The sequence below is a fragment of the Pezoporus occidentalis genome, unplaced genomic scaffold, assembly GCF_034315485.1.
Source record: "Pezoporus occidentalis ecotype Australia unplaced genomic scaffold, CSIRO_AGI_Poc_V1 ctg99, whole genome shotgun sequence".
Taxonomy (NCBI): domain Eukaryota; kingdom Metazoa; phylum Chordata; class Aves; order Psittaciformes; family Psittacidae; genus Pezoporus; species Pezoporus occidentalis.
In genome coordinates this window covers 230197-302285 of record NW_026916358.1, presented here as the reverse complement: position 1 = coordinate 302285, position 72089 = coordinate 230197, and the positions used below count along the sequence as shown (strand labels likewise).

Below are 72089 nucleotides of genomic sequence, written 5' to 3'. Positions count from 1 at the left end.
TCGCTATCAGTTCTGTTCCCAGGCCGAAAGTCAAAACACAGCACTGCACCAGCTACCAAGAAGGAGAAACATGACTGCTACTGCTGAACCCAGGACAGAGGTCTTGCAGGTCTAGAAACTTGGACAGAAAATAACATGGCAGAATAACAGAAAATAACAGTGTGGCAAAGTACAAGATACAAAACTAGAGGGCGAGTATATGAATGGCTATAAGGAAGGACTGTGTAAAGAAGCAGCACTCAAAACAGTTTGGAGAATTTGCTGAATAGCAACTACATGTGAACCTGCAATTTGATAGGGATATGTAAAAAATAAAGCAAGCCCTAAGTCATTTTGGATAGCTCATGCTGAGACATCATGTTAACAAGCTGAAAAGCAGTGTTCTATTTGGACAGATCCCAAAGTAAATTTAAGGCAATGGGCACATTGCCATTGATTTTAGTGGGTTTGTGGTTGGTGAGCCACATCTTCAAAAGCATTCAATTCTGGGCACCTTATTACCCTGAAGACACTGACAAGCTGGGAGAAGTTCAAAGGAAAGTGGTAGTAACAGAGTGTAGGAGAACTGGCTTAGGAAGTAAGATTGAAGAGTTATTACATTATTAATAGCTTGGCTAAGCAATATCTCAACAGTCTTTGAGGCAGGGAGGCATAAAGGAAGGAGAGGATGGTGAGGGGAAGCAATACCTCCCAAAGTGGCAGTGCCTCTATAGCTATGATGGGGTCAGAGATGCGGAGAAGCCCAGCCTGGCACACCTGGACAGATCTGAAGGCTGAGCATACCATACCTTCAATAAGACGGGATTTCTCTCCATTGAGGAATGCCTCTGGCTCTCCCCACCACCCACAACACCCCCCCAGGCCAGGCCTGGGGTGCCTGGCTTGCCCAGGGGTGACAGGATGCTGCCATCACCAGAAGCTCTGGCTTACTTGGTTTATTTGTAGCAGCAGCTTTTCTAGTGGACCAGGTGTCCTTGGCATGTTTGCCTTTCTTGTTTTTTATTTACATATGACATCATTATTGTTTCCTATATAAGCTGGATTGGAGCAATAATGAATAGAATCTGAAGATTTCAGTTACGCTAACAATAAATTCTTGACGAGTAACCCTTTTGCCCATGGACAAGGAATCAGTGCTCTTATCATGAGTGAACAAAGTTAATGCTTTATTAATGTTGATATATTCGGTGCTGAGCAAACGTAAAGCAGCTCAAGCAAGTACAGGGTGTCAGGAGCTCTGTGTAAAGCAGGCCTAGCCTGCCGCGGCATGCCAGCATACAGCTCTGCTCAGGGCAACATCTCCAGGAGATAACACCTCAGCCTGGATCTAAACTTTAAAGGATGGTGCTACAGAGGTGGCCTTCAAGCTCATTACTCAAGCTTGCTAAATGCACATACGAGTCCAGCTCCCTCTGATCACAGTGGTGCAGCCGTCCTGTGCACATTGTCCATGACAGTTTTGGAGAGTCGGGGCTTCCCCAGGGCCATGCTTTGCCCTGCTGGCACCTAGATCACAGGGGAAATGAAATGGAGAATGCCTTGCCCTGCGAGACACCATGCTCAGAGTAAGCAGAACAGCGCGCCCTGAACAAGACATAACACTGGTGCTAGCATGGCTGCCCACCCTGGGAGGGGAAGCGGGGCCATGGTCTCACCCCGTGCTCCTGTGCCACCTTCTCCTTCAGCCGTCCTTCCCTTCATTGGCCAGCCCAAGGTCATCAATGCAGGCAATAAGCACCAGCCAAGGAAAGCAAACACCAGTCCCTCTTCAAGCAGCTCTGGGTACATTAAACACGACAAAAGGCTCAGGGTTGACGGGCTGGCACAGCAAAGGCACCAGGACTGGGTGCCACGAAGCCAGGGCATTGGGACAGTACTGGGTGCTGAGGGGCAGCCCTGTATGGTCGGATAAGGAAAGCAGGCACTGGTTCAGTCCTGACAGACTATATAGCAAGAGGGTGCTCAGACCAGTAATCCTCCAGTGGGGCTGTCAAGAGCTGTCCACTGGTCAGTAACAAGTGACAAATCACTGCAGTGGCCAGGAGCCCTTCAGCAGATCCCATAGAGCAGCCATCACTCCATCCTACCCTGATAAACCTCCTTAGACAGACAGTGCTCATTTTCATTCACAAAATTTACACAAGGATTCCATATTTGTCATAGCTGCACATGGGTCATGCCTGTGGCTCAGCCGTGCTATGCAGCTGGCATATCATGAAGCTCTGATTTCAGCTCTGTGCACCAACACTTCCCCTTCCCACCCCTCCAGTAGGTTTGCCACCCCTCCTTACCCCCCACATTTGCACACACAGAGGTGTCAGTACCTTCTGCTCACAGCTTTCCATCTCCAGTATTACATCCACCTTATGTGGCAGGAGATGAGAAGGAGGAGGTTCCCCTGGCCTCCTGCGCAGCTCAGTAGGTAAATAAAGGTGTCAAGGCCTATGGTCAGCTCTGTGGAGACAGATTTCTCCCTGTGTACAGAAAAAACCCAGAGGAAAATCTGTCATTAGAAATCTGTGCTCCTTTCATCCCAAACTTTACTCCAGCCTTTCAGGGGAAATAACAAGTTCTGAGTCAGTTTGTTTGCAGGGTGGTGGAAAATCCCCAAATTCTACACTCAGTACTCAGGCACATAGGAAGATGCAGTTCTTCCTTCTTTTCTCGTGGTCTCTGCTGCTGTGAAGTAGAAGAGGGAGAGAGGACAAGCCCATGAAGGCAAAATGGCTGTGCCTGTCTCTGGACCAGGCTGCATCCACAGCATGCAGCACACAGCCCTGAGTCTCCTCCAAGCCCCTCATGGTGTCTCTTCTGTCTCACTGAAGATATAACCAATATTTTTGCATGTTTTTCCAGGTCTAAGTCTTGGAGGAGGGGAGGGCTATGAAGCAGGCAAACCATCAGGCGGGTTTTTTACATGAAGCAGTGGGGACCTGTTGCGTGCTCAGGAATGGGGCTCAACCACATGGATGACCAGGCTTGTTGACACTTTTCTTTAGCACTGCTTGCAATCCCTGGGTCCTGCTGCTCGATTCTACCTGTGTTATATGAATTACATACACTGTTGTTTGCTGTTTGTGCTGGGGGTTTGTTCGGTTTGTGGTTTGTTTTTTTTTTAACAAGCTATTTAATAAACATAAACTTGGAAAATTAATATTTTTCAAAGTCAAGTTGCCAAAATCATGCAAGTGAAATTCAGTTTTTAAAAAAAAATTTTCTGCGGTTATTCAGCCAGTGTTAAATAGAAAGTACCTGCTCACAAGCACCAAGCGACTGCCGCAAGCAGTTGACTGGTGGCACAGACAGCACCACTTCCACAAGCAAGTCTTGTTTTGAAGTTCGATTGCTGGCTCAGAAGTCCTGGTGATTTCATCAATAAAATGCAAGTTTATCAGCTTGTATCTACTGATGTATCACTTCCTCTTCAAATACCGATGTCTTTAATTTTCACTGTGAAATATCTGATGCTTTCATTAACAATTTCCAATACTGGGGGAGAAATGTAAGACAGAAACCATCTTAATACAAGCGACCACTGTTATATGACATTGTTTTTCTTGTTTCTGTTTTTTATGTAAATGCATTTTTTGTAATTTATTTAGTTTAGCATATTTATGTATTTAATTTGTGCTATGTACATAGCTTATTATACAATAAAGACATACTAATTCTATTTGCACTTTGATATTAATGCGGTTAATGCATTTATCTAATTTGTATTTTTGTAGCTTCTAGTCAGGACCAATTTCCACCTGTAATGTTTCTCTGCTTTATTCTTACCTTTTATTGTAGATATTGCTGTTAAAGTGATGCTTTTTCATTTTCAGTTTTCTCTGAACTTTATTAACCCTGGTTCAGAAACAAGGAGAAACAATTTAAATCATCCACTTGAATCATGTGGCCTTCTTACACTTGCCTAATAGGGCCAGCACTGTTGAATCTAGGCTAGCAAATTATGTACAGATTCCAGGCAGCATTAAAACCAGCCAGGCACTCCCCCTCCGTTTGAAATCTGGCTTTTCCTTCAACCGATTCCCTGCCTCTTCTGGAATATACAAATCCTGAGAAACTTCTTTGACCCAGTTGAAATGAAAGCATTCAACATTTCTCCTCTTCCATTGCCCACATGGTACCCCTAGGATGCCTTGTGCCATTCTTACCCTTCCACACCTGGCTCTGCTCTCCTGGTTTTGCAGTCTCCTTCACAGTATGCAGCCACAGCAGGGCGAGTGTTGCTGAACTCAGCAGAGCTTTAGGTTCCCCAGTGAATGATAGATGGGAACAGACAAGTATAATAGAGAGAGGAGCACATGAAAATCATTGACCTCAGGTTCATTAGAGTACAAACCACTAAGTTTCGAGAGGCTCCACTTTGCCTCCTGTACAGACACTAGTACCCTGGTGATATCTACATTGTCTTCACTGTGTGAAAACAGAAGTAACATTTTCCTTTTGAACATAATTTGGGATTTAATGTAATTATTAATAATTAATTTGTTTACATTTATTTGCCCGCTGAAGTCTGTGTACTGTTAAAGTATCACCTTTCTGCTAGGAGAAAGTTCTCTTTCTTCATAAAGCCTCTGACTCCACATCTCACCAAGTCCAGTTGCTCTCCTCCACGGGATTCATCCGACGGGCTCCTGCTCAAATGCTAAATCCTGTTTAAGATCTGTCACATCCCTCCTTGCTTTTCCCCCTAACTTCTTCAAGCCTCTGTTCCTGATACATGGGAGCCTCCACGAGCCTTTTAACCTCTGGGCACCTGTTTCATTTTCATCATTGCCCGATCTCCTTGTCTTATTTTAACTTAAAAAAATATACTTATTTGTCCTGAATATCAGCCAGTTCATGGTACAGTGACTGAAAGTACCTTTCTGTTCATCCTCTTCTTCTTTCTCTTGGAAATAGAAATTGGTCAAATGGCTGTAAATCTAATTTTTCTTGTACTTGGTCTGGCTCCTATTTCATCATCTGAAAAGAAGTTAAATCACCCCAAATGGTGGCTATTACACTAAACTATCATGCTGCCTGGTCTGAGGCAGAAAAGCACAATAAATCTCTGTTCAGAAACTCAGCATTATTTAATTCACAGAACAGCCATATTTTTCGAGCTGACAGGCTCAGTTACAGCTCTTTCAATGTCCAAATAATCCAAAGTCTCTCAGCTAACCTTATATATGTGCCCATTTTAGAGACTTCGACCCCACCAGTCATCCTGTGAAGTGAGTGAAAGGCACATCAATATACCTAGTTAAAAAGGATAAAACCCTGGCCCTGCTGAATTCACAAGGCAATTTTGGGTTTGATATTAATGGGATTCAATAACAGAGTAAGAGCATTAGCAAACAACTTTGACAAACAGCAAGGATACCAGTGAGCCCAGAAGGGCTTTCTAAAACCCAAGCTCTCCTTGCAGCAGGGGCATTTAGAGAACCCATTGGCTCTGCCATTTGCCATAAGTCCTTTGCTTTTGTATCTGTGTGAAGGTGCTGGGGACAGTTTCAGTCCTGCTGCTGTGGGCACAGTGGAGGTCAGGGTTGGGTGTCTGCCTCAGAGCACACAGGAGCCTTTAGCTTAAAGCACATAGAAAAGGTAGCTAGAGAACACCTGTAGGTTCTCTGCTCTGCCTCATTATATAGCTGCATGGCAAAACTTTTATTATACATACTTTGAAGCTGAGTTAGCATTTTCAGAGATCTAAAAACATTTTCTGCAGAAAACAGGATAACATTGATCTGCATTTCCCCAGCTGTGCAACACGGCAAACACTCTGGGAAACGGTGCTCTTCCCTCACCCACTCCTGCTGCAATCCTCTATATCCCAAGAGATGGCTACGGGTTGTAGTGGCACAATTATATCCACTATTTGCAGGTTAATGGAAAAAAAAAAAAAAAAGAAAGAAAACTCAGAGAGAAATAAGTTCTCCTTCACTTTATCTGCTCTGATAACAGCTATCACAGTAAGTCTATCGCAAGCCCTACAGGCACTTGGCAAAATGTGTAACTCTGCTGACCTGCTAAGGCAGTCAAAAGAAAAGAGAAGGGCATTTGATAGGAACTAACTTTTCCTTGCCAGCCTCAACCCCAGCATTATCAACACCCTTTATAAAGAATTGTATCTGCTGTAGGTTGATAATAGCGATCAGGGGCTTTCATTGGTATAGGAAGTAATCTCGGTGACCTTCATTGGAGAAGGTATAAAAACCAAAGCTTTTTTCTTGGACAACTGTTTGGGCATTGGTTGAATTTCTTAGTTTCAAAGGAGGAAGCCTTTGGGAAAATTTTGTGAGAAAATGGCAACTTTAAATGAAAAAAAGACCTGCAGCGAACGGATGGAAAATTTCCGTCGTTTTGTCTGGAATCCAGAAACAAAGCTCTTCATGGGAAGGACCTTAATTAACTGGGGTAGGTTTTCACACACAAGAGTCTTCTCTTCCTTTTGGTACACTTCAAAACTTTGGGTGGAGGGTCACCCTAATTAATAATGTGGTGTTAGATATATCGGAAATGTTGAAGACACCAGTTCTTATATGTGTTTCTGAGCCACATTCAGAGTCAACTAGATCAAAACATTGATCCAAGCAGTTCCTGCAAATATTAAGAAGATTTAAAACTGGGTTTGGACCAAATACTTCAGAAGGATAAAACTTTACACATTAAGAGTTAATTTATTAATAGCTGAGGGTGATGGTTACAACGTGCTTCTGACATTGTTGACTAAAAGGGGTTCTGATACATAGAGAATTTTGCTTAACTTGTGGGCTTTGTCCAAATCTCTTGAAACACTTTCTGCTTTTCCAAAATTCCTTTTAAAATTATTGTCTGCTCAGTAGCTCTTCTGATCTCTTATCACTGCATGCTGGTGAGTATTTCAGCTGAATCTCCCTGCCTGCAGCCAGACTTGTGTCTATGACAAAGGCATTTTCTGATCTACATTCTGGGAAAGGTAACCCTAACCATTGTAAGGAGGATGCCTGCTCTTGCAAATTTCCAGGTGATTTTTTCCTGCTGTGAAGCCGATGAGTGTAACTTATTGGCTACTCTTAACACCAGATTTTTACAGAAAATTAAACCAAAATTAGCCTTTCCAGTTTGGAGAGAAGAAGATCTTATGAGGTGCTGATTACAGGGAATCAGTTTCTGACACCCACCCCCACAAATAACCACTGGCTTCTTGTAGGGCAGCCAGCTGTATGTAAGACACATTATAGAATCATAGAATGGTTTGGGTTGGAAAGGACCTTAAGATCATCTAGTTCCAACCCCCCTGCCACCTCACACTAGGCTAGTTGATCAAGGCTCTGTCTAACCTGGCCTTGAACACTGACAGAGATGGAGCATTCACCACTTCTTTGGGCAATCATCTGTTCCAGTGCCTCAGCACCCTCACAGTAAAAACTTCATCCTTATATCTAACCTGAACTTCCCCTGTTTAAGTTTGAACCCGTTACCCCTTGTCCTATCACTACAGTCCCTGATGAAGAGTCGCTCCCCAGCACCCCTATAGCCCCCCTTCAGATACTGGAAGGCTGCTATGAGGTCTCCACTCAGCCTTCTCTTCTCCAGGCTGAACAGCCCCAACTTCCTCAGCCTGTCTTCATAGAGGAGGTGCTCCAGTCCCCTGATCATCCTCGTGGCCCTTCTCTGGACTTGTTCCAACAGTTCCATGTCCTTTTATGTTGAGGACACCAGAACTGCACACAATACTCCAGGTGAGGTCTCACAAGAGCAGAGTAGAGGGGCAGGATCACCTCCTTCGACCTGCTGGTCACGCTCCTTTTGATGTAGCCCAGGATACAGCTGCATCAAAAGCTGCACACAGGCAGAAACATAACATTATTCTGCATCTTGCACCAGAATAAGAGGGAAAACTGACACATTTTGCTGAAGGCAATTTCAGCTGTAAAAGGCAGTGAAGTGATATAGGTCTGCAATCAACACACCTGAAATGCTGACATATGTCATCCAAATAACACACAAGGAGCAACTTGGTTTTGTTGAAGAAATACCTCAGCTGTTTCATTTAGTCCATGTGTAGTAAGCATATAAATGGTCTTACTATATGAAGTTACTTCAAGAAACCACGCAATCTTTAAGCTAGTCACAGATAAGCACCAAGTACTGCAAAAATCCTTGTGAAACTGAACAAATTTACCGCCAAAATTTTCTAGGAGATTATTCTTTTGAGTGTAGAGAAGAAGATCCACAACACCTGTTCCTTTGCAGTGAAAGCATCCCCGGGGGCAAGGACAGATAGGAGATGGTTTCTGCTGCCGGGACGGTCCCAGCCACGGAGGGAACGTTGCATCACTTTGCTTGAAAAATGAGATTTTGCCCCCATTTCTTTCCACAGTGTGGATCAGCCTGTACTACCTGGCTTTCTATGTGGTGATGTCAGGGCTCTTCGCACTCTCCATCTATTCTTTAATGAGGACAGTGAATCCATACGAGCCGGATTACCAAGACCAGCTGAAATCCCCAGGTACTGCCATGGTCCAGGCAGCTGCTGCTCGGGAAGAAAGCTAAAGCTCCCCAGGGTCCTGCAGTGGCTGCATGGGGCAGGGCTGAGAGGCACTGGCAGAGCCCGGGTGCAAGGGAAGACATATGTGGAATGCATCAAGTCGATTCTGCCCAAACATCCCCTGCAAAATGTAACCTCCGCCTGAAAAACTTTTAGGCTTAAAAAAAAATATTGGTGCATTTATTTCATTTGTTCTTTTATATATTTTATATTTATATATAATATAAAATATATTGATTAAATATAATACATTAATATGATGCAATATGATACAAATGAATATATATATTTATTTCATCATGCCATTGAGACAACCAGTGCCCGCCTGTCACAGTCACCTGCAAAGGGGGAAGCCCTTCCCAGGCTGCAGGGCACCTCCTCGCCTCACAGGCAGGGCTCAGCCCCTGGGAAACTCCTGGTTTCTGTTCCGGCCCCAAGCGCGCCAGAGGGTTTTGGTTTGCCTGCCAAGATGGAAAGTGCTGGGGTGAGCTGCCTGGGGTGGGTATTTCTGTGCTTGCCAGCAGCATGGAAAGGCCCTGGGACAGTAGAAATCCTTTCCCAGCGGGATTGCTGTGACAGCAGCCAAGCACGTAAAAAGAAGACAAAGACACTTGGGATTAGGAATAAAGATCTGTGGGACACGAAGTGAGACTGGGAAGATCATCAGCGAGAAATCGTCAGTGCACACTGCTAAAACTTCACTCCCCCTAATGGTGTTTTACAGCTACTGCTGTTGTATTTTGAAGTTTCCTCTTCCAATATTCAGTAAGCTTGGTGTTTGCTGGCAAAATAATTCCTGTAAAATATTCCGTGTGACTTTGAGAAAGCTGTTTGTCATGCTGCAGTACGATCTGTTTCTTTTAACCTGCTGTGACTATTACAACTGTGATTCTGAACAAGTCCTGGGGAAATCCAGTGCAATTGCTGGAATGATTTTGCAAGCTGTTCTAATAACAGCACACATACAGGGAAAGAATAGGGTATAGTAGCACTCGAGGCTTTAGGGTTTTGGTTGAGCAACTCACTGCTGAGATGGTTTCCATACAGGGTTAAATCGTCCCCAGCAAAGCCTGGGAATCTCTTACACTTACAATAATGGGTCTTGAAGCAGTGTAATAGCTGTTGTCAGTTTAAACAAACAAATCTGTGTCTGGCACCTCTCCTTTGCTTTGCCTTCCCTTTTTTCTCCCATAAAGGTGTTACGTTACGACCCGATGTTTATGGGGATAGAGGACTGCAAATTTATTACAACGTATCTGACAACAAAACCTGGGAAGGTTTAGTGACAACTCTTCAGACTTTTCTAACAGGTAAAATGAGGTTTCCTGCATAAATATTGAAGAAATGTGCTGTCACATCTCCTGTATTAGATCTGAGGACCTTAACTCGGTGTTTCCATTTTACATTTGTCCTTCTGAAATCACAGATTTTGAGTGGAAGTTGCATCTTCTAAAAGGGCCGAGCAAATCACCTCATGAATTTATAAATCAAACTTATTTAAACATGTCTATTAAAAGCAGAGCCCTGCTTCAGAGCTTGTACTTTGTTTAATCCTAAATAGCCTTAATAAAATAGGCCAATAAAAATTCTGAAGGAAGAGTGAGGAAAAAAGGTCTTTAAAACTAGTCTGTCTAAATTAATCTAATACTGTCCATGACTACAACTATCAAAGTGCCCTAGTAAGTCTTGTGAAGCTTTTGCATAGTGTCATCAGGGAGTATAGTCAAAGTAGGTTAGATGCTCCATTTGCCTGTTTGCATCTTCATTTATGTTCCTCTTGAGCCTATATATCATATTGTACACATACTGAAAGAAATTGTATTTGAAATTGGGTTTATATGGAGCAAGCAACACAAATTGACAGTTTTAACTCAATTTGATCTCTTTTTTTTTGGCTTTGTCTGGATACTACATTCCCATGATATAACCTCCAGCCTGATATTGGGATGTATAACTTACACATGAAAGAACTTCAGAGGGGAATTTTTCTTTCTCCCTTCACACATCTAGCATACACGCCAGCTGCTCAGCACCTGAACATCAACTGCACCAGTGACACCTACTTCTTCCAAGACACCTTCGATGGCCCAAATAAAACAAAACTATCCTGCAAATTTACGTCAGATATGCTTCAAAACTGCTCTGGCATCATGGATCCGACTTTTGGATTTCCAGAAGGAAAACCCTGTTTTATTATAAAAATGAACAGGGTAAGTACAAGCTCAAGGTGCTGAAGAGGAAAAAATTCACCAAGAAACCCCTAATAGCTCAAGTCTGTGCTGAGGAGCTGTTGTTTCATCTGCTGCCATGGGTTCTGATCTCTGCTTTATTCTGGGAGGATAAATTCATATGCTTTTCCAAAGAAAATTCCAGAGTTATCAGACAAATAATGAGACTTGTTCACTACCCCTAGAGAAGTAATGTAGGGCAAAGTGATGTCTGAACTGACTCTCTAAATCTTTGGCTTTCATTTAGTTTTATTAGCGTTTCCATAGCACTCTCATCCAACGAACTATCACCTAAAAGAGTTTTGTTCTGCAATACCATGATCATGTGCATTCAGCTGAGGCACTAAGATGTGATAGGAACTGAAGTGATTCCAGAGTGGTGATACTTGCACAACTTATTTCTCCAGGCAGCAAAGAAAACACTTAGCAGAACCATCAAAACCAGAATTCAAACCCGGTGGATAATTTCTTCAGTGAAAACCACCAACATGTGGTTTGTTTTCTTTTTTGGAGAGGGAAAAGGGAATCTTCTAAGCTTCCTTATTTTTTTCTTTTTTTTTCAGGACAGACAGAAGCATAAGCATTATATTTTGTTTTCAGGTAAAATCCTGAGCCTTCTAGTTCAGCTTTGTAGAAAGAGCTCAAATTGTCCTCCAGTTCCTGACAGATAAAATCACTTGTTTTTTGGTTTTCACCCTCAACATCTTCAACAATCTATGCAAGATCTAACTGTGAGAGGAGAGCTGTGCTTCTAGTTTTGGCAGGCTTTTTCAAGAAAAGCCTGTGCTTCCTTCAGCAAGGCTGCACACCAGCCCTGGCAGACGATAGGATAGTGCCTGGGAAGCTTTACTTCTCTCCACCTTTGCTTCTATATGATGCTAGCCCACTATTTTTGCAGGATCAAATGGACCCAAGGGTTTCTGCCAAAGCCAAAGTTTTCTAACAAGGCATAAGATGAAAACCAAAGAGATTCAGCTTTTCCTCTGTTGTCAGGCAATTAGCTGGTTTAAGAGACCCCTGGCTGCCTAGGCATCAGGAGCAAGTGGCACATGTGGGTTAATGGGCTGGACCTGCCAGGAGGCTCAGAGCCACCTGCCCTGCCCAGGCTAGAGCCCATCTGCCATGAGCATCCCGGGCACTGCAGAGCCCTGCTTCCCAAATACCCAGCCATGACATGGCTTTTAACCCAGGTACATAAGATGAGATGATCTGGTTGACAGTGCTTTATGCAGAAATACATCAGCCATCCTTTGAAGCTCAGATAATAATGTTCTTGGTTTTCATCTCAAAACAATTCCCAAGATGACCAAATGTGTGTTTCCTGTTTCAGATTATCAACTTTCTCCCTGGCAATGGCACTGCACCAAGGGTGAACTGCACATATGTGGTAAGTGTATGAGGTCCGAGTCTCAACAAATTTCTATCACTGCAGCTCTGGGAGTGAGTCAAGCACAGCTGTGACCAGAAAGATCACCCTGCAGCTCTGGACATCAGATCATTCTGGCTAACTACTGGGAATATTCACAGTTCTGTGTGACGTCTTGCATCAGTAGGCATCATAGAATGGTTTGGGTTGGAAGGGACCTTGAAGATCATCTAGTTCCAACCCCCCTGCACAGGCAGTGACACCTCCCACTAGACCAGTTTTCTTAAAGCCCCATCCTGTCCAAAGAACAACCTAAGAACAAAACCCAACCAACCAAACAACCCAAACCAAAACCAAACATCTGCTTTATTTTAAATCACAACTGTTTTTGTGTACTGCAGAGAACATTTGTTGTTTTCTCTCAGCTCCAAGTAATGAAGTTTGTGCCTCAGCACAGTTCCTTCAGGTTCTCTGCTTGTTTCAGCAGATCCCCATTCATTGAATCCACAACTGCTATGAAAGAACACTTGACTCCTTTCCTTGGCAATAGTAACAGAAGGAGATTTTCTCTTTTATTTGGAAAATAACACTAAGGCCAGTGCTAAACAGACTGCTGAACTCGAGTTTTATTATAGACTACGCAGCTTTCGGCAGTAGGACAGCATGTTCCCAGTGCTGGCTTCTAACTGCCTAACCAGTGAAGCTTCTTCCTTACTTTACAAACAGGGCGATGAGTCTCACCTGCTGGAAGCGGATTACTACCCTGTGAATGGCACCTTCAACTTGCACTACTTCCCCTACTATGGAAAAAAAGCACAGGTGGGTGCTCATACATTTCAGTATCACTTTTCTTCTTTACCTTTGCATTAGGTGAAACATATGGAGCATTTCTTCAGTCTTAAAATTAGCCTTCTCTCCAGCTCTTGTAAGACTTTATTTTTAAATTGCTAAGGGTAAATTTAAAGTACTTTTTTTCCCCCTCCTCCTAGCCCAGCTACAGCAATCCTTTGGTAGCTGTGAAATTTCTCAACATTACGAGGAATGTAGAACACAGAATAGTGTGCAAAGTCATTGGAGCTGGAATTACCTTTGATAATGTTCATGATCCATATGAAGGAAAAGTGGAATTTAAATTGAAAATTGAAGACTGAGCAGCAACAGAGGCACTTCTGAAAAACACATGTGAAGAGTAAACTCACCTATTATCACATTCATCCCTATTTATTTTCTCACTATGATTGCCATATAAATTTAGGCAAACAGCAGTGCAAAGAGACATTTTCTACTGAAAGATGAGCCATATAGCTAAAAATCAAGATACCACTCTCAGTCAATGAAGGAGATGAGGTTTAACTCAATGTACATAGTTTAATATTCCATGGCTATTGTATGCTATTGCTTTCATGCAGGTATTTGTATAAAACAAATTTCCCCTAAACTGAGCAGCTGTGTATTCATATAAAATAAGGATAGGATCAAAACATTTTCTGTCACTTTTCAAACCATAATAAATAATTTATGTATAATACTGAATGGTGGGTATTGAGAAATAATTTGATAGAAAAATTAATTGATGCTTTGAGATACTAGCAAGTACTATAATTCAGTCTCTCTTGTATAGGATGCATAAAAGTACATTAAAGTTATCTGTATCCCAATGCACTGGTTTTTTTACTAGACAGCCAAGTTGGATTTTTGTAGTTGACCAATCAATGGGTGCAAAAGAACTTGAAATCTGTCCTCTAGCCTACAGATTTTTATTGTACCACTTACAATTTCTGTTTGTATATAACTTAATAAAAATGACTGATAAGACTGTAACATCCACTTACACCCAGGAGAACTGTGCTCGTTTCACTACCTGAAGTTGTCATTTGTCTGTTTTTCCAGTAGGATAGCCTTGTATCGCAATGGTAACATTGGGGTTACTTGGAATGATCTGAAAGATGCTGAAGTAAGACTGAATCTTTAAGTTAATCTGAAATCAGAGAAGTCTAACAACCACATATGGTGCAGAGACACAAGACCGCTGTGTCTGATAGTTTATTTATGTTAGTTGAAGGCCAGGAGGCTTCCACCACAGAATAAACATCACACACACAAGCAAAAAGGTATTAAACAGAAGAAATAATTTTACACCTTCACTGCCTGGACATTTTAGGAGGTGGGAAGATGGAACAGGTTGACCTCCTTTACTACAGTGACATTCAGACAGCCAACTTGCAGAAAGAAACCAGTTGGAGGAGAGTATTTCTGCCTCAACACCAAAAATGGTATTTGAGCCTTTCTTAGAAAAAATGGACATTCTGCATTTCAGAAACAATAAAAAAATTCATCCTCATGTAAGAATTTTCCCCAAAACCCCGACCTTTCATGTTTAAATTTTTACGGTGGAGCTTTGCCTGTGTTCTAAGAGATTGAATGAAAATGAACTTTATAGCCTTGTTGGAACACAGGTCTCCCCCTGCTCATCTTTCCAAAGTAACATGGAAAACAATAAAATCATAAAATCACTGAAAGTTTTGGGTTGGAAGGGACCTTAAAGCTCATCTAGTTCCAACCCCCTGCCTTAGGCAGGGAGACCTTCCACTAGACCAGGTTTCTCCAAGCCCCATACAACCTGGCCTTGAACGCTGCCAGGGATGGAGCAGCCACAACCTTTCTGGGTGACCCAAGAGAACCAGCAGTCAGTCCATATCTCTGGGGCAGTGGAGGGGGCAGGCAGCCCTTACCAGAGAAGAAAACTGGGCATCTGCCTGTGCCAGGCTGTCTGCCCTTTCTTCTCTCGGCTGTGCAGGAGAGGCTAGCCATGAGAAGAGGCATAGGGAAGACAGTGTCCCGCCATGAAACTAGTATCATTGGCACAATGATTTTTTTATAGCCCGTAAATTTTAGTTTCCAGGCTTATCCCTTAGAGGTGTTAGATAAAACTTTCGAAGATCAGTGCAGAGAGAACAGAAACAAAGCTTTGATGGCATCTTCCTCTTGACACCTCCATCTACTGTTACAAATATTCCTATTACTGGTAAAACCAGTAATTGAAGGGTAAAGCCCTAATGTCTATTATTAAAAATTACGAAAAGAAGTAAACAGAGTGCAGACAACACTGAATGCAAGCTCTTTGATGCTTAAAGGATTTTTTTTTTTGTGCAATGACTGAGACTTCAGCAAGTTTGAGATGTTTTTCCCTCTACCTTTCAGAATTGCCAAGTATTATATGTGAATTATTAAGTCTTTGCTTAATGGTCTCACATGTTGTCATTGCTATCGCTCTTGGGAATTGCTATCATCATTTCATATAACTGGTTTTAATCTCTTAACTGCAATAAAAGTAAGACAGAGGTTGATTCTGCAGCAAATAAAGCTGTCTAGTCATTCACCAATTCTATCCAGTAATCAGATGTAGAAAACTAGCTGCATCAACAATGCTTGCTGAAAACATTTTATGCTTGGCACACATACTCCTTTCACAAACTTCATTTCTTTCAGTTACAAAAGCTCAAAAAAGATTATCCTGTTTTAACATAAAATAAAAATGTCCATGGAAGAACAGGTGCCTTTTCCTCAATTTCATTTGAAAACTTCTCTCACAGAGGATAAAGACTGTTCACTTTTCTTCTCCTTTTTCTTCATAGAGTGGTAACAATGGATGCACAGCATTTCTCATTATATTAAGAGGAGAAGTTGGGTGGAAAATTCCCTTTTTAGGATTCCACTATATCTCTCTCCATTGGCCTAAAATGAGAAGCAACTGAATTCTATTAAGACCCTTCGGATAACACCTTTCAACTTTAACGCGTGCATTTACATGTAGTCCTACCGTTACCGTAACGGGAATTCTACCTTTCCAATTGCAGTATGTTCCAGGGACTTATTACCATCTTTATAAACTAGGTAATTTTGATTTTTCTGATTTTAAGTCCCAGTCCATAAATCTTGTGTCACTTGTCTTTCCAGTGCTGATCAGCCTGGTAACAAGCTAGCCTTTTGTGTGACTTGACATAAATACAGTAAGGTCTCCTCTTTTTTTACTATACCAAGATGGAGTTCCTTAAGTCTCTTAGTAAAACATCCTGGTCTTAGGTATCAAATAACTGGGAGAAGAGATTCTTTTCTGTGTCTCTTCCTATTTTTATAATAGTTTTAAACGACAATGCTAACACATATATAAGGTGCTCACTGTTGGTCTCACTGTATGTATTTGGATGCAACATCCCTAATACATTATTAGTTTCATCTCTACATGTAAAATCAGATGAGCTAGTTCCTTTGAACACCACATTGAAGACATATGCGGTTCCTGTCCACCTTGACACCCAGGTCATTTTTAGGATCCTGTGTTTTCAGCATGTAGTCTTACCTCCTGTAAGTGTAGCTTGAATTCTTTGTTCAAAAGATGTACAGTTTAACCATAACATTTTTTGGACATTCCCTGCTTGCCAAAAAATCCACATTAATCTGTCCTTTTCATAATATACTTCTTTTTTTAACCAGTATAATTTAAAAATATTTTTTACTTTTCTTCCGATTTATTAGAAAACATTAAACAGAAGTACAACCTTACCTGACACAACTATTCAGTCACTGATAATGCCCAAACCCTACCTTGATTCAGCAGTAAACAGTTCATAAAATATTTAAAATCAGAATGCATGAAGTAGAAAAGGCTCAAATACGTTAAAACACATCCTTAATTTCCTTAATTGTCTAAAAATTTGCAATCTCCTCCCAAATTCATTTGACAAGACCTATTCCGTACTTTGTCATTAGTACTTAACCTTCCAGGCCTTTAATTTTCTTTCAGCTGTTTCCTTCAACAGGTTTTGTAATGAGGTTCAGAGCTGATCTCAGGCTGTCTTGACCACATATGGACAGGACTTCCTCACATCACTTTGAAAAGTGGCACTCATCGTTATTTTCGTCTTTAAGTAGTCACTATTCCAAGGTTCATCACAAATCAGCATTGGAAAGGTAGAGATCCATCCTACCTAGCACCAGCTACCTGGATTGCCTGTTTCCAGAGCATTAAGCCTCAGGTATCTGCTTAATGTTCCACTCTAACACATTCTCACAAATTCACATGATGAAAGAACACAAAGCTTGCCGGAAGTCTGCAACTTTGTTTTCTTTTGTGGTCTTGGGACTGGTCTTGTTCAACATCTTTGCTGGGGACACGGACAGCGGGATTGAATGCACCCTCAGCAAGTTTGACGATGACACCAAGCTGTGTGGTTCGGTTGATACGCTGGAGGGAAGGAATGCCATCCAGAGGGACCTTGACACACTTGTGAGTTGGGCTGATGCCAACCTCATGAAGTTTAACCATGCCAAGTGCAAGGTCCTGCACCTGGGTCGGAGCAATCCCAGGCACAGCTACAGGTTGGGCAGAGAAGAGATTCAGAGCAGCCCTGCAGAGAAGGACTTGGGGGTGTTGGTTGATGAGAAAATGAACATGAGCTGGCTTCAGTGTGCGCTCGCAGCCCAGAAAGCCAACCGTACCCTGGGTTGCATCAAAAGGAGCGTGACCAGCAGGTCGAAGGAGGTGATCCTGCCCCTCTACTCTGCTCTTGTGAGACCTCAGCTGGAGTATTGTGTGCAGTTCTGGTGTCCTCAACATAAAAAGGCCATGGAACTGTTGGAACAAGTCCAGAGGAGGGCCACGAGGATGATCAGGGGACTGGAGCACCTCCTGTATGAAGACAGGCTGAGAAAGTTGGGGCTGTTCAGCCTGGAGAAGAGAAGGCTGCGTGGAGACCTCATAGCAGCCTTCCAGTATCTGAAGGGGGCCTACAGGGATGCTGGAGAGGGACTCCTCATCAGGGGCTGTAGTGATAGGACAAGGGGTAACGGGTTCAAACTTAAACAGGGAAAGTTCAGGTTAGATATAAAGATGAAGTTTTTACTATGAGGGTGCTGAGGCACTGGAAGAGATTGCCCAAAGAAGTGGTGAATGCTCCATCTCTGGCAGTTCTCAAGGCCAGGTTAGACAGAGCCTTGACCAACTAGCCTAGTGTGAGGTGGCAGGGGGGTTGGAACTAGATGATCTTAAGATCCTTTCCAACCCAAACCATTCTATGATTCTATAATGTGTCTTACATACAGCTGGCTGCCCTACAAGAAGCCAGTGGTTATTTGTGGGGGTGGGTGTCAGAAACTGATTCCCTGTAATCAGCACCTCACAAGATCTTCTTCTCTCCAAACTGGAAAGGCTAATTTTGGTTTAATTTTCTGTAAAAATCTGGTGTTAAGAGTAGCCAATAAGTTACACTCATCGGCTTCGCAGCAGGAAAAAATCACCTGGAAATTTGCAAGAGCAGGCATCCACCTTACAATGGTTAGGGTTACCTTTCCCAGAATGTAGATCAGAAAACGCCTCTGTCATAGACACAAGTCTGGCTGCAGGCAGGGAGGTTCAGCTGAAATACTCACCAGCATGCAGTGATAAGAGATCAGAAGAGCTACTGAGCAGACAATAATTTTAAAAGGAACAGGGGAAGTTTAGATTGGATATAAGGAAGAAGTTCTTTACTGTGAAGGTGGTGAGGCACTGGAATGGGCTGCCCAGGGAAGTTGTGACTGCTCCATCCCTGGCAGTTCAAGGCCAGGTTGGAAAGAGCCTTGGGTGACATGGTTTAGTGTGAGGTGTCCCTGCCCATGGCAGGGGGGTTTGAACTAGATGATCTTAAGGTCCTTTCCAGCCCTAACTATTCTGTGATTCTGTGATTAACGTGCTACATTGCAAAAACTTTCCATTCTGCTCTAAGCAGCCCTCCTGACAGGTCAGGGCTCACACCATTGCACTACTTACAGTGAAGTACCATGACGCATACACAGTGATGTGTTAAAAGATCAAATCTTTGAGCCAAAGTTTGGATTTCAATCCATTCAAAACATCCAAAAATTGAACAAACAGAAGTCATAGCAGAACAAAGAAAAGTACTTGTAAAGGTGTTACATGGGTGATTCTTGATTAACACCAGTCTTTATACTCTGCCATATCAGGATATTCTGCTTTTATCACAGCAAAGCTGTGAATCAATAATCATGGTTTTCTGTGACAAATGTTTCACTTGTTAGCGCTGACATACTTTGAATGTCTCTCTGGACACAGCAGCTCCCCAGGTGAGTGACAGGCAGATGCAGCTAGGTGACAACCACCATGATGCCAGATGAGAACTGCCAGTGTAATCAAATGTTGGAAGTAGGAAACCCCCATGCATTTCAGTTGTTGCCCTTCTTCATTCTGCTCTCAGCATCAGCTGCACTTCTGCTTTTCAGAACTCCCACCGTAAAGGAAGACAAGTTTTCACTTCTATCCCCTCATCCAGCTACCTCTTCTGTCATAGGAGTTTGGCAGCTTTTGATGGTTTCTGAATATGAGCTGAGCTTCCATTCTTTTTCTGTTGAGTCGTTGCAGGCAATCCAGATGACTCACTTGTTAGTTTGTTCATGACACTGATACATGGTATTTTCTAAAATGTTGTTTGTTTTCTTTTCATCACTCTTACCGGATCCGTACGGTAATTCAGGCTGGAAGGCATCTCAGCTCATCTCTAGTCCACCCCTGCTCAAAACATTGTCTGCTGTGAGGTCAGACTCTACATTGCTCAGGGCTTTTATCCCGTCTAGTCTTGAAAACCCTAAGTCAGCACAACTTCTCTGGGAAACCTGTTTCACAGCTTAATTCCAATGGAAATAATCTTGTTTCATTTCTGTGCGTTGTGTGTCCCTCATCCTCCCACCAGGCATCACTGTGGATTGACTCCAGCTTTGCAATAACCTGCTTGAAGTACTGAAAAGCTGCCATTAGGTCTCTTGAGGGCACCTTTTCTTCAGGCTTAACAAGTCCTTCTTCCTCAGCCTCTCCTCATATAGCAACTGCTCCGGACCCCTCAGCATCTTGGTAACACTCCATAATCCACAGAAGCTCAAGGAGGAATCAGAGCCCAAGAATAACCTTTGAAAAATCTTAAGTCCCAAATTTACAAAATAATGACATTCAAAGTTGCTGGCTTGTTGATAAATGAATGACAATTAAAGTAAAACAAGCAAGGCTTTAACAATAAAGCACCTGTGATGGTATCCACATCTTTCTGGAAGGAGACAGATCTGAGAAGAGCTTAGAGAACTTAACTCAGTGCAGCAGTCAAAGTAAATAGCATTCTGCTCATAAGCAGATGAGAGAAAACAAATCCCTATGGGAAGCAACTGAACTATCTGGAAAAAACTGTATATACTCTCTCCTTTCTACTGATGATCATTCCAGTATTATTATATCACTGCTCTCCCCCCGCTCCTTTTTTAAGTTAAAGCAGCCTCCTATTTTCAGATCTCATTAATGTACAGATTTCACAATGTATCACGTGTTCACTGATACAGAAACAGAGATTTATCTTATGACAGTTAGCTCCTTCTATGAAGAATTTAATAAAAGGTCATCTTCAAAGACCTGTGTCCTATCAGCTCCATTGATTTTTTCTTCTCTGCAATGGTTGCTTTTTGTTGAAGGAAGATTTTAAAGAAGTTTCCAAAGTCACACTTGCTTCTCTTTAGTTAAGACAATCAAATTTCAAAAGGAAAAGCAAACCAGTTTACTTTTGAAACAAAAAAAACCTAAGAAATCCTTCTTAACTTATTACACATGTCAAAATGGAGGGACAGTCTTTTGAAGTTATCACTTTAGAAAAACAGTGAAAGATGCACACTGGTCCCAGGATTTATCTGCAGAACCATTTCAGAGATACAAATACACACTTTGTGACTTTTCCTCTTCTTCAGATCACAAAAAGTACTGACAGATTAAAAGAGTAACAGTACATTCTTTCCTTATAATGTTTTTCCCCAAAGTGAGCCCTTATTACTATTCTCATTACCTTTCCATCATTTAATCTTCCTTAAACTGAATTCTAGCTTCTCTCCCTTTACAGTATTTTCTGCTTCCACAGATTTTCTCAACGATTTCCTGTCCATGATTTCCTCTGGCATTCTGTTCCTGCTTTTACCTTCCTTTTCCATCTGTACCTATGGTGTCACCCTTTTCAGAGATAAGAACCATGCAGTTATCTCCTCCCTTCCAGCTCTTTTCACTCCAGGCCTGGCATTAATACACCTGTACTACATATTTCTTTGCTCCCCCCCCCTTTTTTTTTCCTGTTTGAATAAAGTTTCTACTACCAGTCTCTTTTTTTCCTCATTACTTCTTCCTAACTTCACCTTCTTCCCTCTGTGAAAACTCTTACATTTCAATCTGTTCTTCCTTTTCTGGTCCCCTCCTACTACTTCTTAAGAGTCTCCTTGATCTGAAGTCTTTCCACATTTCCACCTCCTTCCTCACCATTGGTCTCTTTTCTCCCTCCTCACCCTCCTTTTTCACCTAAACACAATGACCAGGTAACTGCCCAAAATCTAGCATGTAATAAAAAATTCAATAAACTTTCTCTTGCTACTGGTAGTCACCCTTACTAGAATGCTCTCCTGAAACCAAGGTAATATAGAATCAAAGAATCATTTAGGTTAGAAAAGACCTTTAAGATCATCAAGTCCAACCATATAATTAGATTTGCTCTCCCAGACCACTCCAATGCTGTTTTGTTAAACACTCAAATTCCATTTCATAGATTCATCGGCAACCAAAAGCAAAGTAATGTCTTAGAAAGTCTGTGCTTTGCGCACTTCCACTCCCACCTTGACCTTGTTTCATCTGAGATCTATTCCACTAATGAGAACCAAAAGGAAACTGTCAGATGCTTGCAGCTTTTCTTACCTAGCATCCCTGTGCTCCTCTTTGCAGGTAAATCTTCAATCATACAATGGAGATTTAGAATGTAAGGGAAAAGAAAACAACCCCCATGGCCTGTCACAAGTTCCTTGATAACTGTTGTCGGACTCTGCAGAGAAAACTGCCATTCAACAGCAAAGATAATTTGAATCAGCTGATTCAACCATGATAAGAACCTTGCTTCTAGCACTAGCACTGCAAAGAATGCCATCGTTGGTGACAAGCCAATCATGCAATTACCTCCCAATAAATGGTTTTCCCAGGCCCATAAAATTAAGTAATGTGCTTGTTTCACTCATATTACAATATTACATATAACTGATACAATTAAAAAGCATTCACTGTGTGTCAGCTGCTCTGTAGGAAGCACCCACACCCCCAGAGAAAAAACACATGCAACATACTTCATATTTACCACAGGGTTTAAGTGTATCCAGGATCCCTTATCACAGACAGCACACTTACTAGACTGTAAGTTATCTCTGAGCAACTTCCTGGAGTTTTTGGAAGAAACAAATCTTGACTGACAGCCACCTGCAGAGTGAGTGGCCCAGTCTGTAAGCTGCACTTTCAGGTGAACCAAAAAAATGTTTAGGTGAAGAGGAAATATATGGAAAATAGACGAAGAACTGTTCTGAGGACATGGGAATCTACAATGGAAAGCCAGGACTGAGGAACATGGGATGAAAAGTTAGGACAGTAAATCTGGGATTTTGAACAGAGAAGCTGGACCGGACAACTAAGACTGGCCTGGCACGCTGAGTAGCAACGTGACTGAAGTAAGGAGACTTGAAAGAACAGAGCATACAGGGAAAGATATCATAAGTTACCAAGAGCTGTAAGGACAAATTCCTGTATCAAAGCCAAAAATTTGGGACCTCTGTAGTGCAGATGCAGTACGCTGAGACAGTTAGTTCTAGGTCTTGTGACAAGAGGAAGGGAAATGCTCTAAAATAATCCTAAAATTAGAAAAACCACAGAGCTTGTTAAAAATGCCCATGCGCGTTTTATTAATAAAAACTAACAGTGCCAAGGTTAAACAAGTCAAACAATTATAGTCTCTTTATATTCCATAAAATATTACAGAAAAGTTTATTTGTGTTTCAATAAAAAGACTACTGTCTTAGAAGAGGCAGCTGACAGTATTTGTGCAGTTAATTGTTTGTGAATAAATTCAAAAAGACTACCACCTGCCCTGAAATTCCTTTTATAAAAATGAACTATTAAAAATGATTGACAAATTTTGAGTTAAAAAACTTAAAACATTCTCTATATTTAATTTCAACTTTATAATAGATTACAGGAAGATGCTTATGAAACAAATACAAACATTTGTTTCAGTACATGTCTTTATATGATAGACTTATAAGTATGTAAACAACTATATAATAAAAAGTTTCCAAAGTCTGCCTGTAAGAAATCAGGCAAATTTCACCATAAGCAATAAATCATTCCAAACCTTCAAGACATTTTATATAGCTGCACCAACTGGCAGTAAACATTTGCCAAAAACTTTGTTACTCATATGTCCCAACATACAGTGAAAAGCATATAAACTTGATGGAATCATCATGTTAGATATAATTTAAGGGAAAAAAAGTTCACAACAACATTTCTGGAATTTAACATGTAAAAAAGTAGGACGTATCTTTCTTGTTTGGTTCTTTGGACACTGCGTGATTAACAAAAAACACTACTACATTAGCTCACTATTCCTCCAAAAGTGGCATCATCAAAATATACTCCAAATAAATTGCCATTCAGTGTATTCATTTTCCACAGAAGGATAGCATTTTATTTCTCAATGATGTGTCTACATTTTCTTTAGCAAACTTCGCAAGAACATTTGGGGCAAAATCCGTTTTCCTTCAAGTAAAAAAAAGAAAAGCAAACCCAAAACAAACAAGAAACAACCAACAAACCAAAACCCCCTAAAACAAGAGTAAATAAAGGCTCTGCATTAACACACTGGTATCAAAAACACACATCCACACCACATTTAAAAATATCCTACATAAAACAATCCTTGTTTGCTTATCAGAGGTGCAATTTCTAAACTTAGAACTGCTTACCAATATTCTCCTTGAGGGATGGGGCAAAGTTATTTGAGACACTTCTCCCTAGAACAATTTATTCCTGAAGCTTGCTGAATTTTAACAAAAAATAGTCTACAAGCAAAGGGCATCAGTCGTCATCATCATTTTCATTAAAATCATCGTCGTCGTCATCATCATCCCCAACATAAGAAACTGGTGTTTCAACTCTGGAGCCACTGTACTGAGATCCGTTGGAACTTGTAGCCAACATCCCGTCTCCACCATTGGAAAAGTCACTGAAGGGAAAAAAAAAAAAAACAACAAAAAAACCAACATAGCCAATTGGTATTAACTTAATGATTTTTCCTGGTTTACTGTGCTCTTAAATATAATTATGCATCTAGTCTGTTCCTTTAATGAATCTGCCACTGCTATTTTATAAACTGTATTGAACATGACTAAGTTATTTCGCAAAAGCAGAAACAGTTAAGTAATTTTGAAGTGGTTCTTATCATGTTTCTTCCTGTAGGTTTAATATAAAGATTAAATCCTTTCCAGGTAACTTCTGAAGTACATTTAGTGTTAAAGCTACAGAATTATCTAAGCCCTTTACTATTTTTAAGTAGCACTGGACACTCGCATCACAAGTGAATCCTATCTTTAAGCACTAATCTTGACTCAAAAGACATGTAAAATTGGGTATTAATAGCTCCTCCTTAAAACGCTGTTATTACATGGCAAACTATCATTGCTACATGCGCTGTATTTTTAACTTGAAATGGTTTTCTTCTCATACTTTCCTAGTTTAAAAAAAAACCACTGTATAACAACAACAAAAAATTGAACCAAAAAAAACCACCAACCTCAGAACAACCCAAAAAATTCCCCAAAACCAACACTCTCCCCAAGCAAAAAAAAATCCCTACTTCTTTGACATCTTGTATTTTTCCCTCTTGTAGACATCTATGTACACTGAAAATTCACCGACACTGAAAATTTATCTCCTGGATCAGCAAGTAGACATGGAAAGTATCTTACTTGAATGGGATCTTTTTCCACCAAAATACATACAAGCATTGTAAATATGGTCTAAAATATCTTGCTCCAAGATGAGTTAACTGTATCCAGAGGTATTTTAAGAGCCAAACATTCCTGCCTCCAGTATTACTTGCTATTTTGCCAATCTTTTTTATCAAACGTGGTCAAATTCTTGACAAAATGTTTTTCTAAAATTCACAGAAAAAGTATCTCCAACTTGGAAGACATTCATCATTTTAAAACTGCTTTCAAGAATATGTTTGCTAGCCATTTTTCAATCCAGCTGATGCACATAATCTATCATGCACACTGCTGTATGGAGCTAGTTGAACGGTCTGTAACCACACAAAATGAAACTGCCCCAGAAGATAACAAAGAAAATGTACGTCCAGTGAGACACTTCCAAGAGCTTCTGCTGCTCTGCACACTTACTCGGAAGATAACAAGGTATCTGCTTAGCTGTCGCCAGGTAATTTATATTCTCCAGAATTATCTGCAGAAGCAGCATCAAAAACAACAAAAAATATGCTTGTGTTCCTGTGAATTTGGAAAGTACAAACTCAAAACCTGTCACCCATCTTTTGGATAAGCATGGAACTGGATTTCATAACCTGAGCTCCTTAGCAAGACAAAGAAATTGGAATGAAGGCATCAGCAGCAAAATCTTCAGTCTTCTGCAGTCTGTCTTTGACAGTTTTTGGTACCAGAAAAGGTACATATCTTGTAGTTTCCTACTGCCATGAATACTTATACATGTACTATAACTAGACATAATTTGTCACTCCCCTTTTCCAGCCTCCTAAGAAACAGAGGTAGAAGGAGTTCTCCTGCTTCTCACCAAGATTACGAACCACAGTCAGCCTCCACTTTTTCTACTGGTCTCTTAGCTAGTAGCTGCCTATTCAAATTTCAAAGTCTTAAAAATACATGGGCTCTTTTTCACTAACTCCATGTACATTAACATAGAAGGAACCTGAGTAAGAACAGGAGATTTCATATATTGTGTAAGTTCTGTTTCTCTAAAGATATTTTAGCAATATTCTCACTTAGTTTCAGTTCCCTAGCACAAAACAGGACAAATTCCTCACACTTCTGGGCTGCAGGAATGGGCTGCAGCATGAACCACGCTCCTCACCATTGCGAGTCTTGCACATCCCTGAGCTTAACTGTTTCAAGTTTTTTGGTTGGTTTTTTTTTTTCCTCTGCATTCAAGTAAACCTGTTATCTACAAAAAGGCGTTTCGTTACAAAAATGCTTTCAGAAATGTGACTGTATTATCCTTTTAAAGTAACCCAGATACTGTATCCTTAGAAAGACCTCCTTCCAACTCTGACAGAAGGCAGATGGGAGAGAAAAAGCTGCCAGAAGATTATCTTTAGAGAACAAGTATAAAGCTGTTTTGCTTGTCTAAAGAAATCCCATCAATACAGGATTTTTGCCTTTAAACACAAATGGATTAAATGGCCTAAAAATTAGGACTTCCTTAAGAATTTTGATGGTATAGCAATTTTCCAAATAATTTACAAGGCAGCGCCTGCCAGTGATTCTAATGTAAAACACTCACTTGTTGTGGAAAGAGGTGAAGTAATCTATAACTTGCTCTCTCCTTTCTAGGCTCACCTCAGTGTCCACTAAAATCATGGAACAGGTCCTTCTGGAAGTTATGCGGACATATGTATGAAAGACAGGGAGGCGATTACAGGATTGTAGGAGGGCCAAAATGTGCCTTCTATGATGGAATAAATGCATCAACAAATAAGGGAATAAGTAATCTACCTGGGCTTCTGGAAGGCCTTTAATAACAGTCGCTCACAACATTCTCAGCTCTCAACTAGAGAAATAGAGTTTGACAGATGGACTGTTTGATGGATAAGAAATTGGCATGGTAAGAGTTATAGTCAACAGCTCCATCTCCAAATAGAAACTAGTAATGAGTGGTGTTGCTCAGGAGTTCATACCAGCACCAACAGTATCTTCATTAATGACTAACAGTGGTACTGAGCACACCCTCAGCACAAAAGCAGGGTGGCGCTGCTGATAAAACTTGACGGAAGAAGGAGTGGGCCTACATGAACCTCATGAAATTCAACACAACAAAGCGCAAGGTCCTACACCTGGGTCAGGATAATCCCCAGTATCAGTACTGACTGGGGGATAAATGGATTGAGAGCAGCCCTGTAGAGAAGGACTTGGGAGATATTGGTGGATGAAAAATTAGACATGACCTGTCAACATGCCCCTGCAGCCCAGAAAGCCATCTGTACCCTGGGCTGCACCAAAAGGAGCATGGCCAAGCAAGTTCAGGGAGGTGATTCTCCTCTTCTACTCCATTCTCACAAGTACTGCATCCAGCTCTGGGGACCCCAACACAAGACACATACTGCCTTGGTAGAGCAGGTCTAGAAAAGGGACATGAAAGTGATGAGAGGGTTGGAACACCTCTCCTATGGAGACAGACTGAGAGAGCTGGGCTTGTTTAGCCTAAAGAAGAGAAAAATCCAAGGAGACCTTATAGCAGCCTTCCAGTACCTAGAGAGCTTATAAGAAATACTGAGAATGATGTTTTACCAGCACATGCAGTTGACAGACAAGGAGAAAGAGTTTCAGACAGACAGATGGCATATTCAGTTGGATATATTAAAGAAAAAATACGACATTTAACTCATTTTACAACTTAGTAGAACTTGCTTATAAACAAGGACAACTTGTTGATAAATGCAACACCAAGAATCTATCCAGTAGTGACTACCTAAGTGTCTTACATAGCAAGAGAAAAATAATATTTAAGTTCAGAAATTACATACATCCACAAAAAGCTAAACCCAAGTTGCAGTTTATCACTCTACCCATTTCTGAAAATGTTTAAAACCCAAAACCCCTTTTTTTAAGTTAGACACTAACGATCAGTGGAGAACCTTGCCCAGATTGTATCTTTAGGGAAGTATCTATTTCCTTCTCACAAATTCCAAACTAAACAAAAATAATACATTCAAGATTAACACCAGCCTAATCAATTTCTTTTCCACTATACAGGAAAAGGTTTCTTTAATGACACTAGTAAGAACTACTACTACTCAAGTAAAAGTGATGCCCAAGAATAAACTTAAACACATACCAATACCACATTTAATCAAAACAAAACTTCTTTATCAAATATTTAACCCCTCCTTAAGTTTATTTGATGATCGCAGATTTTAAAAACTAATTGATCATTTCATCCCACCTGGCTGAAAATCTTGTGCCATTTGATGCAGAACCTGATGAAGATGTGACATATACACTGCTGATTGATCCCTGAGCCATTTCTGTAAAACAAACAATATGTATTTCAAGAATACTTCAAAACACTCACGTAATTCAGATAAATGCTTAATCCTTTTAAAGTCCAGAAAGGAGACTTGCAACCAAACCAACTGAACATACTGATGTACTATAACCAAAATAGCATAACTAAAAACCAAGGAGCTAGTGCAACAGCAAAAATTTCAAAGTACATTAAAAAAACCCCAACATTTAATTTTGAAGTGAGCAAGTCAGAAGCCACCAGTATTGCTTATATAATGAAAACAATAAAGTAACATAAAATGAAGCCATGACCATGTTTGCACTTACTACCCCTTGCCTCTGCAGGTGCATCAACTCTAAATGTTCTCTTAAATGAATTGCAAAATCCAAAGACCTACTTGTGTGGTACAATGGAAAACATGGTTCTGTGAAAACCACAGCCCACTCTCTATGAATCTCTGTTATTTGTTCCCTAAGGTATGCTAAAAAGTGTATTTATTTGAGAATTTGTTAGAAATCTTTAAAACAAACCAGTGGAACTTAAATTAACTGATCTCAGATATTTTCACATTTCTTTTTGAGTCTCATATTAACAAAACAACTCTTCTTGGAGTAACTGACCTGTCACATATGGTTCCAGAGCTTTAGGAACCAAACTCCTTGCAATTTTTAGGTCCTCTGCTGAACAGCTTCCAGATTCTAGCCCACAAGCCATTCCCATTCGTTTTAGTACTTCTATATCATCATGAATTTCAAAAGTATTGTCAAAATTAAATAGATACTCAAATCTGGAGAGAAAAAAATATCTCTATTAACTTCAATGACTTTAAGTAACTTTCTAGGTTTAGGAATTGCAGCATTTCAAAAGCTCAACACACAGTGTTAGCGATACATCACATTAAGCAATCAAATTTTTCAAGATATATATATTTGGTAGCAAGCAACTAAAACCATCATTATATACACTATATAAATCTTTAACAGGTTTAAGAGATACAGAGTTTTAATTAAACATTTTGCATGCCTGATATTTTTTTCTTTACAGAGTAGGAAGGGAAATGGGAGTTGGGTTTTTTTCTCCCCTCTTTTTACGGTTTTCTAGTAAGCTAATAGAGCAAGAATACACTGCTACATTCAGATTTTATTTAGCAAATGAAAAAGCTAGCTTTTTGAATCAAAAGTAGAGGACAGCAGTTCTGAAAACGAAATCAATTTTCAAGTCTGCTAACTGCATTTCCCTGTGTTGAAGTCAGAGGAAAACACTCCTTCGTGTATGTATGATATAAAACTTAAGCACAGCTGCCTTGTTTTGCTTCTAACATCTATCCATAGTATGACTTAAACAATTTATTAAATATGAAGATAGGCTGAGAAAGTTGGGGCTGTTCAACCTGGAGAAGACTGCATGAAGACCTCATAGCGGTCTTCCAGTATCTGAAGGGGGCCTACAAGGATGCTGGAGAGGGACTCTTCATCAGGGATTGTAGAGATAGGACAAGGGGTAATGGGTTCAAACTTAAACAAGGGAAGTTCAGGCTGCATATAAGGAAGAAGTTCTTTACTGTGAGGGTGGTGAGGCACTGGAAATGGGTGTCCCAAGAAAGCTGTGAATGCTCCATCCCAGGTGGTGTTCAAGGCCAGGCTGTACAGAACCACGGGCAACATGGTCTAGAGTAAGGCTTCCTGGCCCACGGCAGGGGGGTTGGAACTAGATGATCTTAAGGTCCTTTCCAACCCTAAGTATTCTATGATTCTATGAATGCAATTATTCTATTTATTAAAAAGCTTTATAAAACTGTCTGAAATTGCATGTTCTCAATCTACAAAACGCACAAGTAAATTTATTTGTATTTCATCTTTACCAAGTCTAGATGAATGCTTTAGCATGGACATAAAATTCATAACATCAAGAGCCTGAGAGAAAACTTTGTTAACTCACTTGTCATTTGAAATACTGCAGTCAATCACTGTCTTCTTGCTGGTGTTCACAATGATAAATGGCAAATGGATGACAGAGTTGGAAGGTGGTGGCCGATTTGCCTGTTGTTCTGCTTGACGGTTTCGCTGAACAAGGTTCTTGAAGGCAATTTGCTAGAAAAAGCAATAGTGATACAAAAAGTATGAATTAAACTTTTAAGACCCTGTTAACAACAAAATCCTTCAGATAAAGAATACCAGCAAGCTACAAAAAATAGCTGCAGCAAGTAAATGCAGAAAAGGACAGAATGATCACCTGCATCTTAACATGCAGGAAGAGAGACAAATGAGAGTACTGAAAAATGCAATGCAATAAAATTTCACTGAAAATAAAAATGCATATTCTAATAACTACATCAGGACAGTTTCTTGGACAGATCCTTGACAGAATGAAGAAATAACAGTGATTAGGAGAAAGAATTTTCATATAGCATCCTACTTCGCTGTTCACCATTCCCTGTTAGCCACTGCACTCCACAAGAACAGTCAAATGATTAATACTGTCTTTTTCCTGAAATTATATGCTAAAAGCCAGTTAACATTTGGAATTTGAATATCTGATGTTAGGTTTCCAAATTACTCAGTTTAGGTTAGTGACTTTACTCTCAGATCTTAATAAAACTGCTTTTCAGAATGGAATATTCACATTTTAAAGACTGGCAGTTGTAGGAACTAAAAACTCAAGTTAATCATTGAAACTCAAGCATAAATCTTTTATTAAGACACCAAACTAAGAAAAAGTATTTTTCTAGTCATGGAATCAAATTAAATAAACAAAATTTAAAAACAAAATCTAAAGCCACCACAGAGGCTGATAAAAAATCAGATAGCTGTTGAGGTTGCTGTCCCACAGCTGTCTGTACTTTCTTTCTGCATACTCTCCTTGAGATTCTCATTCCTATCACACAATATACTAGGGGGAAGGAGCTCAGCAACTGCTTTACAGTGGTGAACCCACTTACACAGCACAAGCAGTCGTGTCCCAGAAAGGTAAGACACAGAGAATTATGAGACACGGCCTCTACAGTCGTCTAATTTTACCTATGGACTCTAGCACAGAGAAACATTCTAGATACAGGAACTCGACTGGAAAATTCAGAGAGCAGAGTATGAATTACAGCTCCTGTCAGCATAAAACCTGTTTGAACATACTTTAAACTGCAACATAATTTATCGTAACTCATGGAAAGTTGCTGGCTTCCCAACAGCAATGGGCAACAGCACAGTTCCAGCTAAACTACAGTGCAAAATTAAAACTTCATATGCTTTATCCTGAAATTCACCTCGTAGAAATTTCCCATCCCTCACTGGGATAAAACAACAGGAATATATATAAGTTACCTTGCCCTATAGACAAGAGTACCTTGACTGTACCTGTAGAATGAGTTCTTGTAGCTGAGACTGTTTTTGCTTTATTCTCTCCAGTCTTCTCTGTTTCTCCACCTTAGGACAGAAAAAGGTTTTCTTGGTTTATTGGTTTTATGTAGCATTTTATAACATTTTCTCCCCTGAAAATCATCTCAATACCAAAGAACTGGAGGGAGGGCATATGATGTCAGTCATTAATGTTCTACAGATAATTTAGAGATCTAACTATCGAGACTCACATCAGTACTACTGTAACAAAGAGCAGAATTGCAACACTGGGGAATAAAGTAAAATATATCTGGAAGACGGTAAAAACATCTTTGCAAACAGAAGTTATGCCTCAGAAAAACATCCAGATTCAAGGAGGCAAAAGGGCTCTTCATGTAGTCTACTGGAGAAAACCTGTCAAAGATGATTACAAGAAATGACATTTCCATGAGCCCAAGGTTAAGTCTTCAAAGTATTAAATACATACTAAGTAATACCATAAAAGATAGGAGACAAAATGGTAGGAAATAAACAGCTTTCTCAGAGTGGGAAGCTCACCAGCAGATTCCAACAAGGACTTCATTTACAGACTGTTACTCAAATTACCGTGGATCAGAATAAGAGAATGAATAGCAACATGACACCATAGAACCACAGAATAGTTAGGGTTGGAAAGGACCTTAAGATCATCAAATTCCAACCCCCTGCCACAGTAAACCATCTCACCCAAGGCTCTGTCCAACCTGGCCTTGAACACCACCTGGGATGGAGCATTCACAGCTTTTCTTGGGACACTCATTTCCAGTGCCTCACCACCCTCACAGTAAAGAACTTCTTCCTTATATGCAACCTGAACTTCCCTTGTTTAAATTTGAACCCATTACCCCTTGTCCTATCTCTGCAATCCCTGATGAAGAGTCCTTCTCCAGCATCCCTACAGCCCCCTTCAGATACTGGAAGGCTGCTATGAGGTCTCCACACAGCCTTCTCTTCTCCAGGCTGTACAGCCCCAACTTTCTCAGCCTCTCTTCATAGGGGAGGTGCTCCAGTCCCCTGATCATCCTTGTGGCCCTCCTCTGGACTTGTTCCAACAGTTCCATGTCCTTTGTATGTTGAGGACACCAGAACTGCACACAATACTCCAGGTGAGGTCTCACGAGAGCAGAGTATAGGGGCAGGATCACCTCCTTTGACCTGCTGGTCACGCTCCTTTTGATGCAGCCCAGGATACGGTTGGCTTTCTGGGCTGCAAGCGCACACTGAAGCCAGCTCATGTTCATTTTCTCATCAACCAACACCCCCAAGTCCTTCTCCGCAGGGCTGCTCTGAATCTCTTCTCTGCCCAACCTGTGCCTGGGCATCTGTAGCTGTGCCTGGGATTGCTCCAACCCAGGTGTAGGACCTTGCACTTGGCATGGTTAAACTTCATGAGGTTGGCATCAGCCCATCTCTCAAGCGTGTCAAGGTCCCTCTGGATGGCATTCCTTCCCTCCAGCGTATCAACCGAACCACACAGCTTGGTGTCATCAGCAAACTTGCTGAGGGCACACTCAATCCCACTGTCCATGTCAGTGACAAAGATGTTGAACAAGACCGGTCCCAACACCGATCCCTGAGGGACACCACTCGTTACTGGTCTCCAGCTGCACATTGAGCCATTGACCACAACTCTTTGTGTGTGGCCATCCAGCCAGTTCTTTATCCACCGAGTGGTCCATCCATCAATTATCCACCAAGTGGTCCATCCATCAAATTGATGTCTCTCCAATTTAGAGACAAGGATGTCGTGTGGGACAGTGTCAAACGCTTTGCACAAGTCCAGGTAGATGACATCAACTGCTCTACCCCTGTCCATCAGTTCTGTAGCCCCATCATAGAAGGCCACCAAATTGGTCAGGCAGGATTTCCCCTCAGTGAAGCCATGCTGGCTGTCACCAAGCACCTTGTTGATTTTCATGTGCCTTAGCATGCCTTCCAGGAGAATCTGCTCCAAGATTTTGCCAGTCACAGAGGTGAGACTGACTGGTCTGTAATTCCCCGGGCCATCCATTTTCCCCTTCTTGAAAATGGGGGTTATATTTCCCTTTTCCCAGTCATCGGGAAGTTCACCTGACTGCCATGACTTTTCAAATATAATGGCCAGCGGCTTCGCAACTTCATTCACCAGCTCCTTCAGGACCCACAGATGGATCTCATCAGGACCCATGGACCTGTGCATGTTCAGGTTCTTAAGATGCTCTTGAACCTGATCCTCTCCTACAGTGGGCCTAAGGTCTTCATTCTCACAGTCCCTGCATCTGCCTTCCAAGACTTAGGTGGTGTGGTCGGAGTATTTCCAGTGAAGACTGAAGCAAAGCAGTCACTAAGAACCTCAGCCAAATCCAGGGTAGCCAGTTCTCCTGATAGCTTTCGGAGGGGGCCCACGTTGTCCCTAGTCTGTCTTTTACTCACAATGTACCTACAGATTCCCTTCCTGTTATCTTTAACATCCCTAGCCAAGTTTAATTCTAACTGGGCCTTAGCTTTCCTAACCTGGTCCCTAGCTTCCCAGACAACATCACTGTATTCTTCCCAAGCCACCTGTCCTTGCTTCCTCTCTAAGTTTCCTCAGCAACTGCTTATCCATCCATGGAGGTCTCTTGGTCCTCCTGCTGCACTTCCTTCAGATGTAACACTCCTGAGCTTTTAACAGGTGAACCCTGAATATCAACCAAAAGTCTTGGGCCCCCCTGCCCTCTTTGTAGGGCTATATCCCATGGAACCTTACTAAGCAGGTTCCTGAAGAGGCCAGAGTCTGCTCTCCTGAAGTCCAGGGCAGTGAGCTTGCTGCACACTCTTCTCACTGTCCTAAGGATCTCAAACTCAACCACCTCATGATCACTACAACCAAGGCTGCCCTGGAGTGTCACATTTCCAACGAGCCCTTCCCTGTTGGTGAGCACGAGGTCAAGCATGGCACCTCTCTTTGTCGGCTCCTCTACTACTTGCAGGAGGAAGTTGTCTTCAGGACAATCCAGGAACCTCCTGGATTGGATGTGCTGGGCCGTACCATCCCTCCAACAGATATCAGGATGGTTTAAGTCCCCCCATGAGGACAAGGGCCTGCAAGCGTGAGGCTGTTCTTATCTGTAAATGATGTCAGCATGAGCTGACAATGCTGGGTCATCTGGCATAGGAAGAGAGCTCATCATAAAACACTCCTGAAAGTGTCTTGTAGCACTGAGTGATTACATCACTGAAATTATTTTTGGTAATGCGTATGTGTTAGAAAACATAATCCCATTCATGCATATTTTAGAAATAAAATGACATTCAATAGAGATCTTAAATTACAGCATCTAGAAAAACATTCAGCTCAGTACACCCCAGGAGCCAAAAATTTGAATTACTAGGCGAGGGACTAAGAAGATTCTAATGCACCTGATACTCACTGCCACAAATGACTCAATAGTAAAAGCAAACTTTGTACAAAGTAAAAACTAAGAAGAAGAAAATAACTGAGGGCTGTTACATATCATAAGTACTTAAGTCCTGCAGCAGTACAGGAGCAGCAATGCATATATATGGTGAACTACATGCAAAATCTATCATCACAGATGTATTATTTGTCTGGCCTCTGGAGAAAACAATCTTCGCAACTCTTTAGCACCACTACTGCAATGCTGGAAATACACAATAATCTTTCAATTTGATTAACTTCCATTCACTTCACATATACTCTAAAAGCTGTGACAGAGCTGTATTTCTGACATAGAAGAATAAAATAAAAAAACCCCACCATAAACCAACTAAAAACATTAAAACAATCTGGAAGTTTAAATGTGCATTCTGTAAATACAAACAAGAGAGTCTAAAGGGATCATACTATTGTACCTTGTTATTTCAGGAGATAGCAAGAATACGTTCTGTTGTATCAGAAGAAATTAAGGATGTAAACATTTACTCAGACACAAAGCCACTGTGAACTTCCTAATAAATATACCTCTAAATTCTGACATTCCTGAGCCGAGTTAGTAGGCAGACCAATCCATTTGATTTCCTTCTTCTCCTTAGAGATTATGTTCATGGCCATAAGGACATTTAAGGCATCATAGACACGTCGTCTAATATTCTTCTGGTCATAAGCCTGCTATAGACATAGTTCATTAATCAAACATACTTGTGGCAAAAATATTTGAAAATAAATACATCACAGTAAATGGGTAAACTTAGGTAATGTCTGAACTGTTTAATTTAGCAGCAGGAAAAGACAAAAAAGTCTCATAAGGAATTTCTCTTCCCCCATTCAGTTCACATGGAACTGACCTCCCATATACTTACTGATTCATTTGGTGAAATGTGATTATCAGTGGTACTGAATTCTGCAACCAACTCGTCTGCCACCTCATTGTATGAGGTAGTTCCTTTTCTTTGTACCTTCTCACAAACCTTCATAGAGAAATGACGTAAACCCTTGCCATTCTTCTCTCCTTTTTTGTTCCGCTTCCTAAATATATGCATAATACATATTTTAAGATGATTTTAACTTTGGAATACTTAATGTCTCTTTTTCAAATACAAGCACACTGCTGCATAAAACCAAGCTTTCCCTTTTGTTCTGCTTTTACCCCTTCCCAATATTTTTTCCTATGATGTTTTCCCCTACAATTTAAAATAATTAACAATTCTAGTGTCTTGATGCTGAAACACAGTACAAATTCATTCTTTTGTCAACTCTGCTAACTCCAGTAGCAGATAATTTAACAGGGATATCCCTTGAAGAAGTCAATAAAAAAACCCTTTTAATCTTCCAATCAAGAAAAAGAAGGAATAGAGGGATAAATGCTAAAATATGAAAGGTGAAATACAAGATATAACTAACCTAAGTTGACCACAAAAAAAAAAAGACTTGATTGAGCATTTTCTGTATAAGTCTGATACCGACTGAACAGATGAAGTCTGATATTGCCTCAACTCACTACACATTCCATAATTACCAAAATACAGATCTGAAGTTACACAGTATATGAAGTTGCTATGAAAACTTCAGTCACAAAATATAATAACTATAAAAGTTTTCTGCATATCTTTTAAATAAAAAGTTCCTTGAACCTGAGGGAAAGTGTAAGTATCAACAGAAAGTTCCTTGTAACTTGAGGAAAAGTGTAAATATCAACAAAATTACTATCAGCAATGGAACCTCTCTTAATTCTCTACATCTCACTCACTACAATTCCAAAGTAGAAATCTATTTATGCGTAACGAGACACTGATGATAAATTTAGTCCTAAAAACAACCCCTACATTTCACAAGAGACCCTTAAAAGCATGCTTGCATGAGACAAGACACCAGAAGAATGCATTAATTTTATCTAATACTTTTTCTGCAATAAGGACTACATTCTTATTTCACATGATACTTCATGATACACTTGTTCAATCCAAAAGGCGCTTTATTTTTTTTAATAAACCAGCAAACCAGCGATGTCAAATTAAAAGCTTAATCAAGTCAGATGAACTCGTGTTCTTTTAGGAGCAAAATCCTCTAAATGTAAGTAATGTGAGGATATCTATCAGTGTTTACAGAAAATATTCTCGTTCCTTTTGTGACAGATGAGGGAGTATTCATTCTTGTGCAACTATTCCTCACTTAATACAACATACTTAATGTTGAAGTGCTCTGGATGGAAAGGTGAACACATCATGTCTCTCACACCGCTAGCCTGAGAAGTATATACACTGCCACAGTTAACCTTTAGAACAAAGGTTCCAAATAATGTATTAATCCTTTGTAACTTTTATTTTGCTCACCCAGCAGACCACGGTGAAGAATCGCCAGTCTGGTTCTGTGATACAAAATGTGTGTTAGGCGTATGTGGACTTCCTACCAGGATAGTATTTGGCGCTGAAGGTCTCTGAGGTGTACCAATAACCTACAGTAAAGATAAAATAATTTGGAAAATTATCAGAAGTATTACAAGATATTCATATGCTGCATGATTCAAATGATGCACGATGCAAACACTACTATTCTTCTGCCTACTTCTACTGCATGCATTGATTTTATACACATTAGTACAAAACCCTTCAGACTACAGATTATACAGTTAGTGCACTCCCTATGTAGTGAGTATTTATGTATTATCCTTACATGATTTTTCATGCTTCCAGGATTTCTTAAACATTATTCAACACTAACTTTGACAAGATCAACACACACACAGGTCCTCACCACCAATAGAAAAAAGGGATAAAGGTAAGGGGAGAAACCCCAAATCCTACCAGAAGTTGCAGTAAATACAGGAAGTAGGATCTAAAAATCAGTAAAAGCAGAAAGAAAATGCAGAGATGCTGCCAGAAAGGCCAATTTCTGCAGTCAAGTCTCTATTATTACAGAGTGAGAACCAAAATGTTAAGAGGTGAGGAAGAATAAGGGCCAACTTTCTCTATCACTGCAGTGAATGAGACCAATTTCGGCAGAATAACTGCACCCTGAACATGTTATGCGAAACACACTCAGCTGATCACAGTCTTAGTCCTGAAGATGTGCTATTCTGATCACAAATTAATACACACATTTGCACATGAAGCCATGTTCTCCTTAACTGAAACTTGCTGAAGCAGAACTTCCACTTTTGCAGATGATGTTTTCTATCTCCAAAATGTTATAAATGTAACACTCTAGAAAATATGCTTTTAGGAAAACAAAATGATACTGTACAGATTTCTATTCTGTAGAAAGATATGACAACTTCTGGGGGGTATGTTTGCCTCCCAGTGGAAACAGTATGTTGCATTCCTGGCATCATATGAAACAAACATCAAATGAACCTACACCCACAAGCTTGCTATGCTCTTCAGCCACATTCTGCCTCACCAACAAAAATGTCTTTCTCAGGCTACGTTCAATACCTTAGCCTCAAAGAGTAAAATAGAAAACCTGAAAAAAACAAAATGAAACATTTTATGCATTGAAGTTAAAATAAACCAAATTTGAATAATGTTTAAATATAGAATGCAAAAAGCAGTCTAGTGACTATTAGATGCGTCAGATTTTAGCTGCCTGTGATTTTTCCCATACTACTGTTTCTTTATATAATTCCACCTGAGTAGTTAGCATACAAGTTCATTACACCTTCTTCTGACAGCTGGAAAATCTCAGGTCCCCCTCCTCTTTCCTGTAGCTTTTTTCCATACTTAAATTGTTTCTAATTCTTATGGGAAGTCATCTCATCTCCTCTACTACTTTTCATAACTGAGACTTCTGACTGTGGGAAACAGAATGAGGGTGTGGGATGCCAAACAGGCACAGGAGACACGCGAACCAGCTCACCTTCTCCCATGAAAAAAATACTGCCGGTTCTGCTGCTGACTGGTCTGGTTCACCACATCTCAAAAGACTGTGAAAACCACCTGTGTGCTACTCAAGTAACAGACAATACAGACCACAGAGGAAAGCTGTTAGCCAGTTTTTATTCCTTAGAATGTAGAGGACTAGAAGAGATGATTAACATCTTGCTTGCAGGAGCAAAAACCAGAGGGTCTCACTTTATTCCCTAGCTTCCTAATTCCACAAGCAGGTCCACCATCACGTTGGTGCCACACCTAGAATTTGTACAACTGCAGTAACATGAAAGCCAGGGGAAAGAAGAAAATAAACCATCTGGTAGCAGCAAACCCTGTACATGTACCACACTCTATGTATTCTTGAACACTTCAAGACACTATAAAGGAAAAAGCAGGAAGCAAAAGCAGGAAAAAAAGGAATGAAGTAGGAAGCAGGTACAAATTCACAGGCTCATTTCTCAAGTGGAAAAGTGAACTCTGTTTAATACATTCAAAACCTGCCCCACATTCTAACTCACGAAAGTCTGCAAACCAGCCAGAATTGTAGGCTTTAATGTATTGCTATTAAGGAAGACCCTAGAGCCTGGAGTTTCACAATCTCCTAAGGAATTACCTAGTATTACTGGCTCCTTAATAGAAATGTTGATGCCTCTATTTTTACTCTCAAGTTCATGAGCAACAATGACTTTCAATGAAAAGAGCATCAACAAAAAGAGTCACTGGGAACATCCTAAAATTAAAGCTTGTAGACAGAATTAGAGAGGATGGTTTTAGACAATAGAGGATAGGTAGGGGGTGTAGAAAAAAGAAGGACTTCTGGTTTCTCTTCAGTTTCCTGATTTCAAAAAGGAACAAGATTACAGTTTAGCTCCTCAATAATAAAGAAGTTCAGGACAACTGGGAAAGCAGCAAGACAGCCCATACACTCCACTTTGCTGTTCTTAACAGAAAAACTTACATGGAACAGACTTATGCAAAAGAAAGACTACCTGAACAAAGAACACAGGTTCAGAAAATGAAGTACTTAAGTATTAAAAATGTGAGTTTACCACTCAAAGGTTAGAAAGTTGAGCAGGATCACAAGCCAACTCCTCAGTTCTGCTTCCCAAGAACGTTTTGAATATTGACAGAAAATTCAACTCCCCTTTGTTTTCCGGGTTCTAAAGGCACTTTTTTTTTTATAGTTCTGGCTATCCCCTTAAGGACTGTAAAGTCAACAGAAATAGTTCCCCAAAATTTCTCTATATATATACACAAGCAAAAACCTCCATCTCTTCTTTAATGACATACAACTAAGCATCTACTTCTGAACCGATAACAGCCAATGCAAATATGTTGATATGGGCCCCTCCTTTCACAAACGATTTAATGCTAGTATGTTTTGAGTAAGGAAGTGCTGAAAATTGTGATTGCCAAATGTAAATTTCCCACACTAATCATACTAACAAAACCACCATTAAGAGTAGTTGTTACTTTAGAATAACATCTTTTTTTAATAAGAATATTAATCATAGATAATACCACAGAATAATATAATACAGATGAGGATTTGTCAATTTAAACTTGTGATGGAAGACACAAGAATTTATTTTACGGGTATATCAACATTGTTGTAAAAATTAATTTTCTGATTGTTTAAAGTTCAAAAGAGCATCAGATGATTTGTAATTTCATTGTTATCCCCTTGTTTTGGTACTTTAAGAAAATATTTCCTCAGTTACTCAAAAGAACATTTCATTTACAACATTAAACTGAAGTGTGTACACAGTCCCACAGCAACGCCCAGCAGGGGCCCCCTCTGTGCCATTATGGCCTATGATATCTAGTTAAAGTATTATTTTCCTACTGCTGGTTACTGATTTTAAATTACAAGAATGCCTACCTACTCTGAATTTCCTCATTTGGAAATTTACTGATAACAGACCTCCAACTGAAGGAACAATTTCATTCAGTTAAAACTCATTTAGCAACACTTCCAAGTGGCTGCTGGCAAGTAGTTTATTCACCACCACTGCTGGAAATACAGTGCAGCGAGTGATTTGAACTACATCTGTACAGCTGAAGAGGTAGAGTTTATAGATTCATGCAGCCTCAATCATAGAACACTCCTTAAAGCTTAGAGCTGGGAAAGGCAGATGGGAAACTGCTTTCCTGTCAAGAAGGACCCCCAACATAAGAAATTCCATTTCAGATGTTTACATGTTACAGTTGCCTTCCAGAAGATGAACTGAGATCAACTCCTTTCATATCACTAAATTTTCATCACTATAATTTAATTCTCATAATCTTTGTATTATTTACTGTTTTACTAGTTCTTCAAAACCTCTTAATTTCATGTTCCTCACTCAAAGCTCACATTAAGTATTTAAGCAAAAGGGTATCTAAATTATGCACTAAGAAAAGCAGCTCTGTTTTCAATTTCATTCCAACAAACTTCAAGCTCAATAAGCATGTGTTGTTGGACTTCATTTACATTTCCCTATGTCAGATTCCCAAGCAGAGTCTGAGTGAGCCACTGATTTTAAGTGGCAAGACTAGCAAAAGATAAAGCTACCTGAATATTCTGGTATCTGCATGTTGCTTTGAGAGTCATCTTTGCATTTCTTTATGCAAAAGTACATTTGTGTTAACATAAGTTTACTGAAATCAGAAACAAGCTTAGACTGTCTACTGATGACAAGTGGTACCAACTACCAACCTACAGGTCAGATCTACAGTACGTGTAAGCAATAGTATAAGCAATACAAAAACCCCAGTGTCTCCTTACCACTTGTTGTGCAATGTTGACATTAGACTGTCCGAATGTTTTTGGCAGGAGCTGTTTTCCAAGCGTATTTACTGTAGAAGGATGAACAGCCAATAGAGAAACAACCCCTAAAATACAAGTAGATAGCTTCAGGTCAGCCACATTGTATTATTTTAGTAATTCCAGTTTCATCTATACTACCAATGCATCTTAATAGAAACTAGCTCTAAACTGCATAGAGAGTCAATATAAAAGTAACATTCACACATTTGAATCAAAAGAAGAAATCAAGATTCATAGTATGTTCTCTCAAACTTTCTCCTATATAACTTTGTAAGTCAGTAGGCTAGTACAAACATGTTTTAATTTTCTGTAACCCGATTTTTCTCTCAAAGCGTAGTGGCAGAGGCAATGGGCATCTGACAGCGTAATCATCTCTTCTTCTATCCCTGTTCTTTGTAGCAATTGAAATCTCTTCCCACACCACCTGAAAAACATGCCGAATGTCCCAGGGTAGGACATATCCATCTGAGATATGCTGGGCTCCAAGAAATAAAATTTGGCTAGCACCCACCTTTCCAAGAGAGTATTCCCAACTTTCCCCTAAGTATCCCCTCCAACCTGAAGGAGGGAATTACAGAACAAAAGTCTTCAAGCAAAATACATACAACACAGTAGACTAACCCTGCAAGGAAAGCTGCTCTCTCTCTGTTCATAAGCTATCCACAGTGAGCATCAATAGATAAGCCACGTAAACCAAAAATTCAGCTACCAAATACCAACCCAGGTATGCATCAATTTGATGCTCCAAGCCAGTTTAAAAACAAAACAAAGAAAAGAAGCAACAAAGACTGACTGCAGAAAAAAGAATAATGGGACAAACAAGTCTTAAAATACTGGAGACATCTGTCATGCGGTTGTCAAGGGCAGACATCAGCAGTTCTTTCCCTCAGATCACTTTTAAAGGGGCCAATGAGGCCAGAAGGGCTTGGCACAACTCCCATTCTGCTTCCTTTTCCATGTTATACAATACAAAAGTAATGAGCAAACATTTTTATAATTTCATCGGGGGGGCCCTAATGAGTCCTTCATGCCTACCATCCCTCTTACTCATTCAGGCAAGTCCACAGAGAATTGAGACAACTCCAATCTTGTTTAAGCCTTCGCTTTCCAAAAGGCTTGTACTTCTTAGCTGCTATTACTACACCACTGTCGTGGTTTAAACCCAGTCAGGTAATTCGTTCGCTCACTTCCCCCCCCTTTCTTGCCCTCCCCCTGCTCTCGGAGGGACGGAGAGGAGAATCGAAAAGAATGCAACTCCCACAGGTTGAGATAAGAACAGTTTAGTAACTAAGGTATAACACACATCACTACTGCTACCACCAATGATAATAATGATAAAGGAAATAACAAGGGAAGAGAATACATCATCTCACCAGCAGCCGACCGATAACTCGCCCCCCAGGCCCAACCAAGCTCTGACCGATACCTCCTCCAACCCTGCCGTCTCCCAGCCCTTCCGGCTCACTCCCAGTTGCATCCTGGGCATGACGTGCTGTGGTATGGAATACTTCTTTGGTCAGTTTGGGTCAGGTGTCCTGTCTCTGCTTCCTCCCGGCTTCCCCTCCTCCCTGGCAGAGCATGAGGCTCACAAAGTCCTTGGCCAAACCAAAACATCGCTTGTTATCAGCTCTGTTCCCGAGCTGAAAGTCAAAACACTGCACTGCACCAGCTACCAAGAAGGGGAAAAATGACTGCTACTGCTGAACCCAGGACATTATCCACCCCTTATTCCATACCATTCACGTCATGCTCAGATCCCACATTTTCAATATACCATCACTCTTATCTCAGTGCACTCTTATCTTAGTGCATGGACCAGTCCCTATAAAGCTGCTGAGTCCATCTGGTCCATGATGTCAGGCTCCATCTCTTGTAACAGTCTTCCAGAGCAGGAGAGACTGTGTGCAGTGTTCACACTCGTGAATAACCTGGGCAATAGTGTCCATTGCTAAGTCCACCCCTCGATCATGAGTCCATCTCTATGTTGCATCTCTGCTCTGATGGCTTGAAGTGCTATGGGCCAACCAGGCTTAAAATAATTCACTGTCCCCTTAAGCAGTTTCTGCAGCTTGTTGCTGGGGACTCCATACAGCTGCCTTCCATCTCCAATGCTTCCAAAGCACTGGAGGGGCCCAGTGGACTAGATACTTGCCCATACTGTCCCACACACCCTGCCACTCATGACTGTCCAGCTTTGGGGAAACTCTCTTGGTCCCCCCATATCGTCGTCTAACCCCAGACAAGACCCAAACCTGACTCTGCTTAACTTTTGAGATCAGACAAAATGGTTTTGGGTAGAACACAGTCTGTGTGTGTGCCAACATGCTGATCCCCATCACAATCAGCAGGCAGGTACCAAGGACACCCAAAGGCCATTCAAAACCTTCAGAACTCTCAACTGATGCTGCTGTACTTGTCACTGGGGCTGGTGCAGCTGCTGTGCTTGTCACTGGGGCTGGTGTAGCCGCTGTGCTTGCCGGCTCTCCCACCGCCAGCCTCTCTTTTCCTGAGTCCAGCTCTTCCTCCTCTGCCTTGCCGGGAAATGCTGCGTGGTCTCCTGCATCCTCCTGGGGCTCGGCGGGCGGCTTCCGGGAAATGCTCTCGGCCGTCGCGGGGCTGGGCTCGGCCGCGGGGCTGGGCTCCTCCGCGGGGCTCGGCTCTTCCGCGGGGCTCGGCTTCTCCGCCGCCTTCTCCCGCTGCTCGGCAGCCGCTTCCTTCCTCTCCTCGATCTCCCCGACCTCCTCCACCGGCAGCCGTCCCCTCGCGGCCTCCGGCCCCGCTCCCGCCGCCGCTTGGTCCCCGGGGCCGCTCTCCCGGGCCGGTTCGGCTGCCGCCGGCTCCCGGGGCCGCTCCCCCTCGGCTCCCCGCAGCCTCACGAAGATGGAGAGTAGGGCGAGGGCCAGGACGGTGAAGAGCAGCCGGACGGCCAGGTACAAGTCCACGGTCACGTCCGTCCCGCCCTGCTGCTGGAGCCCGCCCGTATTACAAGCCATTGCCATAAAGCACAGTGAGACAAGAACCTTAGCCCAGGCCCCATACTTGATAAACACTAACACAGCAAATACCGGCTCTACGTAAGTTACAACATTCTGAAGCTGTGAGATCAACAAGAACAACTCTGAGAGCCAATAAATCGTCATTGTGATGAGTGACTATTAATCCGGTCAGATCTGTCGTTATCTCAACCCTTCATGCCCCACGTTGGGCGCCAAAAAGAACTGTCGTGGTTTAAACCCAGTCAGGTAATTCGTTCGCTCACTTCCCCCCCTTTCTTGCCCTCCCCCTGCTCTCGGAGGGACGGAGAGGAGAATCGAAAAGAATGCAACTCCCACAGGTTGAGATAAGAACAGTTTAGTAACTAAGGTATAACACACATCACTACTGCTACCACCAATGATAATAATGATAAAGGAAATAACAAGGGAAGAGAATACATCATCTCACCAGCAGCCGACCGATAACTCGCCCCCCAGGCCCAACCAAGCTCTGACCGATACCTCCTCCAACCCTGCCGTCTCCCAGCCCTTCCGGCTCACTCCCAGTTGCATCCTGGGCATGACGTGCTGTGGTATGGAATACTTCTTTGGTCAGTTTGGGTCAGGTGTCCTGTCTCTGCTTCCTCCCGGCTTCCCCTCCTCCCTGGCAGAGCATGAGGCTCACAAAGTCCTTGGCCAAACCAAAACATCCTTGTTATCAGCTCTGTTCCCGAGCTGAAAGTCAAAACACTGCACTGCACCAGCTACCAAGAAGGGGAAAAATGACTGCTACTGCTGAACCCAGGACAACCACATCAAACCAACAGCTTCACACAAGAACCTATTCTCAGTCCTCCAAACCTGCATGCAGCAGACTGTGTTCTTCCATTATTAACCAACTTTCCAGTGCTCTTTCAGAAAGTCAGCAGCTATCTAGTTTGTAATAGATGTCTGTTATTCTTTCCTGTCCCTTCAAGTACACCGACCACTAGCACAGCCTGTTTTCTGTGTGCTCTTCTCTGCAGAACACGGCAAAGCAATAAAAACTACACTGGCTATTAGTGCTTGTGTATCTTCTCAGCTTCCTGGAGGTCCTGGATGTGTTTTTTTAACATCCTCTCACTGCTTTAAAAACATCAAAGCAATCTGAAGATTGTATTTCCAGTAAAAAAAACAGAGTTGTAAGTGCTTTCCAGTGTTAAAACACATCATTTATTTGATCACCTCTCCTTACCTCTGATGGTTCGTGTTGCCCACACACTTTCTAGTTCTCCTAGCCTTTGAGATTTATTTTTGCAGAGGACAGGTATGGACACATTGGTCATGACAAAGGAATGCCATATGCTACAACAGCATATGGCATTCCTTTGCTATAGCAGAAAACTCCACAACTTGTTTTTTGTTTTATTGCCTGTTCTATTCCAAACAATTCACAAAATTCAATGTGCTTGTTCCTCACCAAACCCTGATACAACATGTGAATAACATACCCTGCCATGACTTCAAGATCTTCTAGAGTGCTAATAGCTCCACTTGGGACACTTACTGTATCTAGTTTGGTTTTCACCAAATTATTAATCCAGGAGAGGACTGTCCCATTATGACACCTTAGGTTCTTTAACAGGCTGATTAAGGACCTTGATAGCCAAAGGCTTTTTGATATTTTTTAAGAAATCCAAGGACATGGCACTGATAAGATAACCCTTATCCACAAGGCTGTTGACTCTTTCAAAGTATGACTTTGAAAAGACATTAACTTCACAACCTCCCTTTTCCTCTCCCTCTAGAAAAGCCCTGTTAATGCCTGCCCATTATCATGTTTGTCCATGTCTTACTCTTCTGTTATGTGCTCAACCAATGTGCCTAACTAAAGTTTGATTTATTCATCTGCAGTTACCTGAGCCCTTCAGAAACTGGCGTATGAAATGTGGCTTTCTATCCTTCTGGTATTATATGAATTATACATATACTGAGTTAGCAGCATAGAAGTACCATTGCTAGGCCCTTTAGGAACTCAGATAAGATAATTATCTGGACAAGGTGATTTATAACCATTCATGTCATCAGGTTTTTCCTAAGACAACAACTTCTAGGAACACTTCAGTAGGAAAACTTCATACAGAACAGTATTGCTCTGAGACTCCCCACAATCATCTTGACCACCTATTGACACTTCAGATGCACTCAGAGGTTAGATCAGATGTCTTCCAACCTCCTTATTCATTTCATTCTGTGAATACAAACAGCTATGCTGAATCAAACTGCATTAACATTTCCTGTGGTGCTGTGCCAGAGTTAATCACACATCTGAACCAACCTGGCTCTATACAGAAACTGCAAAGTACGTCTGTCTGCAGCACTTCATTCTGGTGTGTTTAAGAATAAATTCCTTATGCTATCATGTTGTTTCTTAAAATCTTTTATGACGTAAAAAAAAACATGCAAAAATGTTGTACTTGTGACTCCACGCAACAGCACACATCAGGGTTCGATGTGCAGAAAAGGACTGGGGTGTTACTTGTGGGAACCTAATCTCTGCCTTCTGTTAAGTGGAGAGTTCTAGAGATTGACAGAGCACACGACAAAAGGAAAAGAGAGAACAGTCACAAGTTGTTGCACAGCAAATTCCAACCAGATATGAGGAAAGAAAAGTCACAATGAGAACGGTAAAGCACAGCAACAGGTTGTCTGGGAGGTTGCCTGGAGATATACAGAAAAATTCAACTACTGAAGACTTTGTGCTTCGAAGCTGGCTCTGTTTGATTGTAAGGTTAGATCAGAGGGCTTCCAACCTCCTTATTCATTTCATCCTGCGCTATGCTGAATCCGCGTGAAGGGAAAAGCACACGCTATGCTTCAAACTACATTAACATTTCCTGTGGTGCTGTGCCAGAGTTAATCACACATCTGAACCAATCTGGCTCTATACAGAAACTGCAAAGTACGTCTGTCTGTGGCACAAACTGACTGGCAAGGAAAGACAAATGTAACTGGAATAAGAGTAACACAATTCACAGTTTGAAGCAAAGTCAAAGTCAAGCTATAAAAGGTATCATTCTAAACAGGAAAGAGCATAACTGCTTAACAATGGGGGTGGGGGGAGAAAAAAAGACAAAACTGAGGGCATCTGGTGGTGGGTTTGGGTTTAGTTTTGGGGTTTTTTTGGTGTGTGTGTGTGGGGAAAGAGCTGTGGTGTGCTGTGTTTTTATTGTTTTATTTTTCCAAAGGGTGTTTTCAATTTGCCTCTGCCCAAGTGCATCCTACTGTTTTCTCATTTATGTCATGTGCAACCCTTTTCCTCATATCCACCTGAACTTTCATCAAAGGCTCATAATGCTCTGGTTTCAGAATACTTTTGTGAGTGTGGCTTTGCTGTTTGTTTGTCTTATTTTATTAACTTCACTTTGCAAGTGACTGACAGCTCAGTTTCTCAAAGGAATTTTACTAATTATTTGTTAATTACTCTAACAGCAAACACTGCAATCTGAATATCCCCGTACTCTGTGGCCAGCATATGGTGAGTGTAACAGCATGTAGAAATTAAAACCACAAGTTTGCAAACAGCTTTGCTGGCTCTTTTTTGACTCTTCTTCCTTTTCAAAACAAAAACATAATATTGCTAGCTCTGGCAAGTCTTCCACCCCTCCCACCCCCCATTCTGAAGACCTCAAAAACCATGGGAAAAGACCAAATAAAGAACACCACAAATTTATACAGAACGATGTAACTACTACTTAAATTCTCAGTCTCCCAAACATCACCAGTTTGGAAGATTACTCTTAGTAACTTATAAGCAACCATTAAACCTATGGGGAAATAGAGCTCCATCAAGATGAAGTTCCAGAATGCTTCCTAACAGAAGATAATGATACATTTCTAGACCACAGCAATGCACAAGTGAGGTGCATAGGTGAAAAGTATGAAAAGTTTAGTATCTAGTAAATTTAATAGTCACTTTCTGTAGCATTTGTAGTAAACCTCTTCTAGTCGGTTATATATTAAAGCTACGTTCTCTAAGAAGATTAAGCCTTGTCTTGGCAACAGCTGAAAGAATAGGATATAAAGTGTGAAGAAGTTTATATTGAATTTCAATAAGCTGATTCATTTCTTATTAGTTGTGGGCTAGTGTGTATAGGGGAGGAGGGAAGGGGAGGAGACACTTAGATCTAAGAATATAAAACGAAAAAAAAGTCAAACTATAAATATGATATTTGAGTATAAATAAACTGTCATATTTTCAACTACACTCTTACAGTAATTATCATGTTTTCAATCATTTGCCTCTAGAAAGGGAAAATACGGCTGTACTGGAGATGCATGTAAACAGTCTCAAGTGCAAGTTAACATGACTTTTCAAAATAAGACATTCTAGAATAGGCTAATACCCAACAGTGCTTGACACAGAAAAGCTGCTTTTGAGGCATATATCATGTGTTTTCTAGAAAGCTAAGAAAGCCAGTGCGTGACCAGCAGGTCCAAGGAGGTGATCCTGCCCCTTTACTCTGCTCTTGGGAGACCTCACTTGGAGTACTGTGTACAGTTCTGGTGTCCTCAACATAAAAAGGACATGGAACTGTTGGAACAAGTCCAGAGGAGGGCCACGAGGATGATCAGGGGACTGGAGCACCTCCCCTATGAAGAGAGGCTGAGAAAGTTGGGGCTGTTCAGCCTGGAGAAGAGAAGGCTGCATGGAAACCTCATAGCAGCCTTTTAGTATCTGAAGGGGGGCCTATAGGGATGCTGGGGAGCGACTCTTCATTAGGGACTGTAGTGATAGGACAAGGGGTAACGGGTTCAAACTTAAACAGGGGAAGTTTAGATTGGATATAAGGAGGAAGTTCTTTCCTGTTAGGGTGGTGAGGCACTGGAATGGGTTGCCCAGGGAGGTTGTGAATGCTCCATCCCTGGCAGTGTTCAAGGCCAGGTTGGACGAGGCCTTGGGTGATATGGTTTAGCATGAGGTGTCCCTGCGCATGGCAGGGGGGTTGGAATTTGATGATCTTAAGGTCCTTTCCAACCCTAACTATTCTATGTTTCTATGATACAGACAGGATCAAGGAGTAATGCAGAATAACACTTGCACAGCAGAAGAAGCAGCACCCTTTAACAAAATCTGTTATTTATCTGCCTACAAACTGTTCCATGTAAGTGTTCTCTTCATACAGTGTGCAGTAAATAGCTCTTGGTTACTGGCTACATTTAGGAGAGGCCTTCTGAACTGGACCTTTGCTTGCGTATAGAAATAAATCAAATCATTTTACCAAGAAGACAGATTTCTTTGCAGAATTTTAGTGGTAAAGAGGACTGGTGATACAGCTAATTATGAACATTTTAAACAGCCTGAGATGCCACAGGAAGACACAGCACATCTAACAGTAGATAAAGGACTGCCCTCTACAGACAAAGCAGATCTCTGCAAGAGCTCACTGCTCCAGTTCACGGAACAGTAACAGCTCTGAATTTGCCACTTCAGGTCAAAGAGGATGGCCTGAGGTTCTCCCAGCTTCAGAAGCAGAAATCCCATCCACTCTAAGTGCTCTACCACCTTCTGACACAATCTTTGTGTTTTCCTTATTTACAAAAGAGAGAGCAGTCAACAGAACAAGCCTAATTCCTGATAATGAAGTCTTTAACAAACTAAGTCTTGTCAGTCTTCTAGCACAGAAGCAATATAGTATAGGCAAGAACTGAATTTGGTAAGCAGGTAATTTTGCAAACACTTTCTGAACTATTATAGCCTCCTCAAAAGAATATACAGAATAAGAGTGGCTTGTCAGAATGCAAATTCCTACTGTCTCCTGCAACAGTCTCAACCAAACTCTGTCCAGCAGACAAATCTGTAGTAAATACTCTATATGATCAGTGGTTAGGAGTTAAGCAAAAGGTTATTTTAAGAAAAGTCACAAGAACTAGTAACTAAGGGAGTATCAGCTGAAGAGCCAATAGGTCTCTTTTGGGAAACCAAAAAAGACCAATGAGACCTTCCATGAGTGAGAGGTCTAAGGAAGTGACACAGACACTAGATTCCATAGTGATCACCACTTCTGGGATGTGCCGGCTGGAATACTGTATTCTTCAGTTTGGGAATTTAAAAAAAAATAATAAAATAATAAAATAATCAATAGGAATAGAACTTCTCTAAAGCCAGAGCACCTGCCCTGCTTCAGATGCAAATGTTGATATAAGATTACATAAAAGATCTGAGAATTATCTGGAAAAAAAAAAAAAAGTACAGATTCAGTCTTCTGTATGTGGATTTTTGCTTCTTTTTGGTAAGAGGAAGAATCTCTGGAAGGCTCCAAATCTCCACCATTGTCCAAAACAGGATTCATCCTCTATCTCATTTCAGAGATTGTGCACCTGTGTTTGAACAGTGGTGAAGCAGGGGTCAGAATGTCACCTATAGTCAAGATGGGAAATAATGCACAGAAAGTAAGAATTTCAGAGGTATGGAAAGCTGGTACAGTCATCTGGACACAACTAAGTAGGCTGAGAGAAGTGCCCAACTCATCTACACAGCTAACACTGAACAAGAGGTAACAAAAGAAAGGTCTAAAAGAAACACCCTGAAACTACAAGGTACCATATCAACATCAAAACAAGAAAAGTTTTCTGTATGAATTAAATATCCCACCTCTTTCTCTACCTCAAAGCATCATGACAGCAGGAAATGGTGTACTAAAGTCTCAAATCCATTAACCTGTCTCAATACAGTGTCCAGCACAAGGTATGACAATGATGTCATTCAATCCCAACACTAGGTACAAAGGAAACAGAAATCAAACGCTAAGTAGCTCCCTCTAGGACTGTCTACAGTATTTTCAGTGCATTCTGCTTTACAAGATCTACCTTGAATCACTGAGCCTGAACCACTGCTTTCTTCCCCATGCAAGAGGAGGAAGACAGATCTAGGATAAAAACATTAGTTTAAAGGTGCCATTTAAAATGCCTTTTATCCCATCCACATCACCTTCAAAGAAAATCACTCCTTGACACAAAAGCATCAACTTGACTAGTTTTAGATTATTAGATTATATATATACACAGAATATGTATAAAGAGTATAATCAGATGATGTGGGGAAGAAGAGAGAGGTGACAATTGTATCCCAAGAGCTGACCCCTCAGACGGCACTCCTGAGAAGTTGCCTTTTTTAACATTTTCTTGCAAACACCACAGATACTTTATGGTTAGTTGTATGCTAATTTTCAGAAAACGCTGAACTCTTTTTCTGAGGTTATCAACCTACCATAAGGCGAGACAACACATACAGGATTGTCTCCGTGTGCCAGATCAATTAAAAATATCTCTGCTCATTAAACACATCAAGCTACCCTGTTAAGACAACAAAAATGCTTATACAGCAGTTATGAACATTTTTTACAAAGACATCAATCTTCCCCAGTGTCTAGTACTAAGGTCTTCAGTAACTTCTTACATCAACTGAAGACTTTTGGGTGATTCTTATCATCCTTAGATATGACTACTAATACTTTGGCTATTACAAACCTGTCCTTGCAAGTCTGTGTTGAAATAAACTGTGTGGTCTACCTTTAGACTTTTAAAAGTCTTTCTAGACTTTCCAAAATATTGCTCTTACTTGCAGTAACAGTTTTCTTTCCAGACCTTGACTTTCAATAATAATAATAATTGGATTTACTTCAGCTGCAATAATACATAGGCATTTTATAACTAATGTTAAGGCATATATCTGAATCACTTGCTCTGAAACAGCTCTCTACTTTTAGAGGAAAAATTGCAGACACTGCCAAAAATCAGAGAGAGTTTGATCTTGCAAATCAAATTAACAGTAACATTCCATTGCAAAAGTTTCTTGTCATATAAATAAAAAGAATAAGACAATCTTACAGCTAGACAGTGCTGATATGTAACAGTCTAAATACACCTTTAAAATTTACATATTTGACTTCATTTTTTTCAACTACTGAGTCTGCAATGAAAATAAAACTAAAGTTTTTATGCCTATAGAATATGAAACCTTATCTTAAAGCGTGAGAGGTGGAAGGAGTTAAAGACACCTTTTACAAGTATTCTCCGGTTACATACCAATAATGCCACCTAGTGGCATGACAGATCTAAATTTTCTTTCTGAATAACCTAAAATTAATTTATACCCAACCTCTCCTGGAGGTTGGGTACAAGCACTAGAGGAAGCACAAGCTTGCAGCAATTTTTCACCACATATAGATTGATGCCTCTTATCTACACTCGAGATGTTTTCAAAGATGGACAATTTTGGAGCATTTTCTAGAATGGTATTTTATGTTCATGACCAATTTTCTCAAAATTACATACATTATAAATGATACATGTTTTGTTTGGGTTTTGTTTGTTTTAGGGGATTTTGTTTGTTTTTCTTGGGTTTGGTTTGCTTGTTTGGGTTTTTTTGTTGGTTAGTTTTATGGGGTTTTGTTTGTTTTTTTTTTTTTAGTATTTTCTCCTCTTAGAACAGATCTCCAGATTCTACAACTTAATATGAGCAAGAGGTTGTTCAGCATTAACTGTTCAGTGTAACTGCTGAGCAAGATGAGTGATGTCCCCTTTCCATCACTTATCTAAGGAACAACTTCTACACACCCTAACAAAGCTCAGTCTAAAAATAAGCTATTCACAGTTCCCCAGATTTTTGCCCGTGCAAATTAAAAATTTACATAAGTCCATTCACAGGCTATTCTGAAAGTGTTGCAGCAAAGCTGTTCAGGCTGTAAGAACTGCTGCATAATAACCTGTTTTTGTCAGAATAGTCAACCTTTGCTTATTTTTCAGAGTTGATTCATCTACCTACTTCATCCTGTACACACCTTACAGAACTTTAATTAAGTGTTGAGGAACCATTTCAGGAAAAATATTCTGCTTTCTCCCAAACCACATTTATGCAGGCATGTCCTTATTACCCAGCAGACAAGCCATTTTCTGTCCTCTACCACCCCCCTAAGCCCTTTATTCCTCTGACAGCTGAGCTCATTCTCCTTTCACATCTGGCTGGCAACATGTTCAAACTGTATCAAGTCTTCAGTTTCTTGTCGAGGCTACATTCTGAATTTGCTGAGTTGTTCAAAGTTGGACTATTCAAAAAGATGGTGGAATGTACTCCCTGATATTACTAATCCAATGACACCCTGACTGCTATGAGAACATAAGGAGAATTAACTTCAAAAAGCAGCCAAGCTCCTGCGCTCTCCCCAAAGATCCTGCCCTATTACTGTTGTTGGGGGCAGCAGACTGGGCTAAGCAAACCACTCATCTGACAGTAGGGAGATTTTTGATGCAATCAGTTCTCAAACTCTCCTTGTGATTGACTTGCAATTTCCAGAAAAAATTCTTTCATTTTAAAAAATAAAAAGCCAAAGGGGAGGACAAACAAACAAAAACCAAAAAACCCTTCCACTTTTAATGATGACTACAAGAGAAGAATAGAAAGATTATTTCCTGACCTCCTTCAACTTACCTTAAGTGGTACACAAGATACACTTCTGCTACCCTGCAAAAAACTTACTTTGTATTTTGGTTTTGCATTTGTTTGGGCTTTTTTTTTAAATATATTCTTGTGGACTGAATCCCATTACTTGTGAAAAGAACTGAAATTCCACACAAACTTAGCAAGACAGCGGAGGACCGAACTTTTCCATATAATAGTATGTAACGTAGACAGCTACTTTTAGAGAGTACATACCAATTTTGTGTATAATAGTTGCATTTTAAATTCCAGCATTTAAAGACTATACAACCCCCCTGTGAGTTACATCAGAGTGATTCGTGTCAGCAACTCAGGGGTCCTAGTGATCATTCACTTTGTGTGGAGATGGAATCCCTTGTGATCATTGTGCTATGTGCAAAGGGTACGATAAGTGTCCCTGTCAATACCACAGTGAGGAGGAAGAAGAAACAAGGGAATAATTCCCCTGGGTCAACTGCAATATTGTGCAAAGAAATGTTTTGTTCGTTGTTTAAATTGCATGAATGTTCTTAGAAAAGGGGGAGGGGGTAGGTAACTTAGAGATACGTCCTGTTACAGAACATTGTGAAATCTGTGCGCTGAACAAATAAACACATATGGAGTGGAATTTATGGGGGCTAAGATGGTGGTCAGACTTGTGATAGACATAATATTTCTTCACCCGAAGACAAGACCCCAGCAACAGGTGGAGAAGCCCGGGAAAAGAAGACAACAGGATTGGCTGAAACCCAAGAAGCCCGGGAAAAGAAGACAACAGGATTGGCTGAAACCCAAGACCAAAAAGTAGAAGAGACTATCCCCATAAATTCCCCTCATGTGTCTCGGGCGGAGCGGAGACTCCCCGGCACACCCAGCACTGCTTGCTTATTGTCTCTCGATATTAAATATAATAAAAATCAATTAAAACAGATTGGCGATATTAGGTTTTTATAACACCCCCTAAAAATTACAAAAAATTGGCAACAGAAAATGAATACTACTTCACTGAATACATTCTCATATGTATCTGAGTACTTTAGTGACAAAATATTAGTTATTTTAAACTCTGATTAAGACTACAGAGCCTGCATATAAAACACAGGCAATTTAGAGGCAAGAAACGTAAAATGATCAAGCCAAGAGAAACAGTTGTTTCTTTTCAAGATTTAGCTGCTGTCCATGAATTTTAAGAGAGTCTCTCAAAAGCAGTGAGGTGCAGAAATTCAATGAGGATAGCTTAGTTTCCTTATATTATTCATGGTGGTATACACTGAGAATAGAGCTTCAATGACTCTCAAACTGGAGGAGCTGCAAACCAGGATTATTCCCTTGAATTCATTTTAGAAATTCTGTAAACAACAAAATGGCCTTTACTTTGCCCAGTTCTACTTAAGCTACATGATAATGGAAGATTAACATTTACAATTCCTGCTGTCTAGACTGCACTACCCGTTTTGACTACCTCCCTACTGTAACAAGACTGTAACAAGGTCTAGACAGAGACACCTACATGGGTGTAAAATGTTCTCTAAGTACCTGTCTTGACAAAAACACAGGTTTTTACTGCCAACAGGGGTAGGGAAAATGGTATAGCTGTTAAGGAACAGGTATCTACTAGCACACTTTTTTTGTTCAGGTTTATGAGACTGTGTCAATGAACATACATGTGAACCAGTTAGTAAGTGTCACTTACTCAACCCTTAGCGCCTTCTTCATCAAAAGCAGATCACGGCAATTAGTCAGACAGCCCACTTCTGTGAAGCAATGTATATTTTAGACAAGGGAATGTCACAGAGAGAACCAAGTGAGATTCCAATCAAATACCTGATGTAACTAGAAAAACTGCCAAGTTAAACTGACGGTAACAGAAACTGTTAAGATCTGCAGGTTGTGAAAGCAAATGCTTAAACAGGTTTCCTGAAATGGTATATAAAGGCTAGAGCAATAACATTAATGGAGATCACCTGTACTGGACTACAGGTTAATCTGATAGTACTATCATAAACCAATAATGCATAAAGTCAATAGATTTGTCAACAGTGAGGTTTATGAGAACATCAGACAAGAAGTAGGTGACTTTGTCGTACTGAATTTTACCCTACTTGGTACAGCCTATCAAAGCATACCATCTGCCACGCACAAGACTAAACCGGACTATTGTAATTCGGAACAAGCAACAAAGGAAAACAGCCATTTCACCAAAATATATTGTGAGGTGCCTGTGAACCAAACATGGCATTGCATAAAAAACATTAATGAGACCTCCATATAAATAGGACTGACACTTCACTTGGGAATTTTATATATTATATGCTCACTTATGTTCCAGAAGGTTAATGAAAGCCATCAAACAGGGTCAAGGAGTGACGATAATGAAAATACAGAGGACAGAAAGAACTTACGTAATGAGGAAACTAGGAAACAGTGGCTAGGTGGCCTCTCAAGCTAAAAACTCTTCAGATACCCTACCGTTATTTGTAAAGAATATGCAAACACACCGGAGAAAACTATTAAATGAAAAAGTAACACTGCCACCAGCAAATTGCATAAGCTGGCAAGAATATACTTAACTGGAAATCACAGACTACTTCTACAGTCTCATTATGGAACAGCCTTCCCACAAGAATACAGGGAACAAAAATCTAATCTTCATGTACAGCATCATCAGTTTAAAGAAGAGGTTATATGACATAACTGTCCAAGACTGCAGGCAACTGGAACTCAGCGGTGCTTCTGTTTTTTCCTCCCACTATGTTAATTACAAAATACAGCTCCTAACTCCCCAAGAGTTAAGATACCGTTGGTTTTGAGCTTAAATTCAAATTCAAGTTTATTGCCTGTGGTTTATCAAACTGCTTGATTACATTACACTATCACACATGCACAGCCATTATCTGAAAGTCCAAAACAGTTCTGTTCAAAATATTTTTTAGATAGGCTTGCACTAATGTGTATGCACTATCATGAAAACTGTCACAACCCATTTTAAACTCCTACACTCTTGCATTTCTCCCATTTGCTAGAACACAGAGCCAAAGCATGTTTTAGACCATCGTAGCCTTTACACTTAAAACCAAGCTACGCTAAGGAGATCACACATCGGATAACAAACTACCACTGAACTTCACACAGTTTAAAGACAATGATAAACCAGAAAAAAATAAATCTACAGTTTGCTTGCTGATTATGTGATATAACTTAGAAAAGCTTTACAAAAACTATGCTAAGTTTAAATAGTTGAAAGCCAGTAATAAAGCGTAACAACTAAAAATCACAAAATGGAGAGTTCTACTAAAAATTATGCTCTTACCTTTTCCAGGACTTAGGTTTTGGTCTATAAACACCTTAAGCTCTCCATTGGCTTCAATTAGTCCAGCCTGTTAAAGAAAGTAACTTCTATTAAAACTTAGAAACAGAGATACCCTTTACCATTAACAATGGAAGATAACATACCAGAAGTCTCTGCTGCTGCTAGTTGTATTGGTCACATAACTGACAATACATAATGTCACTGTTTGTGCCATAGTATTTGCAAAATTTTTTAAAACTTCATTTTATAAATACCATACTCTTTAAAAGCAAGCAGAAAATTGGTTTATACCTACTTTGCTATTTTGTTCTAAGTTCTTAACAGTGTACATGCAGTGTTTCAACAGGCATCTGAACAGCCTTCTAATCCGAACCACTGACATCTGTGACAACACCATTCTCTGTGGAGATACTATTTACCTATCACAGAAGTTAAAAACATTACAGCAAAAACAGTAGAGGTGGTAAAGAGCACCTTAACCCATTTTAATCAGAAAAAAGGCATTAAGAAGAAACACACTGAGCCCTTAAGTGGAAGAGCTATGTTTATAAAATAATCAACATCCTTTGAGAAAGATCACATTACAAGTTATTTTTAAAAATAAGTTTTGGATAGAAAACATTTATTAGTAACATTAAGTACTTGATGCAGTAATTCCCTGGCATCTCCAGACAAAACAGTTCTGAAAAAATAAAATAATGAAAACAGGACATACAGACTGTTTCCATTTAGAAAGAACAGCATGAAAGTTAACATTTGTACTTAACCATAATTTAGCATGTGGTGTTACAGACGCTGAAAAGCCCCTAGCCACATTTTGTGCATAGCTGGCATTTTTGCTGGCTGCCAAGTCTGACAGTCTTCAAGAGACAATTAAGTGGTTTGCTGTCAGTGAGCAGCGAAGCTTTTCCCTTCATAGTCTACCTGAAGAGCCCTAGTCATGCGTTGCCAGAAGCTCAGCAAATAAAGCGAGCCACTAGAGGGTGCTGTGGTGCTGTTATTTGCCAGGTGTATGACAGCAATGATTTCTTAAGACTGGAAACTTCACAAAACACGAAACCTTCTGTCCTTGGTGAAAGAAAGGGGAGAGAGGAGAAAAAGATGACCGAGCCCTGGGGACAGGCTGGAAAGCGAGCAGAAGAGAAATTTTGCTAATGGAAGCATAAAGAGCAGTGGCCTGTAACAGCATGGCAGTGGTGAGGCTCTGGCAGCGCAAAGAAAATGTAAGTGAGGAGACAGCAGAACTGATGGGTAGAATGAAGAGCCTGTGGCAGTTCTGTCCTCCATTCTCCCAATTCTCCCCTCCTGAACCACCAAGTATCAAATCAGCATTTTTTTTAAGCTAACCTCAAGAATTTACCAGTATACAAAGAGTGCCTGTTCTCCATCTTGCCCACAGTAGGGATGCAAAGGTCCACTTGAAGAAATTAGTTATACTGCCTTACTTCAGGCACCAGAGCTTTCTATAAGCTTAATTCTTCATCACACTTACTATACTTACTACATAATTCAGAAGGGTAACAGCCTATATCAGACACTCTCGGAGAAAGAAGTTAATACTCATCAGCATGAATTGGTATCATGTACAAAGATGTTACTAGACCTACAAAGATGTTACTACAGCTACATTGTACAGCAATTTGACATTCCAGAACATTGGAACCCAATGGCTATATGAAGATGAATTTGAGTGTTACATTATACTCCCAACTCTACCTCAGTTTCACAACAGGAGTGTTTAAACCACACAGGAAGTGCAGTCTCATTGCCTTTATTTCTTTAAATGCAGTCCTTCACTGTGCAATTTCTGTTCAACTACAGAAAGAGGCAGCTTGTACTCAAGTATTCCTGCAAATTCGCTTTTCCATGAAAATCAAGAAAATCAGTGAGACTGGAAAGACATTTAATATATTGAGTTTGTGATCAGTGGACCATGAATAAAATGGCTGTTTTAATCTGTAATGTCTTTCATTTTAGAAGCACATGAATTTAATAATTCTGAATTATTAAACCCATTCATCAGTTTAATATACAAAAGCAGACTTACATCAAGCTCACACATCAGTTACAATAATAATCCAAAGCCAAATATTTAAGCTGTGATATTCAGCAAACTCGAGTATTAAATACAAAATACTATTTCAGCAATTACAAATCAGGCAGTTCAGTGATCAGCTACTTAGTGGTCCCTATTTTTGTTAACTACTGTGGTCTCAAATATAACCATTTCTATTCATTAATTTTATCCTTAAGTATTTAACCAACCACTATACCCTAGTATCAAATAAACAAGCTTCAAGTTTTCTCCTACCTAATTAAAATATACACTGATAAATATCAGCCAAAACAGTATGCAACTCCAAAAACCACAAGCTAACCTGGCATTACAAAGGGTCAGGTTAGGGCTACGTGTCCTGGACCATGCTATTGTGTGACTGGAATTACGCAAGTCACGGACAAATTGGAGGGCACTGCAAAAAACATTGCATTTAATTAATAAAGAAATACACCTTGGGAAATCAGAGAACAGCGATCACTGAAAGACAAGAAGAATCCCCTCAGGAACCACAACACTGATGACGAGTACAGTAGTAACATTCCACCACCTTTCCATACCAGTGTCTTACTAAAGGTTCAGCTCTAGCATTTAAAACGGCTGGTAAATATTCAACTGATTTGTAAGAGTATGCCTAGGAAAGACTCCAAGAGAACTATTTGGAAAGAATATGACCAAATCCCACAGCAGATAGCACCCTCAGCTGCTATGATTGGTAATGAAAACTAATTTCTAATGAAAATTCTGTTATTCTAGCCTTAGTATGCTCTTCACTCTTCTGGAGACATTATGCAGTTCTAAGGTTATCAAAATTTACCACTAGTTTTGAGTCTTCTCAGTCACAGATACAAGTTTTTGGTGGGAGAAAACCAAAAAGCAAAACTTCCATCCTGCATGAAATTCTGGTGTCTTTGTTCTAAAATGGAAATACTAAAATAAATATTTCCATGTATTTCAGAAAAAGTCCCACCATTTTTCAAGCATGTTATCTGGGACAGGAGACCAAGATTACTCCCTCTGTAACCTATGCAGCATAGTACAGTGCCCAAAAGAAAGAAAGAAAAGAAATAGAGGAAAATGTGACTAGAGCTCCCATGAGGTCTATCTCGGTCACAGATTCACAATGGGACAGACAACACCCAAACAAAAACCAAACAAAAAAACCCACACACAACCAAACCCCCTCCCCAAAACCAACACACCCCAACAACAAAACCAAACACACCAGCAAGTATCTGCTTTTCCCCAGTGGAAAAGTGACCTTCTGCCAAGGAGGGTTTAGACATAAATTTTTTTTTCTGATGGGAAAAAAACATAGCTTTCAGGTCTTATCAAGCTACTCGTTACAAGGTACATTATTTTTTTCATCTGACAATGCCTTTATTATTATTATTATTATTATTCCACATTTTCTTCTTATCTTTCCATGATTCTCAATTTCAAGATGCATTACTTCCTTTGATGATAACACTAGGGCTGCTTGAAATAATACCATGCTCTTGATACTCAATTCTGAAAGCTTATTAAGTGCATATAACTTCACAATTTAGTACTGCTTTCCTCTTCAAAGAGACTCTGTGGCTAGCTAGGTATAATTCTCTGGCTACATAAAGAACCTCCTAACATCCTAAACAGGGAACTTACACCCCCTTTATCCTTGTCACATGACAACAAAATCAGCAATTTAAAAAAAAATGTTTAAAAAATCTTGACACTCAACATAGATTCTAAACTGTAGTAACTTAAGATCTCCTTTCCACAAATCAGAGGAATAAGGTTAAAGACCACTGGACAAATAAGTAAGTCTGGCAATTTTAGCTGTGGAAACTATGCTGGAGTGGAGACCCCAACTACTACCTGAGCTTTGTCTCGTCACATCATTCAGAACTTCTAAGGAAAAGAAATCAATTGATGCACTAAACATATCAAAACTTCAACTGAAGTTAGCTTTGGCTGGCTATGAGGTCATCAGCTGTCAGGGGACTAAGGGCTGGAAAGTCTATTTTTGTTTTGTTTACAAGGAAAAGCTAAAAAGACTAAAAGTGCCCTCAGCCTGAAAGTCAGTAAACTGGGAAACATCTTTTTTGTTGGGATTAAAGTTAATGTGAAACAAAATTTGCTCAGAATTGCATTCATTTAATAAGTCCCTTAGTGCAGACTATCACAGAATAATTTAGTATCTTACTAACAACACAGAAGTTATGCACCAGAAACACACTTATGACAAAAGTATCATTTCTCCCACAGCTTTTCAGACTCATAACTCAACTTCTTAATAAAAATTGATGTTAAATTAATTCACTAAACTTTTAAATGAAACAGAGAAGTTTCAACCTGAATGTGGACTGAAGGACAAGCAACCTATAAAAGCATGACCAAGAAGCTTGACTGAAACAAGACTGGAAATGTACACATGGTTAAGTCTATCACATTTATGAGAGGAAGGTCCCTCCACTACTCTTAAGTAAAACAGGGAACAGAATAGTGCTTTTATGCCACAGAAATACCTCTTCTACCTTGCTTTTAGATAACAAGACCATTTTTAGTGCACTCCATGAAAAAAGAGACTAAAGAGCAGCAAAATGGGCAGAGAGAAATGGAAACAGAGGTATTTGCCAAAAGGTACTGAGAATAGAAATCTGCTAACAGAAGATTTAGCCCTCTAGATTGAAGCACAGCACTGGGTTCGACAGCAAAACACGAGATGTTTGTGCCTAATATACAATAATGGTTACATACTGGGAATCAGAATGGGACAGACAGAAAAACAGACAATCTGGGAACTGTCTAGGAAAGAAACAGAAAATGAGCTAGAAAATCAGATGAAAGATGGCAGCTTAAGGGTTGAGGTAGAGAAACTGGGAGTCACTGAAAAAGTACAGGCAACAACTGATAAGAACCTATAAGAAATTTTTACTAGACGGAGATTGGATCCTTTGAGGAGAAGGGAGGAACACAGGAACAAGGAAGACAATCTATTCTAAACTATGACTGAAAGGATAAAGAAGCTGGGACTCAGACTGAGAACTTAAAAAATGTATCACAAAAGAAACAGTAAAGACAGAACCAGAAAACAGAGGAATTGGAACGGAACAGTATTCCTGTTAAGAGTACATTTGCTCCCAAAGGTCATCAAAGGCATCAGGAGGATGCTTCTCCTGTCTACAGGTGTTTGCAAAGCCTGTTAGTCAACAACTACCCATCATGTGCAAACTGCACCTAACTCAATCGGTACACAATGACAACCTCTACTCATTTCGCTGCTTAAGAGTAGGCAATAAATGTAAAGGCCCTATGACAAGCAATTTTGCTACTTGACACATCACTGACAATGTTGAGGTTTGTTTTGGGGTTTTGTTTGCCTTACTTTAATATCAGGAAGCAACAAACACACACAATGGAAAAATCAGCACAGCTACAAAGTAACGCTCTTTAAGCAACCTTAATTCTTCTTTCACCCTGTCCTGGGTTCAGGAAAAACATAAGCACATGTCATTTGCAACAAGATGATAATGCACTATTTTTCCAATGGATTCTCATTCAGGGACCAAAGCAAACATGATCTGGAAATGAATCATCACATAACTGCAGGAAACTATTTTTAATGGGATATCAAATTCATTTTTCACAGAAATTAAAAGGCACTTAAGAAGTAAAGGACTGAAACAAAGGGAAAAAAGTTCTTATATTTAAAACATTGGAATTTCATTTTGCAAATGAAGTCAGTAAGAACTATTCTTTACTGTATAAAGTAATACAAAAGAACTCTTATAGTCAGGCTATAGGAGTTTGATCCTGTAAAATTCTCAGATGTATTACTTCACTGAGTCTTAGTAGGTGCCTTCTGAAACAGCTCGTACCACATCCTCAGTTGATGGCACCACCTTCGAGATTAATGTGCTTTGTCAGCCAATCAGCGATAAGCTATACCATAGAAACGAGCTTTCAAAAAACTATACTGGAATTATTAGCACTTTAACCAGCAAGGGCCAGTAAAAGCATTATATAGTAAAGATTTGGATCACGCAGAACTGCAAAGGTAAAAACTAAATACAGATGAGTATCTCAGTTAAATACATCAAACTTTGGTTTGAATATAGGCTCCACCAATTCTACGCATAAGCCGGACACTGTGTGTACAAAGAATGACACCTGAGGTGTCCTTATTGCAGAATGTACCAAGACCATTCTTTAGCCTTCTTGGCTGTTCTTTCCGAACACACAGAGCAGCACATCTAGAATTTCACAAAAACTAAATGAAGAATTCATTTTGAAGATAAGTCAAACAGTGGTCCAGTCTAAGCAGCAGCATAGATCAAAAATACCACTGGAGCTAAAGCCATTACACGGTGCTGTTTCTTAAGAGTAGTTCTATTGCCCAAGTGATACAAGTCTTGAAAAATTTAAAGGTGACACCCCAAAATCTAACAGTAAAGCTGTAATAGTAAATCAAAATAGAATACAAGATTCCTACGGCGAGTATGACCAAAACACTGGTTTGCTAGTTTACCAAATAAATTAATCGGAAAATAAAAATCATCGTTTGCATGTTGGACCAAACACTCATATGCAAAGAGGTACCACCAGCAGCCACTTCCACAGCAAGCTCCTGGTGCTGTTCTAGACTTGACATTAACAGACTTCTGTTTTTCCAGCCAAATTAAATCTTTACCGCCATTTGTTCAACAGCATCTGAACCACAGCCGAAACTGTTGTTAAAAAGGACCCGTTCCAATGCAATTTGCCTCACCAACCTCCTTATCAGCCTATTATGAAGCTACAGCAGCCCACAATGTAATTTTCAAGCAAGACTGTGTAACCGTTAATGCAATACTGAGACACTTTGCAAACGTAACGCGACACAAGACAAGTAGCTAGAAGCATTTGTGGGGATATGGCCCACTGACAACCTTTAAAATCAAGCTGCCTGCTATCTGTCTGAGAACCAGTTCAACACAGAGACATTTAGCAAAGATTGGCCCATTTTTCCTCCCACTTCTAATTAGCCACAATAAATCTCCATTAAATGATACCCAGACAAACACTGAAGTAAGTGATCCCTAGTGTAACTTTAAAAAGCTGCATTTTTGTTTAGTGTGTTAAGTTGACAGCACGGTGTATTTACCCAATAATACTACAAATACATATTTATGCTGTCATTAACTCACATATACAATTAATAAAGAAGTTAAACCACTTGAAGGGTACCAGAAAATGCTTTATTTACACAAATAAACTGGCAAGGTGAATGGCCAACTTCTGAGTTGCTACTTTCTGACTTATAAATACAAAGGGGAAAAAAGGAGAAACTATTATTGTGTAATTGGGATGTAAAAAGCTTAGAGATCAGTTCCCTTCTGCCTTCTTTGAAAAAGCATGTTTTAAAATTTTAACAACATTCAAAATCCCAGACCGAGATGCCTTTTTAGAAGACCTAATTTTATCTTATTTGATCTTAAGTTTGCAAACTTCTGAACACTTTAGAACTCACTAAGGGCAAACAGAAATATATCAAGCTACTGAGAAGTCACTGAACTGGTATCAAAGAAAGCTGATTTACTTAAGATTCACTAAAGACTTAACTTTTCTAGTCTGCCTCACTGAAATTCCCAGTATATAACCAAAAATAAATATAAAAGGAGAAACACATGCTGGTATTTTAAGAAAAGTCTGAAAAACATTTTGAAGATTTCAGTACTTTCTAGGCACTGAAAGCGCATCATGCAGAAAAGATCCAAAATACATCTTTTTCCTACTTCCATTAGGCTTTTTTTTTAATCCATCCCAAATGTAACTTTTCAGACCACAAAGACTTGCTCAAGATTGATGTAGAAGCACCACAGGAAAGTTATTAAGTATAACTTTTGTGGTGTTCTCAGAAAATTAATATGCAGAAGTTCAGAGCTTTTTCCCCCAGATTTAGCAAACCTATCCAGTAAAGCTGAGGTAAGAAATCAATTTGCTGTGGGGTTTTGAATATCCTTTGAGTGAAATATTTATTAATACTGTAAAATAATGTAACTGGATTGAACTACACACCCAAATGTACTCCAAATACTCAATTAAAATAAACCATCAACCTTAATCCCTATATCTCTAGGCCTCTTACACAGTAATGTTAGATCAGGTCCTGAACTTTGTTCAGGCAGCACTTCTTACATGGTATCCCTCAGATTTACACATGTGCACACTGCTTTCTTTGCAAAGTTAGATACCTGGGTCATAGCTGCTACGCAGTAAGATTAATAAAAGCACCAAGAAATACTGAAGAGATAAAGTAAGTTTTATGCAAGGTAGAGATGAAGGGAAAAATCCTTCATTATGTAATTCAAGTAAAAGATGTCAGTAAACTATAATTAAAAAAATAATTATAATCTAATTCTAGAACGAACAGTTCAAAAGCCAGTGCCATGGTCAGCAACCTATGAAACACTAAAATGCACGAGCTTTCCAGAAGAACTGCTCCCAAGAAAGATATTTCAGTCTGTGAGAAACTCTGAAGACTAACAGTGGTATGTCACTTTAAGAAGTTCATGAAACACCAAATTAGTTTTTCAACTGCCTGTTCTTCATGAACAATTATATATTTTTTAAATGACTGGAAACAGTCAATGCAATGTTGGTGAACAACTGAAACGATCATAAGCAACTGCTACTACAGACAGTATTTTGTTTGTGTAATTCACCTACTTTGATATATGCAATTATTGAGATCAGAAGGAATCCTACTCATTCCTTTTGTCTAGCCCCTTTCTCCTCAGTACACGCAGTAACACCATACACTGGACTACCCCGTGTAACAGGCCCAGTTCCTGCAAGCGACTCCTGCTTCTTCTCTTCTACCTAAACAGTGGCTCTTAAAGACCCACAAGCTTCTCCTTCTGTATGGCTGCTTAAGAGGCCTCAACAGTCCATTTGCAACAGAAGTACCTGAGAGGCAAAACACAGTCAGAGCACAAGTTGGATCTTCAGCTACACTGCAGGAGTTCTTAATTTAGTGATGGAAGGTATGTTAACCATTGATACTAGAAAGTATTTGCGGCCTTAATTTACTGATAATTCTCAATACATAACAGAATATAAGAGTGGCCAGCAAATATTCCTCAATCTTAGAGTGGGAACTGAAAGACAAAAAAAGGAAGTTACCAAATTTACTTTCTTGCTACGGTAATTCCTGCTCCTCCTTTTGATGCTGCCTCCTGCCTAATTTTAAGCATGCCAAGGATGGACAGGTCACAGTTCCACCTAGAGAACTGCACTCCCCACCAAACTATTAATCCCATGAATCCAATGAGCAGCAAAAGTCAGCTGAGGACCTCAGTGCGTACATCTGGCTCTGCTCCTCCAGCTCCTGTCTGGAAGGTGCCACATTTGTAAGCAGTGAAAGACTTTACAGTAGACTCAGCAGTCTTAGCAAATGACACTGATTAACCAGAGAGGATGGCTAAGATGGAGTTTCTGGAGACTGTCTGCATGTGATGACCCCCTCTGCCTCAGACCAAGAAACTTCCCACACAGTGCAAATGTACGTGCCAAACTGTACCAAATTCCACTGACCTCAACCTCATTTGTCATTCAGCCTCTGACAAGCAATAGAATGATCCCACTCCCAAGTGGAATCAAGTCCTTGAGATACTGTAATTGGTGTTCTCTTGTCCAGGTGTTTTTTCCCATTGTTTCTTTAAATTACACAAAAGGTAGTCTTCTAATGAAGTAATGAAGGTCTTTTGAACTGAATGAATGATACTCCATGGCCAATCGGCCTGATTCTGTTGGAACTGCTTCTCAGCTCCACCACACAATGATCATTTGCATAAAACTAAAAAATTGCTATGCTTATTGCTATTACCAGGCCACAATACGCTTCTCTTTTTTCCCCCTTTACATTTACTGCATTCCAGATACCCTATACTTTTTATAAAAGGTTTGTGGTTTTTTAAATATATTGATATACCCCCAGTTACTTTAACCCTCACCAGCTAGTATTTTTTTTTGCATTATTACTTTTCAACTTACCCTGCTATAACATTACTTCTGATTATGCTCTTAAAACTCCACCTCCAGGCTCTTAATTAAGGTGCTCCATATGAAGGTATCTTTCCCCCTGCCCCCAATAGCTCCCTGACCACTGCTGAGAAAATGGGAGTATTTTGCAAAAAATAAAAATAAAAAAAAATGCTTTGTTGCTTATTTCTTTTTATTGTACACTCTGAAAAGCATTAGAGGAATACATTTTAAAGTAATATTTAACAGAATTTAGACTTGGGTCAAATAGCTGATGAGCATTATCTTGCCATCTGTTGTACCTTTGCAATTATTTAACCCTTTATAAAAACATCTGAGTTTACTGGTATTCTCCATCATGCTCCCCGTTTGTTCAGTTACCCAGTAAAGTCTTAGTCTGCAAACTTTTACAAGTATTTGACTTTTCAAAGAAATCTTTTCAAATTAGAGTTTTTGTAAAGAGGTATAAGAAGAGCTGGAAGAGAGCAACAAAAGGGAAAGTGATCTCTCCTGTGGCAGGTGGGAGGAGGGGTTAAGGAAGAGCATGCTCTCTCCTGGTGCCCTGGTTCCACACCTTCCTCTTCTGCAGAGCTGCCTGCTGCACCCACGCCAGAGCAAGCACAGGCCCCAGCAGCACAAGAGCAGGACATGCACCAAGCCTGTGTTCCAAGGCTGGAGCACACTGAAGCATGTTTGGCCACGTAAATGCCACCTGAAACCCAGACTTAGCATAGTAACAGCACGGTCCTTACCACAGTTTAGCCATCTCAGCTCTGCTGAGAAAAAGGGAAGGAAGGGGTGGGGGCAGTCATCAACTATGCCATCTTCTTCACCACTACATCTCGCAGTCAGTTAGTGCACTTGATAGGTGACATGGCAGAACTACGAGCCATTCATCACAGCCATATTTCCATGTCAGAATGTTTAAATTTACAGTGGTGCAGGTCTTCATGGATTCACTACCCAGAAATTCAGTGATACAGTGATACTGTCTCTATCATGATTAATGCCACTATTTACCTTGGAAAAGAACTTGGATTTTGGACAAAAAATATAGGAATATCTCTATTCTCTTCTGAAAAAGAGCTATACTAAATAGCATCTCTATTTTCCAGCATTAAACCGAACTTAACAGGACCCATAATCAGAGCTGGAAATTTAACATTTCCCAGCATTCACTACACGTTTTAGACATCATGTAATGGTGGGGTATGTAATAGTCTGCAAAAAGCTAAGCAGTTCATCTTTCCTCCCTGGGGCAGGATTAAGTATGTATAGAGGTTTTTAAGAACAGGTTAGACAATCCTTCACTTAAGATTGCATACCCTTTCTAGCCACCCTAATTGGGTGCTCAAGTACATTGAAAATTTTACCTAAAACCTGACCTAGATTTTCGTTTTTCCAAATTCAGCTGATTAATTCTTGCAATAAAGACACTGAAAACATTTTCTTTTCCTATCTGTAGCATCTTCTTCCATTTCTGAAGTTTATTATCATACATCATTCCTCCCTTTTCTACAATAACCTACGTCTTTCAAAAATGAGGCTTGTTCTTAAACGTCTTATTCTCATTCTGCTCCCCTAGACCTCTCAAGATATTCATCTGTATTCAGGTGCTAGTACTTCTTCACTTACTTGATTTCTCCCCCAAAAGCTAATATTAAACAACTGCACTTGAGTAGCTCAATTAATTTGAACTGTTTCAATTTCATCTAGTTTAACATTCCCCTTTCATTTTCTTCCCACTTATATGGCCTTTCATTCCCTGAACTCTGCTATCTGCAACGTACTTGGCCACTCTTATCTCTTCCAGGCAAGCTCTGAGCAACTACGCATTTCTGGTTACTTCTCTGCGCATTAAGATGTTTTTCAATTGCTTCTGAACTACTACAACTCTCTACAAGGTTAGTTTGTTAAACCGATCACTATTTCATGGGAGTGCTTGCTATATGAAAGCTAACACAGTCATATTAGATTGTAACCTGCTGGTTAAGAATTTGAATTGTGTCACTTTTTATTAGCTTATATGCTCTTATTTTTTTGAGGTTTGTTTTTTTTCTCTGAAGGGGATATACATGCGAATTTGAATATGGAGCAACATCTTGTCTTATTTTCAATACGGAAATGTGAAAGCCCCATTTTATTAGGTATTAACAATGAATTACATCTTAAAGGCAGAACCTGTTTAAATTTTGTTTAGAAGTATTATAAAGAGTAAAGAGTAAATACAAGCCTGTTTTCACATACACACTAACTAGCATCTTTTGGTAGATAAACAATAAACATTTACAGAGACTGAACCATCTTCACTCCCTTGAATACAGATGATGCCTCCTTGAACTCAAGAAAGTAAATGCTAGCTGACTACAACAGTCAATGACAAATCTGTCATCTGAATAGTATTTGCTGGGTTTTTTTTAAATCAATTCAAAACCAAGTTTAGTGTTCAGTATGAATGCACATGACACCAAAAGCCCAAGTACTTTTAGGAACATAGTGAATTCTTAATATTAATTACTCTGAATAAATGGCTGCAGATCTGAAGCCAGTTTATGCTTTTGCATCTACAGAAAAACACAGCCTAGGCTTGACGTACAGTGTAAAGTTTCGTATATTCATTAATGCCAGCTATTATAAAGCATGACCTCGCTTGCTTTTGTTAACAGAAACAAAGATACTCCATGAGCTATGCTTCCACCTATGATGTGCTACAAACATACTTACATCTTTTGCCATGTTACCAAAGACTAGAAATCAGTCCTCTTAAAGTCTTGATGGCTGCAGGACACAGAGACAATGGTGCTATTTTCTGGAAAACAAGTAAAGACAACATCAGCTGTTAAAAATGAAAGGAGGGAAAGTTTTTACAATTATTGACTACTGCCAAATACAATTCAGCGTTCAAAGAACCGGTTTTCAAGAGGAAAAAGTTTCCTGTCATCACCAATTCATTCCCTAAGCCCCCCCCTCCTCACGATCACGTGTAAGAAACCCTCCTTTCCCGACAGCGGGGCTGAGCCCTGCGTGGACCCGACCCCAGCCGAGTCCCTGTCCAGCTGCGCCCCTTACAACACCGCAGCGCGGGGCGCGGCGGGGGAAGCGATCCCTCCCTCGGCCTCCTCCTCCTCCTCCCCACCCCCATTTCTAGCAGCAGGCACAAGTAGGCCCCAGGGGCCAGCTCCCCCTCGGGGCCTTGCAACTCCCCCCCCCCGCCCTTCTTCCTCCTCCTCGCTGGCAACCGGGCACACAGCAGAGACTGGCAGCTGCCACCCCCCGCCCCGGGCACCACGCCGGGCTGCACTGCCGGCGGTAGGGGGAGGGGAATGGGGCGCGCGGTCCACCCCGTCCCCATCCTCCTCGCACAACCGGCGGCAGCACCCCCTTCCTCCTCCTCCACAACCCCATCCCACCCCCCCTGTGCTCCCCATCCTCCTGCTGCAGGCCGGCCCAGGCTGCCCGCACCTGAGCGGCCGAAGGCGGAGAGCTCCGGCTCCATCCCCCGCCGCCGCCCGCAAACAGGGACCCAGAGCGCGGAGCGGGAGCAGCACCCCCCGCCCGCCGCCGCGCTGCTGCCGCCGCCGCTGCCGCTGCTGCTGCTGCCGCTGCGGAGGCGCCCAACTGCACATGTGCGGCGGCGCGCGCGCGGGCCTGGCGAGCCCGGCGGGAGGGGGCAGGGGAGGAGGGAGACCAACGGCCCCAACGGCAGTTCGGGCGGGGGAATGGGGGGGGGAGAGCGAGGGGGGGCTCAGCCGGCTGGGTCCGCCCCCCTTCCCCGAGCTCCGGGGCGGGGGGAAGGGGCATGAGGAGTGGGGGGGGGGGGGGTCTCAGCCTGCGGCGGGCGGGCTGTCACTTCCCAACCCGCCTCTGCCCCCGCCGGTCGCCAGCTTGGCGGGCTCCCGGCTAGTCACTGCCCACACATCCCCCTCCCAGCACACACATACACGCACCCGGACCGCCCCCCCCAGCCCGCCCGCGGCCCCACACACCTGTCCGCTGCTGCTGTCCCGGCCCGCGCCCCAGCCACCGAGGGGCTGCACGGGGAGTGGGGGGGGGCAAAGGGGAGTGAGGGGGGCAACCCCTCCGCGGGACGCGCGCGCTCGAACCCGCCGCTCTTCCCTTTTTTTTTTATTTGAATTTTTTTTTTTCCCTGCAAACGGGGAGGGGGTAAAAAAAAAAATAAAAAAAATAAAAAAAAATTGAAACTTACACTTTTGTGCGTCCCCCCGGCGTGACGCTGCGCGCTGACGTCACGGGGTGTAGCGTGCCTTGCACGGGCACACGCGGAGCGGCTAAGCCAACCGGCCGCCCGCTCCGCGGGGAGCAGGGAGCATGCGCGGGAGTTTCGCGCCTTCCGACTCACCGCCCTGCGGCGCGAGCGCGCGGGAAGCATCGGCGCGAGATCGGTCTTCGGCCTGTAGAGCCGCGCCGCCAAAGGGCGGGAAGGCGGCCGGCGCCTCCGAGTCCCTTATCGCTGCGGGACACGGGGCTCCCCGCCGCCGCGGGCAGGGACGCGCCGGGCTGAGGAGCGAGCTCTCGCTGCCGAGCAGGTTTCTGGTGGCGCGGG

The 72089-nt window shown here is 40.8% G+C and overlaps 2 protein-coding genes and 1 long non-coding RNA gene across 5 annotated transcripts; 1 reads left to right on the top strand and 2 right to left on the bottom strand.

The window, feature by feature from the left end:
- The first annotated feature begins 6234 nt into the window (after positions 1-6234).
- Positions 6235-13951, top strand: ATP4B (ATPase H+/K+ transporting subunit beta). Its single transcript, XM_062606937.1, has 7 exons — positions 6235-6408; positions 8357-8485; positions 9721-9834; positions 10535-10734; positions 12083-12139; positions 12845-12937; positions 13108-13951. Exons 1-7 carry the CDS (start codon positions 6297-6299, stop codon positions 13267-13269), a joined length of 867 nt encoding a protein of 288 aa, XP_062462921.1. The 5' UTR covers positions 6235-6296; the 3' UTR covers positions 13270-13951.
- An 8928-nt stretch (positions 13952-22879) lies between these two features.
- On the bottom strand, positions 22880-71871 carry TFDP1 (transcription factor Dp-1). Of its 3 annotated transcripts, none has more exons than XM_062606961.1 (12): positions 71733-71871; positions 70250-70334; positions 57466-57532; positions 41682-41788; positions 37379-37500; positions 35909-36074; positions 35571-35717; positions 31607-31675; positions 30195-30346; positions 28877-29043; positions 28194-28275; positions 22880-24228 (listed from the first exon to the last, which is right to left on the bottom strand). In XM_062606961.1, the coding sequence occupies exons 2-12, from the start codon at positions 70259-70261 to the stop codon at positions 24081-24083; spliced, it is 1239 nt and encodes a 412-aa protein (XP_062462945.1). In that variant the 5' UTR covers positions 70262-70334; positions 71733-71871; the 3' UTR covers positions 22880-24080. The 3 variants fall into 3 exon arrangements, with proteins under 3 accessions (XP_062462945.1, XP_062462944.1, XP_062462946.1); XM_062606960.1 differs by lacking the exon at positions 71733-71871 and adding an exon at positions 70988-71168; XM_062606962.1 differs by lacking the exon at positions 71733-71871 and adding an exon at positions 70988-71168 and having other exon boundaries at positions 35571-35714.
- LOC134157696 (uncharacterized) lies at positions 48135-50601 on the bottom strand. Its single transcript, XR_009962425.1, has 2 exons — positions 49748-50601; positions 48135-48574 (listed from the first exon to the last, which is right to left on the bottom strand). It is a non-coding gene; the product is annotated as an uncharacterized LOC134157696 (long non-coding RNA).
- Positions 71872-72089: the final 218 nt, after the last annotated feature.

What these genes read in the sequence shown, in the direction of transcription:
- ATP4B (XM_062606937.1), top strand. Translation starts at nt 6,297, where the DNA reads ATGGCAACTTTAAATGAAAAAAAGACCTGCAGCGAACGGATGGAAAAT. An exon ending in TCTTCAGACTTTTCTAACAG is followed by an intron (nt 9,835 to 10,534) that starts GTAAAATGAGGT and finishes TCACACATCTAG; the next exon opens with CATACACGCCAGCTGCTCAG. An exon ending in TTATTATAAAAATGAACAGG is followed by an intron (nt 10,735 to 12,082) that starts GTAAGTACAAGC and finishes TTCCTGTTTCAG; the next exon opens with ATTATCAACTTTCTCCCTGG.
- TFDP1 (XM_062606961.1), bottom strand. An exon ending in TCTTCACCGTGGTCTGCTGG is followed by an intron (nt 36,075 to 37,378) that starts GTGAGCAAAATA and finishes GCATATATTTAG; the next exon opens with GAAGCGGAACAAAAAAGGAG. An exon ending in TACAAGAACTCATTCTACAG is followed by an intron (nt 30,347 to 31,606) that starts GTACAGTCAAGG and finishes TGCTTTTTCTAG; the next exon opens with CAAATTGCCTTCAAGAACCT.